At 37.3% G+C, this 72,089-nt stretch overlaps 6 protein-coding genes across 8 annotated transcripts; 3 read left to right on the top strand and 3 right to left on the bottom strand.

Moving 5' to 3' along the window:
- Nucleotides 1-18,762: 18,762 nt before the first annotated feature.
- Nucleotides 18,763-19,799, bottom strand: LOC110784828 (uncharacterized). Its single transcript, XM_021989276.2, has one exon. It carries the CDS (start codon nt 19,663-19,665, stop codon nt 18,868-18,870), a length of 798 nt encoding a protein of 265 aa, XP_021844968.1. The 5' UTR covers nt 19,666-19,799; the 3' UTR covers nt 18,763-18,867.
- A 2,566-nt stretch (nt 19,800-22,365) lies between these two features.
- LOC110784827 (sterol 3-beta-glucosyltransferase UGT80B1) lies at nt 22,366-29,435 on the bottom strand. Of its 3 annotated transcripts, none has more exons than XM_056827789.1 (13): nt 28,905-29,435; nt 28,047-28,247; nt 27,567-27,674; nt 26,222-26,389; nt 25,415-25,478; nt 24,922-24,979; nt 24,654-24,831; nt 24,366-24,496; nt 23,832-23,934; nt 23,556-23,632; nt 23,269-23,316; nt 23,025-23,174; nt 22,366-22,847 (listed from the first exon to the last, which is right to left on the bottom strand). In XM_056827789.1, the coding sequence occupies exons 1-13, from the start codon at nt 29,065-29,067 to the stop codon at nt 22,647-22,649; spliced, it is 1,650 nt and encodes a 549-aa protein (XP_056683767.1). In that variant the 5' UTR covers nt 29,068-29,435; the 3' UTR covers nt 22,366-22,646. The 3 variants fall into 3 exon arrangements, with proteins under 3 accessions (XP_056683767.1, XP_021844966.2, XP_021844967.2); XM_021989274.2 differs by having other exon boundaries at nt 27,567-27,678; nt 28,051-28,247; nt 28,905-29,434; XM_021989275.2 differs by lacking the exons at nt 28,047-28,247; nt 28,905-29,435 and having other exon boundaries at nt 27,567-27,693.
- A 2,770-nt stretch (nt 29,436-32,205) lies between these two features.
- On the bottom strand, nt 32,206-42,120 carry LOC110784826 (G-box-binding factor 4). The gene is made up of 4 exons (XM_021989273.2): nt 41,171-42,120; nt 40,647-40,718; nt 34,449-34,478; nt 32,206-32,646 (listed from the first exon to the last, which is right to left on the bottom strand). The coding sequence occupies exons 1-4, from the start codon at nt 41,945-41,947 to the stop codon at nt 32,566-32,568; spliced, it is 960 nt and encodes a 319-aa protein (XP_021844965.1). The 5' UTR covers nt 41,948-42,120; the 3' UTR covers nt 32,206-32,565.
- Nucleotides 42,121-42,259: 139 nt separating this feature from the next.
- LOC130472069 (uncharacterized) lies at nt 42,260-44,065 on the top strand. The gene is made up of 2 exons (XM_056842488.1): nt 42,260-42,637; nt 43,100-44,065. Exons 1-2 carry the CDS (start codon nt 42,575-42,577, stop codon nt 44,063-44,065), a joined length of 1,029 nt encoding a protein of 342 aa, XP_056698466.1. The 5' UTR covers nt 42,260-42,574.
- Nucleotides 44,066-44,413: 348 nt separating this feature from the next.
- LOC110791022 (protein FAR1-RELATED SEQUENCE 6-like) lies at nt 44,414-45,693 on the top strand. The gene is made up of 3 exons (XM_056842490.1): nt 44,414-44,705; nt 44,863-44,888; nt 45,076-45,693. Exons 1-3 carry the CDS (start codon nt 44,414-44,416, stop codon nt 45,691-45,693), a joined length of 936 nt encoding a protein of 311 aa, XP_056698468.1.
- A 543-nt stretch (nt 45,694-46,236) lies between these two features.
- On the top strand, nt 46,237-47,231 carry LOC130460123 (uncharacterized). The gene is made up of 2 exons (XM_056827790.1): nt 46,237-46,335; nt 46,437-47,231. Exons 1-2 carry the CDS (start codon nt 46,258-46,260, stop codon nt 46,671-46,673), a joined length of 315 nt encoding a protein of 104 aa, XP_056683768.1. The 5' UTR covers nt 46,237-46,257; the 3' UTR covers nt 46,674-47,231.
- Nucleotides 47,232-72,089: the final 24,858 nt, after the last annotated feature.

Raw genomic sequence — 72,089 nt, forward strand, 5'->3', positions numbered from 1 at the left:
TATAAGAAAGGGTACAAGAAATAGGAAAACGAGGAACAAATGAAAGGAATTTACGATTCCGTTTCTACCTATAAGTTTATGTTTAAAGAGAAGTGACCTAGCAATCAAACTTCCTTGGTATCATATACCGCTTGAGGTTCTTACTTCGGTAATAACTCAAACAATGGAAGCTAGGATACACTAATGACCTACAAGTGGGAAATGAAGCATGGCAATGCTACATTAGTTGTAGGGTCATCTAGTTTGTTTTAAGTCCTTTCAAGGCTGGAACTTAATGGTTATTTTGTTCCATAATCAACATACCTAAATTTCTGTTTTCAAACACAGAAAGACTCACATTCAAGAAAAACAAAAAAAAAACAATGTTTGTTTGTTTATTTGAATGAAATGGTCAATTACAGGTTGAGTCAATATGCTTGATTAAAACAAACAACTCTTTAAAGAACTTTACTAGGTTCAAATCAACCCCTTGATTTGAGTTCCACTAATCTTTGGCATTGTTGCTTAGACCATATCAACAAGTTAACATTCAAAAGCTCTATTTTGATGGACTTTTGAAAGTTGATTGATTTCTAGATCATTTTAAGACAACTAGTCTTACTTGTTGAAAGTAACAAAAGATATGAACTATTGTTAGAACGCCTAGACAATAGAGTTCAAAGCTAAAGAAAGATTTTATGACTTTATTATTTCACATGGATTTGAGTGAATATAGGTTTATTTACTCAAATGTGATATAAGTTGAATCTGTTTGGCTAGTTCAAAGATTCAGAAGTATAAATCCCACTTGGTAAGAAATCATAAAGATCTAGGATAGATCATGTTAATGATTGCTTGAGACCAATAATGATCATCAATTGTGTGTTGTAATTTCACAATCTAGCTCCATGAGATATGGCATATCTAAGTGGAATGATCGAAGTCAATTAGTACTTGATTCGATCAATGATGAATCATAAAGACTTTTCCTATAATTTCTAAAACAAAATGCTCAATTACCACCAAACTAAACCAAATTCGTCAAAGCTATTGAAAAGTAATTTCAGGATATCTTTTCAATTATATATATCTAAAGAGTTCCTAAACTCAGTGGGAGCTTAGTGTTTGTTATTCAACAAACTAAGGCCCAAGTATAGATATATGTTTCATTATGATTTATTCAAATGAGACACAAGGGTATTGTTTCTACCACGAATTTTTGAGAACATAATGTTTGTTTGCTCGAAATAATGTCCTTTTGGAGATTCGTTTCCAAAATGACAAGTGGGAGAAAATAGACCTCGAAAGTCTTCGAGGCGAACAACAAACATAAACGGACATTCCGGAGGCTTTTCAAAGTGCTTCAGAAAATCCGAACTTATTCTGTAAGGACTTTACAAGTGGCTTTAAAGAATAGACATCTCTTAGAAGACTTTACAAGTGCTTCAAGGAGAACTGAATATTCAAAGGACTTTCAAGTGGCTATTGATATTCTATTGTTTGATGTTCTATACCCAAGTAGGCATAGAATTCAAGTCACTGAAACTATGAGATTCTTCTATTAGATAGTGAAGAAACATAGAGATCAGGTCAATGAAACTATGAGATTCTTCTATTAAATAGTGAAGAAACCTACAACTTGCAGTCAAACTATTATCATATAGATTAATGAGTTTGTGACTTGTAAGAAAGCTATGACGAAATATAGATTCCCTAAAATGGTTAGAGGCCATATATAGACTATATGTTTAATTGGTTAAAGGCCATAAAACATACTCAATGTTTTGATGACAAAATTGAAATTTTGTTGATTTGCAAGAATAGTTTCACACCTATTGGTTGCAAGTTTGTTTTAAGGATAAAAACCATCAAACATGGAATTGTGTTCACACACAAAGCTAGATTAGTTGCTAAAGGTTACAAACAAATTCATGGCATGGATTGTGTTGAAACCTCATGCATAATCGTAATGCTTAAGTCTATAATTCAAGCAATAATTGCATATTGGTACATATGGCAATTGGATGACAAAACGTATTCCTCAATCAAATGTTGGAAGAAAACTATGTACATGGCATGTCATAGGATTTGTGGATCCAAATAAATGCTTGAAAAGGAATGCTAACTTATGAAATCTAAGTACAGATTTAAGCAAGCAATTGGGAATTGGAACTGTATTTTAGTGAAGCTAATAAGCATTTTAGTTTCATAAAATATACATGATTCTTATAGATATATAAGAAGTTTAGTGGGAGTACATAAAAACTTAATTGGTCCTATGTGTATCACACACATATCTCTCTATTGTAAAATAACATTGAAATACTAATGACTTAGATTTGAGATTATTCATCAATGATGGACCATGGCGAAACTTAGTACATACTGGGTATTAAGATCTATTTACAAAGATCTTATGATATTGTTTTGGATTAAGTAATGGCATTTACTAAATCAAACACGAAAGTCTCCATTGGAGATATTCGACCCATGTGAATAAATCTAAGTAAAGGATGTTTGAACTATGTATAAGCATTTACTAAGTTAAACATCAAAGAGTCTAAATGAGATTCTTAACCTATATTATATGTCAAAGAATTTAGCTAAATTTAGTATCTACTGAAACTAGATAAGCTAAAGATACATGAATAGAATTCAATTGGGAATTATTCTGCAAAAGAATTTATCATGTATGATATAATATGAGGATCGCCAAAAATGTATCGTATGACTTTAGGCATGACGAACATATACCAATCTCTATTGATCTAAGTAAAGATCAACTAGATTGAGATCAAGAATACTTATGGTACTTAAAAAGGTACATAGGAATAGTTCTTGATTCAAGGAAATAAAGATATGCTAAATATTGATGCTACACGCATAAACACTGGCAAAGGATCAAGCAAGACCCTTTGGAGTTAACCATTGATAAGGACGAGCTATAGAGCATCGTGTTTTGAAATGGCAACATGGATTGGAGACCATGAGTTTTTGCGTGGGATATTAAAATATTAATTTCTATGTTCTAAGATACAGCTGGAAAGTATTCCACATATCTGTGAACTGCTTGGATAAGTAATTCCAAACAAAGCATCACTAGCAACCTATAAAGTTGAAGTAAAAGTACTTATTGCCTAAGAAGCAATAAAACAGGGTTGTTTATGTTAAAGAGTTCTTCACTGAACTTGGGTAGATCACATGTCTGTTGACTTAATAGTTCTTCATTGCAAAATGCGTAGAACCACTAATGTAGCAAGAAAGACTAGATCACAAAATAAACATACTCAAAAGTTCTTATCATCATATCTCGAAGAACATTCGATGAAAAGGATGTTAAGATTGGCAAAGCATGATAACTAAACCTATGCAACAAGTGAGAAGCAACACTCACGTTGTAGCACTGGAAATCAAGCATAGCTTTGAATTCCATGAACTGTTTTAAAGATGGGTTTGAGGCCCATGGTTGTAAAACAATGGGGTTGAACATTTATCATATATGAAATGTATTTTCATATTCCATTTAATCTTGGTTTAGTATTAAATGATGAGTCCCTTCAAATTTGACGATATATATTCAAGATAGACTGTCAGGACCAGTCCTGTGACTAAGAAATGTCTATCAAGTGAACTTGAATGTCAAAGGTTGAAAATGGTCCCTAGTCGGAGTTTTCTATAAAATTGGACGCATAGAAAACGTTAGACGATTAGAATGCAAGATGACTAGTAGTTCTGTTTCTTGAACTATGTGGACATGGCAATGTCATAACCATTTGCATAGATACTTACTTTGGGAAGACTAGTATCGGACAAGACCTATGAAACTTTACTGTAAGAGATGAAAATCTGTCATAAGTAAATTTCATTAAAATTATTAGACACTAAATCCTCAATACCTGAGTGATTTGAGATTACTTGTTTGAGAACTGGTTGCTTTGACGTTGACCAACCGTCGCACCGTAAAAGGAGGCTATAAAGGCAACGCTCAGGTAATCACCTATCAAACGAAGTCTAATCTCAAGATCGCAAGATTGGGATTGTCCTCCCATAAATCAGGATGAGATGCTTAAAAGTTGTACAAGGCCACTCGGAGAGCTAGAAACTGTGAAATGCATGGCCGTGCTCGGATGAATCATAGGCTATGATTATCTGTTTATTTGATCAGTTGAACTCTGAAACCGAGGAACACCTCTGGACATAATAAGGATGACAACTCTTACCTTATGTTCAAGAGCAAGCATCGAGCGACAAAGGAATTAGGAAATGCACACTTGTCCCTAAGGACAAGTGGGAGACTGAAGGAAGTAATGCCCTTGGTCCAAGTATGCATTCTATGTTAAAGTCTAATAAATGCGGTTCAGTATTAATTAACAAGTTAATAATTCAGTGAGATCAAGTGAGCTGAATGCCTAGCTAGAGGCCGCTTCAGTTCAAGTGGAATTAATGATATTAATCCACAACTTACTCTTGACTGAACCCGTAGGGTCACACAAATAGTACGTAAACGGATCAAGTATTTAATGGCATTAAATACTCCATCTATGGATATTCGAAATCGACGGATCTTGGTTTCAGTGGGAGCTGAGATCGTCACAGGCAAGAAATGAATACTCCGGAAACGATGATATTGCCGGAAACGGAAATATGGATCGTATCGGAAATATAAATATTATCCAAGTCGTAGATGTTGCCGGAAACGGAAACATGGTACGTATCGGAAAATATTATCGGAAATGGAAATATTGCCGGAATCGGAAATATTGTCAGAATCGGAAATATTATCAGAATCGGAAAATAATTCCGGAAACGGAAATATTAAATATTTGTTCGAAACGGAAATTGATTCCGGAATCGGAAATGTTAAATATTGTTCGTATCGGAAATGAATTCCGGAACCGGGAATTTAATCGGAAGCGTATCGTACGAATAAGCATCGGACGAGGCCTGCCGGACGAGGGCCCAGCACGAAGCCAGGCCATCGGCCAGCAAGCCACACGCATCCAACAACACGCCAATGCCTCGACCAGGCCCAGCGCAAGGCCAGTCCCAGCCAAGGCTGGCGCGGGCGCACAAATGGGCTGCGGGCAGGGGGCTTGTGCGTCGTGCGCACAGCGTGGGCCGCAAGGCTTGCGCATGGGCGTGCGATGCTCGTGCGGTGCGTGTGTACGTGCTATACGAATCCTAAAGCTATCGGAATTCGTGCATAGATTAAATCCTAATCCTAAAAGATTAAATTAATTATTTAGAGTTCTAATAGGATTCTAATTAATTAATTAGTATTCTAACAGGATTCGAAATCCTTTCCAAGGTTCTATAAATATATGCCTAGGGTCATAAATTTATACACGAGTTTTTCATCGAGTATTCAAGTATTCAAAGTGATTTTTGAGAGCAAAAATTCAGTCATACAATTGCCAATAAGTGCCGAAAATTCTAAGTACTTTAAGGGCGATCCTAGTTGGTGAAGCTTAAGGCGGATCCGGACGTGCTGTGGACTATCTACGGAGGGACGACACTTGGAGTCCTAAAGACTTGTTCTTGTTCGGTTCGGGCGCAGCTAGGGAAGGCACGCAACAAAGAGTATGCATCTAAACTATGCTAAATGATTATGTGTAAATAATATGCTTTCCTGGCTTTATGGTTTTTCCGCATGATTTATGAATTGTCATATGTATCATAACCAAACAAGTCGCACAACCCCCAAAGTGAACCTAAGGTGTCAATACCATTAGCAAAAAATTAATGGCCTCAAGGCTTATGATCACATTGGGTCACGACTATCATAGTCCTCTCGAGCCACTCGCTCCTTTAAATACTCCTAAGTACGGACTAAAAGATTTTCCATGAATGCAACATGACCAACCATGAAAATACCCAGATCGGCATACCATAAGGCTACCATTGGGGTAAAGCAATACACACTAAGAGGGAAGCCGCACTAATGATTCTAGTCTTGCAAAAATGAAAATTCGATCAACCCAATTAACTACCTTGCCAACATTAAGCAAAATGGCGCGTGACAAATGGACACCCAAGGGTTAAAATCTAAAGTGTCAACCAACGAAAGTTATGGTCCAATTAGCCTAAGTCTGAGAGTCGCTTGGTCAAGTATTATAGGCTTACGCCACGTCATTATTTTGAGTCTAGGCCACCTCCTTATATTCCTACACGGGTTATAATCAGAAAAATTAATGAAAGTTCGAGTCTAAATCACAACTTCCAATTAAATCCCGAAAACTGTAAAAAAATTATTTTCGATGTAATTCTTTCGTTAAACTAAAGTAAAAACAACGTTTTGAATCTACGCTATTTGCACACTTTAAGAAACGACTAAATACGCTTGCAAAGTAAGACAATTTAAAGGTCCACCCTAGGCCTACTAAAATTAAAGGTCCACCCTAGGCCTACTACAATTAAAGGTCCACTGTAGGCCTACCAAACGAGGCTCACTCAGTCTCACCTCGTGACTCAAAGACCACAACCATCTACCTTTTAGCCCAAAAAAAAATGAAGGATTTATGTTGGGGAGAAACCCCAAGCAAAAAGAAAAAAAGAGAAAGAGAAAAGGGAGAGCGAAAAGAGCGAGCCATGAAGTACTTAGCCCGTACCTCCCAAAGTGCGAAATTTACCCAAGTAAACGAAGGGAAAGAATCGAGTTAGCCCGTACCTCCCAAAGTGCGAAATTTACCCAAGTAAACGAAGGGAAAGCATTGAGTCAACCAATCCAAATCATGCCACAAAAACTACATAAAGTTCTACGATGTCTACCCTTTCCAATCCTTATTTTCTTAGACGCCTTCGCTCTGAGGCTCCTGTTCAGCTCATTTAACCCATCCATGTTCTCATTGCCATAACCCAAGAAACCATTACCTCGACTCTTGTTCTTGAACTTGTTATCAACTGCAAACCACGTACGGCCATTGACACGTGTGTCATACCCATTATTTCCAAAGCCCAAACCTGCTCTTACACCACCATTAGCATAATGACCATATAACTTGTTTGGATACATCCTGTTGATATACCCTTGAGTCGTCCCCATGCTACTCATTGGCCTTGGTTGATGTAAACTCATGACACTAGCTTGAGGCTGCAAATTGTGAGTCCTAGCAGATGTAATCCTCATGCTTGACCAATACCTATACAAATTATCCTATCTCATTCAACCCATTTTTCAAGCCGTCTTGAGTCACAAATAAAAAAAGAAGACAAATGAAAAGTACAAAAAAATATAATAAATAATAAAAAAGGAAACTTTGTAAAGCGCCTTTAAAAGTTCGTCTAAAAAGAAAAAGAAGCATTTAGCGCACCAAAAAAGATCCGCCCAGAAATCATTTTCAGCGCCCACAGCTGGGCGCCGAAATCTTTAACGCCCCAGCCTGGGCGCTGAATCTCTCTGCTCGCCAAACTTTGTCCAGAAGTGCTCGTCATTTTATCCGCACATGCACGGAAAAATAACGAACACTTGGAGGGGTACAACACGTATTCAGATATACGTACCAAAAAACACATGAAAAGATTTTTGTGCAAATACATGTACTTAAAAAATAAAACAAAGTTTTGGCTTACGGCAAAGCGGCAGATTAAAATAATAATAAACTTCACTTATTTCACCCTATTTCAAACATTACGATTCCACTCGAACGTACTTGTTTAAAATCGGCATTCTAAGAAACCATTTTCTGGCTAAGAACTACGCAAGACCTGATTCCAAATTAAATCTATTTAAGGCGGATACGTAGGCAATCCATGATTCGGTCCAACCAATTTGCAAAAATGTTAGAGCCTATAGAATAACAAGAATAAGAAATAGAGTCCCTTATTGAAATTTAATTACTTGCAATCCAAGTCGAAAGAAAAATTTAAGTCAAAGGAAGAATCCAAGTCATCAAGATGCCAAAATTAATGAGCACACATCGAAAAATAATAAGGGCACGTACCCTTGCTAGAAGGAGCACTCACACTCCTAGGCACTTAGCCAAGACTCAAAAGATCGCTTTGCCTCAATTGAATGGGGGCTAGCGCAAGCGTCCATGACCACTAAAGTACCCGACTTGACCCTCCCTAAAGCGAACTAACTCACTTAAACCACTAGACATAGTCGTTCTCTTAAAGACCTTCTTTCACCACTAGACACAGTCATAATCGCCAACAAGTAGTAAAGGCAGTAAGCTTGCAAAAAAGAGGATTGTTCTACGGCATCGCCCCATCGTTCCTTTGAACTCAGGGTACCCGTTCATGGTAATCCAAATGCTTACGAATCCCCTTTGAAAAAGAAAAATCAGACATTGTCAATAGGACTTGGCACTTAACCAAGGCTCACCCTACTCAGACATATGACACGGGCATCTAAAATCGAAATCTGAAAGCATCATTAATGAGAAGACATAATAGCAACTAGGGGCTAAAGATTGAAATGAAAGGACTAGGGAAAGAACTAAGTATACCTTGACCTTTTGTACAGATATACACCAAGTAAATCTAAGTCAATTTGAAAGCAGTTTATATTCTCGCAATTCTGGAAAAGATGGCCCCTAAAAGCCCAAAGCATGTACCACACGGGCACAAGTAATATCTTGACGCCTGCACCCTGGCTCCCAGCAAATCCTTAGACGGCATTCCAAAAATCGTAACAGTATTTTGATTCACTCATGTAATCCTGTACGAACCCTTCTATAAGTCAACTTACTTAGGACACCCTGGATTGTACACAGTAGGACTCGGATTTCAAATAAATTTCAAAGACTTCTTCGAACATAATAAAGTGTCGTTGGTTTAAGCTAAGTATGTGTTTATCTCGATGTTACAAGTGAGTCAAAAAGATTTCTAAATATGATTATGGGTAAAGAAAGGCACCTAGCTTTTGGTCAAGGCATACTTCAACATGTGACTACCTTGACCGTGGCAATGTCGCACAATACGACATTTACAAGAGAAGTAGCAAATCACTACTCGAACATACCTCGCACTAAACGAGTCTGGTTCAAACTATTCATGATCCGTGTCACCATGAATGCATAAAAACGTATGCCAAGAATTATAGCACCAAGCCATAGCACCAAGCCAATCCCGTAGCTACAATTGGAGGCTTGAGATAAACACTCTAAAAATACTCGAAATGACGATTTTATCGCAAATTCTCGACGCTAATGCTATACACACGTCATAGGGGCACAATCCTAAGCTTTAATCGTGTAAAACCAACCTTAGAATGGCTACAACCCCTCCCAAATTCTAAGCACTACTTAGAATGTATAAAGTCACCCCACTAACAAGGGTAACTGAAAATTGCGAGTCACCAAAACTCCGATCAAACTACTGCACATAACGCTCGCCCTACAAGCACCCGTTACATAGTCTACGTCGTTCCAAAGCAAAAGCAAAAGAAAAAATCAAGGATAAGAAAATAAAAACAAGAAAGAAACATCCATGAATCCTCGCATCGAACGAAGTAATAAGCCGTGCACACCCACGCAGAAGGCGCTACACTTGTTCAAACACCTGAACGAGGCGTGATGAAGTACTCCAATGAAAAAAAAAAAAATAGTATCCCAACACCTGGAGGAATGATCTAAGACACGTTGTTAGGCCACACAAGCCTGCGTCGCACCGTAAGTTTAAACATCCCACAGTACAAGTCTAAAAAAAAATAGAATAAGGCATATTGCGCTAATGCGGGCACAACCAAGAACATGTGTAAAAGAGGCAAAGACTACTTATCGCCCAAATTCAAAATGCAAGCCACACGACTTCTACATTAAGGATTGAAAGTAGCAAAACATTACCTGCCACAGAAGGGATAACTCGCACCTACACAAGCGGAACCCCAAGGTATCTTTCTCGAAAGAACCTACAAAAATCGTACGTCAAAAGGAAGCATCCCAATATGCATGCTTGGGGACTCCAAGCTGCGAAACGACCGTAGCAAAATAAAAAAAATCTCAAAGCAAATGTTTGAACGATCAAAAGGGCACGATGCTTGAGCCCACTTCATGAATGGACCTGAACCCTATCAAGCTTCTAAGCAAACTATTCAACATCAGTCATTGCTCAAAAAAAAAAAAAAAAAAATGATTCAAGCGAACTGATTAATGGACCGCACGCAACGACCATTCTATGAACGCTCGTTCGCACGTACATTCTAAGTATCGAACATTCACGAACACGTTCAAAAGAAAAATATACGTTCAAAATAGCAACAAGAGAGATCAAAGTCTTACGCCTCAAGGCATGTTTCTCGGGCCATATAGACTCGCCCGACTATTGCAATAATTGTACGCCTTAAAGAGCGACAAACACCGTAGTCCACCAATCGGCTACGGCTTCTCGGGAAATCATCACGAGAGAGTCCTGCCTGGGACGCACTTTCAACGCCCAGGACCAGGCGCCAGATATTCCGACGCCCAGCCAAGGGCGCTGAAAATCAGCTCAACTCATTGCGGTCTCCGAAATTCTACGTTCCAAAAAAAAAAGGAAAAAACAAAAGAGAAGAGAATACGTAGAATTTCCAAGTAAAAAAGAGGCCAATTGTGTCATCAAAACACCAGCCCAAACAACATTTTCAACGCCCAACCTAGGGCGTGAATTATTTCAACGCCCAGGCCTGGGCGCCGAAAATGATCCCAGACCCGAAAGAAGCTCTGACTGCTACAGGGCCTTGCCGTATCCATTCGACTCAAAAATTTCCGATTTCTATACTGAAAGTCGCACTCCACGACTTCATCAAAGTAGCAAACCACTTCAAAGATCGCTCGCACTTACGAGCACGACCCCCAAACACGATCAAGGACATTACAAAATGCATATCCCCAAGGAACCTCTTTAACAAGAAATGACCGTCAAGCACGGATGCTTGGGGGCTCGAAAGAAAATATATATTATGCAAAGTTAAAACAATATTCCCAGACTACGCTGTACGAAGTCCCGTGTTTGGATAACCTCAAAAGATAAAACCGGATTACGACCTCAAGACAAAAGTCGCCGTCGATACTTATACATAGTCCCCTAATCAAGGACCCAAGTAGTGGCAAAATTGAGCCGTAAATACTAGCTCAAGACCATGAAAGATGATGACCACGAGACAATGGTCCGTCTAAGCACGTTGTCAACCCACGTTCAGGTTGTAACTGAATCCGAGCATCCCTCGAAAGAATTCTCTCCTACAAGAATGAATAAAAAGAAATTCTCAAGAGAAATCACAAGAAAAAATGAAATAGGGACTTGTCCACCTCAATCAGGCAAGACCGTGGCACGCGAATCCCAAATCAAAAAGACGAATTCAGGTTCGCTCACCTCCAGCGAGCGGGGCGTCCACCCTTAGCGGACAGGGCTCGCCCACCTTCAGCGGGCGGGGTCTGCGTCACTAGCCGCGCAGGTCCTCAGTTTTCGAAACATAAAATCTTCAAAAAAAACAGGCTCTCCATCTTTAGCCGGCGGGGTCTGCGTCACTAACCGCGCAGGTCCTTAGTTGCTGCAGCAATAACTTTTTCTGGTTTTCCCTTTTTTTAAAGGATTTGTTTTCCGTTTTTCCAAAAAAGAACGATGTGAGTAGTTTTCCCTTTTTTTTAAAGGATTGGTTTTCTGTTTTTCCAAAAAAAAAAAGAACGATGTGAGTAGCTTTCCCTTTTTTAAAGGATTTGTTTTCCGTTTTTCCAAAAAAGAACGATGTGAGTAGTTTTCCCTTTTTTTAAAGGATTGGTTTTCCGTTTTTCCAAAAAAGAACGATGTGAGTAGTTTTCCCTTTTTTTAAAAGATTGGTTTTCCGTTTTTGCCAAAAAAGAACGATGTGAGTAGCTTTCCCTTTTTTTAAAGGATTGGTTTTCCGTTTTTCCAAAAAAGAACGATGTGAGTAGTTTTCCCTTTTTTTAAAGGATTGGTTTTCCGTTTTCCAAAAAAAAGAACGATGTGAGTAGTTTTCCCTTTTTTAATAAGGGGTTAGTTTTCCGTTTTTCCAAAAAAGAACGATGTGAGTAGTTTTTCTTTTTTCCAAAAATTAAAGGATTGGTTTTCCGTTTTTCCAAAAAAGAACGATGTGCTGGATTTTCCTTCGTTTTACGTCCCATAGAAACAAGGGGGTTTTCTCGTTTAGCTAACCCTGAAAATGAGAATCTTTAAAAACATTTTTACCTCGTGATTGGGCTTGGCCAGGCCCAATTACACTTTATAGCTTTGATTTCGAAAACATCTGTAGCTACTTCCAATGACAAAGTGAGGGAGTTCCTACACATCTTTAGATACTTCCAATGACAAAGTGATGGAGTTTCTATACTATTAGTTGACAAATCCCAATGACACGTGAGGGATATGTCGACACTTCAAGTGATGACCTTTAAGTCAAATGTTATCACTCGGGGGCTCGTGAGACCCTCGCAAAACAAGTCACATACACTATAGCTTGTGTGACGCACTCCGTCCAGTACTTTGACCATCGTCTCATCCCGAGACTCAGTCAAAGTGGGGGCTAACTGTAGACACCTACTTTTGTCCCCATTCCCGAAAGGAAAGGTTCGATGATGAGAACATAAATCTCCACTTGGCAACGCATCTCCTATAAAATAACGAATCTCAATCACCCTTTTCATTTCACCCGAAACCTTCTATTTATAGAAACCTGCTATTTATGAAAACCTGCTAAAAATAGTAACTGCCGTAATGGGTAGTTGTTAAAAGTGGCAAGTCATAAAAGATAGAAACCTGTCAGAATTAGGTGTTGCACTCCAACATAAATCCTAAATGAGATAGAAATTACAAGAAGAATCCTATTCCTAATATGATTCGAAAAGAAGAGTTACGTATTAATTAAAATCCTAACGAGCCTAGAGTTCGTAACGGGCCCAGACGCATTCCGTCATAAAGTTAATATGCGCTAAAAGACTCGAATAAGTCTCAAACACTCCGGATTCTAAGAGTCCAAAACCGACAAAGAAAACGGCCCATGCCCTATTTTCAACGCCAGGCTCTGGGCGCCGAAATCTTCGGCACCCAGCACTGGGCGCTGAAATTACCTGGGACGTGTTCTTTCCTAATTCTTCGTGGATTAGATCTCTAAAATTCTATCTTTCCACGAACTCTTTTCTATAAATATAGCCCCAAATTCGACGTGAAAGAAAACCACACAGTTCATATTCTGAGTATTGACTCCAACCCCTAAGCCTAAGCCTCACGCTGCGAAATTGATCACGCGTTCTGTCGCAATCGATCCAAAAATCGAACAGAACGTATCCTGTCCCGTAGTTTGAGATCCGTTAAATAAAAGGAGAAATAGCAAAGTCAAAGTGGTTAGTTTTCTGAGAACCGTGACGCACTTCTCAAGGGTGCGTCGTAATGTGCCCCTTCGCATGATTTAATTGCTTTCCTCGCCCTTTTATGAACTGTTAAACTAATCAAATCTGATTGTTCTATCACGCCTAATAAAGATAATATGTTGGGAAATTGGATTATCATGCTAGGTCCCTTAAAACAATCTAAATCAGATAATCGCGATCGATCTAGTATTATATGTTGCATATTGTTAAAATCAACTCAGATTAGTTTAATAGTTAACGCATGTCCCTTCAATTATTTATGCTGAGCTAGTAAGGATATCCTGCCTCTGGAGTTATCGAAGAGCGAGTACTCCTCTAGGTAGTTACAGTCCCCCGAACCCTCAATCTCTACCTTGCGGGTGTATGTTGAGAAATCCCCACACCAGGGATCACAAGGGAACCTACGGCCGTCGTGGTCAAACATAATTGCAATCCCTTTATGTCACGATAACCGGGTTTTGTCAGTTTTTCTCATTGTCGTTAAAAACTGAATGGCGACTCCTATATTACTAGTCAATTGGGTGTAAACTCACAGGAAATCCAATTACACTTGATTTGACAAAAAGAAACGTCACACCCACGAGGGACGAGGTCACGCATTAGCCTCGTGCTTTTTCGACCCCCTCACACTATATGGAGTAAAATAGTTTGAGAAAGTCATTGTCTCTTTATGTTAATACCAAAATAGAATGCCAGTTGTTCTTCCTGATATTGTAAATGACAATTACAGTAGTTAACTTTTATTAAGGGGAGTGTAATTTTTGACAACATTATCCTTAATCATGAATTGATTAAAGGATGCAACCGGATCATCTTCTAATTTATTGAGTATCATGTACGATTAAAATCGATCCACAATAGGCGTATGATTCAGTTGAATGACTTTTTATTGAATATATGTTGCTCTTTCTTAGTTTTCCAGGAATTTTGTTAAATGGATCAAGAAGTGCTTGATCAGTACCGTCTCTTACAACTTCAAAGTCAATGGTGATGTTACATAGTCTTTTCAACAAAAAGGTTTACGGCGAGGAGATCCTATCTAATAACGCAATTAACTTTTAGCCAAAGAATTTATATTGGATTCAAAATATATATATATATATATATATATATATATATATATATATATATATATATATATATATATATATATATATATATATATTAAGAAGACAAGTTTAAGTAAAATTAGCAAGGGTGTACGTGTTGTGTTCTATTTAGATCACATGATGTCTATTGTTTGATCTTAAATGAACTAACTAAGGGTCCGGGGGGTTATGTTCACCTTTAAAAAATAAGTTTCAGGTACGTATAATAAGTTCAGATAAAATCAATTAAATTCAAATAGATCAGATAGGTTACAATCAAATAGGTTTAATAAGTTCCAATCACGTCTAATATAAATTCTTTGGCTAAAAGTTAATTGCGTTATTAGATAGGATCTCCCTGTCGTAAACCTCTTTGTTGAAAAGACTATGTAACATCACCATTGACTTTGAAGTTGTAAGAGACAGTAATCAAGCACTTCATGATCCATTTAACAAACTTTCTGGAAAACTAAGAAAGAGCAACATATATTCAATAAAAAGTTATTCAACTGAATCATACGCCTACTGTAGATCGATTTTAATCGGTACATGATACTCAATAAATTAGAAGATGATCCGGTTGTATCCTTTAATCAATTCATGATTAAGGATAATGTTGTCAAAAATTACACTCCCCTTGATAAAAAGTTAACTACTGTAAATGTCATTTACAATATCAGGAAGAACAACTTGCATTCTATTTTGGTATTAACATAAAGAGACAATGACTTTCTCAAAATATTTTACTCCGTACAGGTTTTCCTCGAAAAGAAAATGTCGTATAAATTGTTATTATAGAGATTTTTTTAAAAAAGTTTTAGAAAGTGGCATTGTTTTATAAAGTGAAATTAAAATACTTTTAATTTTGTATTATTACTCTTAAATGTGGTACATGTAATTTTATTGTACATTTTTAGTTGTTCTTGTGGATAGTGAAGGAAATAATACCCTTGGTCCAAATGTGCATTTAATGCTAAGTCTAATAAATGTGGTTCAGTATTGATTAACAAGTTAATAATTCAGTGAGATCAAGTGAACTGAATCCTATGTTCATTACAATCCTCAAAATATCAAAAACAAAATAAAACGTAAATTTAATATGTTCTTTTAATACAAGCATATGTTCATTAAATATGATCAATTGTTCTTTTCTGCAAACCAAACGTATATTCCTTAAATATATGTATTATTACATAATCAATTTCATCAAAATAAATGTAATAAAAAACACGATTAACAAAAACAATGCGTAATCAACAATCTCCAAAATCAACAAAACTCAACAATCTTAATACATTAATCAAAGTAATTACAATCATAAAATCATCAAAAACACGATTGTTACAAAATCAAAATCATCACAATCATCAAAAACATGCAATTCGTTATTACAAATTGAAAAAATACCTTCAAAAATCTGATTATCAGGTGCATAATTCAAATTTGAAGAAGAAGAATCAATTGAATTAATTTGATGTTAAAGCAGAAAAATCATGAAATATTTGAGAAATTTTCATTACTTTCTCTCTCTAAAAGAAATTTATAGAGACCTTTCTCTCTCTCTTCTCAGCATTTTCTGAATTCAAAAATATGGAACCCAGACGAATAAATACTCGCAAAAGGAGCGAAAAGAAGATAACATCAAATAAAATGCGAAAAACAGAGTTGAAATAGAAAAGAGCCTTAAAGGTTCGTTTGTTCAACTGAGAATGTTCTTTTGTTCTCGGGATTTAATGACAAATGCGCGTTTTATGTGTAATGCTGGTCGTTTTGATCCCAGTGCACCTAGAGCACGGTGCACTCGCCTGCACCATCAAATTTGCGTTGTATTGCTTCACATTAGGTGTTATATACAAAGTACAACCTAAACATAAGCGTAAAGCCCACGGCACTTCTAGGCTTAGAATAACTAATTACATCATTATCAAAACAATATGCCCAAAATACAATACAGTTTGTATATACACAAGACTCGTTGGCCCCTCAAGTTGGAGCGTGTAGATCACAAATACCTAACTTATAGAGTAAATACAAAAAACTGCGCTTGCTTAATGCTTTTGTGAAAATGTCACAAGTTGTTCATCCGTTGGACCATAAGAGAAATAACACACACACACTCATGAATAGCATCCCGTATATAATGATAGTCAATCTCAATATGTTTCGTATGTTCATGAAAGACGGGATTCTAAGCGGATGTAGTGTGACAAAACAATTGCATGGTCTCTAACAACGAATTGGAAAAATGGAGTCAAGTAAGGTAAGCTATACACACACACATAGGTAAACAAGCCTGAGCAGGTTAAGTAAACAGTAAACTATTGTATAATTAGCATACAAAATAAATGGCATCAGCACAGATAAACAAATCTAAAAAATTAGCAATTAGCAATTAGCAAATTCACAATGTTTGAGTGGATCTTGGTATACAGAAGAAGGTTTGGGGATGACAGAACCGTCTTCTCAATGAGATATAATTTCACCTTGGAAGATATAATTCAGAAGTAGCTCTGTAATTCACAATATCTAACAGGAAAATGTTCAGCCACCTTGTGCTGCTTTTAAGCGAGTCTTTTCTGTTAAGGTATTGATTATTCTAATTTCTAATCATGCACATGTCGATACATATCATTAGCAGACTTGCTCAGGCTGAAATCATATAAATAACTACAACAGATACAAAATGAGGATTGAAATGTTGAATAAATATCAGAACAAGGATAATGTTCGTCCTGAATAAAAAGATACAGCTTGAAAATACAGGACATACTCTTCAGTTCAGTTCAGTTCTAAAGAATAGGGCCTAAGGATATTTTTCGATCTGAACAACTTCTTCACAAATGTTGTATGAGGCTTGTGGAAGCAGATTTTCCCAAGCAATGAATGGTTGGTCATATCCAAGAATTCAAGTAATCTTATATTATAGTGTTAAATCTTGACAAAAAAATGACTACTGTGAATTTTCCACATACCATGTACATCAAAAGATTGCTCACAAGCAGTGAATATTAGCTGCTTCCAGAACTGCAGTTTTTTAGTACACCTTGTCCTCTCCCTCATATCTTAAAAGTTGCAACCTAAACTCTTCAGTACTATTCAATATTCATTTGCTGAGCTAAATAAGTCATCAGCAACTAAAGATACATTTAAAACAAAAGTGATATCAATTTCTTAATTTTGGTCAATATGTCGACTACTCCAAACTTCAAACTCAACCCATCAACCTAAGTAAACTAATACAAGGATTGATCATGAAAACAAAACCCAATTAAATGGCTAGAAATACAAATTACAGCATACTATAACCCCACAAGAAGATAAGTTGATAAAATCTGTTGATCGATTCATTCAAAACTTTCAGAAAGTTGATAACAAGCTTCAAAATCAGACATCTAGTAATTCTAGTCCTTGAATACATTGAGTAATCATAAACCTTTAACTCACCAAATCAGCAACATCAAGCCAGAACCCATCGATCCAGCGAGAATTGTAAACCAATCACACTTGTCCCAACAATACAAAATGGAAGAAAAATCTACACTTGAAGAATCACAAACTCTACTTATATTATATAAACTCCCACTAACCTTCTCCTCATTAGGCTCAATACTAGTAAAGGAAATAAAGAGAAAAGAAGAAGGGAAAAGAAGGGAAATGAATTAGATTTTATTTTCCAATTTTTGGTTTAATGGAAGGAAATGAAGGGAAGAGAAAGAAATGTAATTGACAACTTTTGATTTACTCTTTCCTTTCAAATTCCTCCAATTTCGGGAGGAAAGGAAAGTGAAAAGTTTGTAAATGAGTTTTCCTCTCATTTCCCTTACTTTCCTATCAAATCCCATGCCATTCATCAAACCAAACATCTCTATCATATGAGTGAAAATGTGAGATTATTTTAGTAAATTCAATTTTATTGTCCCCCTTGAATTACTAACATACCCTCTACACTTACAGCAAAAAGAATATAATGACAACCTACCCAATAAGAAAACCCCAAAGAAGCATTTTAATCAATCTAGCCCTTTAACTAGGTTCTTACCATTTTAATCAATCGGTCTATAAGACCGGTGGTAACATAATAAAAGCGATTTCCTTTCCTTCTTTTCCATCCAAATCAAACCAAAACTCGCCTACATTTCAGAGAAGAGAGCTAAAATTAAACAAAGATCACATAATTTTTCAGGCAGAATTTCACACCTTGTCTCTCCAAAATTGACAAACTTCAGACTAGTGTATAAGATTGCAATGATATGAAAATCTGGCAAATTCCAGTACATTCAGTGTCGTCCTATAGGTAAAAAGAATAAATGCACATCAAATAATCAGCAATGCAACCCAAGCAAAAGAGAACGGTTTCACTCCTCAGCCAATCCGAAAGTTAAACAACCAAAGAATCATAATGGCAAGAGTGACATTGATCATACTAATTCGACACTTACAAAGACATACATTGTTGTATTCCGACATCAACAACAACAATAATACCAAGTATTCAATCAAAACATAACAAGCATAGAAAACAGACAGTAAATCAAGAAACAAGGATAAGCAATCAACCCACGGTGTTCGGAAGCTCCCAATTCATCGACCGCCAAAAGACGAGAGCAAACCCTAGTTGACCAAATCACGAAAGCTGCAGCAACAATAAACCCAACAGTAGTTCCGGTAGGAGGGAGAAAGAGTGAGGCAGCAGAGTAGATTACAATTGGCATCAAACAATATCCAACCACGCTGAAACACCGATACAAATCCAAATTCCCATTTTTACCAGCCAGAAAGTTCAAGATCGAGTAAACAAAAATGGAGGAGATCGCAATCCAGCCTAAGATAACGCCGAATTGAACTTTGCCGCCAAGTAATTGGAACAATCCGAAGGCGATGTAGTAAAGGAAGGGCCCGGAGAGGTCGGGATCAGAGTGGAGGGATGAATCCACTCGGAATGGGTTGAGTAAGGAGCGAGTTTTGCGCCAGATTAGGGATGGGTTGATCTCGAGTTCTTCCAGGAGAGGGATTTCGTCAGAGAAGAGGCCGCCGGAGGAGGAGGCGATGTCCTGGCGGAGTTGTGGAGGTGGGAAGGAGGTGGAAGATGAAGAGGCGGCGGCGGATCCGATGTCAAAAGACATGAAAGGGAGGGAGGAGGGACGTGGTGGTTGAAACGGTGCGGTTGGGACTTGCCGTTGATGGAGCATGCCCGGTGGGTTGCGACCGCCGGGACCGGGAGTGGTGGACGCGGTTGATGCTGACGGTCCTGACGATGGAAAGGACACCGGCGGGATGGTGAATTTGTTGGACATTGTTGTTGTTGTTGTTGTCGGGATCTGGAGGATGGGAAGATACAAAAGGGTGTGTTGTGGAATATGGAGTAGTCGCGGGAGAAAAGTACTGCGGAGAAGTTAAACTTGAAAATTCTAGCGTTATCATCAAGGTTTGATGAACACAATAGTCAAATTAATTTTAGCCAAATTAATTTTTTTACCTTTATTTTTTTTTCTTTTACACAATAGTTAGAGCAATTTCCGGCAATAATGCTGGAAAATATGTAAATTCTCAAAATACTTCTCATGTTATATAAATTCCTACAGTATCATACACGTAAACAAGAAAATCGGTGTACCTTTTTTTTATTATTATTCAGCGTAAAATCTCCAATTGAAATAACGGTTATATTACATAAACCGTTAACTGAATGAGCGGTTTGTACAAAATAAACCGTTAACTCAAATAGCGGTTAAGTATTGACCTTTCGGCTTCTTCCTTCGCCACTCACTGCGAACCCAGAACATTACAAAAGTATTTGAAATTTTTAAATATTTTTCACAAAGAACTCATAATATTTCCCTCTGCCGCTCAACCATCAATCCACCTTTGAGTCTGACTAGCAACTCATCATGAGCATGATCCGACAGAGCTTTGAACTTCGCAGTTACCCTGTTCATAGCCCATTTCCATCATCGATTTTTAATTTGAATGCCTGAAGGTGGTACATTTGCATAGCCCACGAATTTAACAAGCACTTCTTCAAATTAGTATATTTCTCAATTTCTTTTGTTGTCGGACTTCTATATTTGACCACCTTCACCGGTTTTGGCTTAGAGGTCGCAACGTATAATTGGGGATTTTTTGCCGCCGCCTCCATCATTATGCTACTGCTCGTCTTTTTAATTTATTTATTTATTTTGTTATTTCATTAAACCACCAATTCAAATGGCGGTTTTCCATAAAATCAAACCGCCAATTGAATTGGCGGTTCAAAGTTGAATCGGAGAAAAAAAAAAAAGTTTTTTGTTTACCCAGCTGACGTGAACGGTAGAGTGGGAAATAAGTGATAATGTAAAGTATTTTGCGAATTTACGAATCTTAAAGCAATATTGAAGGAAATCGCTCAAGAAGTTATACTTGAAAATTCTAGACTTATCATCAAAGTTTGATGATTACAATAGTGAAATTAAGTTTAGCCACATAAATTATTTTCTTTTACCTTTGTTTTCTTCTCTTTTAATTTTTTTTATCCCAAAAATTAATTAATTTATTTTAGTAAATATGAAAATCAGATTTTTTATTTTTAGAAATTCATAAACTAATTTCCAAATTTTAGTTTTTTTTTTTTTTTTTTTAAATAATAAAAGAAAGGTAAAAACGTAATTAAGATTTGAGATTTTGTTAATTATCTCTCTCCTCTCCCTAACTACCCCGTCAGACCACCAGCCTCCCCAACCCTTAGAACCGGCCTTACCCCACCAATCCTCCCCGCCGACTTTGACATATGGTGGTTGTGACTCGCCCCAATGGTTGGGCAAGCTTCGCGGTGGATTCACAGCTGCGTGGAGTCGCGGCGGCGTGTATTGGCGATGGATTCACGTTCGCGTTGGATTCGGTCTTCTCCGTAGCTGGGTTGTGATCAACCTTCGTCACAAAGATCGTGATCGGCAGAAATTTGTTCTCGTCCATTGGGGTGGTTGGTACGTCCAGCTATTTTGGGCCCAAAGACCCAATTTTGGGACTCCCTTTTTATACCTTTTATCATTTTAGGGACTCATCTTTCTATCATTTGGGGATTGCCACTTAAATACAAAACATCAAAAATGATATTTTCTTTTATCAGTTGGGGATTGTTGGTGGTTGTTAACCTAATTCCGACAATGTAACACTATTCCGACAAGGTTAAAGAAAATTATATACTTTACATTTGCGTATCACTAATTCTAGTTAACTTTTTTTTAACATAATCTTCCAAAAAAAAAAAAAAAAAATAATGACACAAAACTAAGACCTCAAGATTTTTCGTAAACTCTTTAAAGAACATCCATTAATCTCCTAAAGTTAAATTCTTATTTTTAATTTGGGAATTTAATGGCTTCTTTGTTATCTCTTGTTATTTACGAAATACTTCATGCAATTAGTTACGATTTTGCTTATAGTTTTGAAATTTTTGTTGCAAATTTGTCAGGTAATTTTTAGTGGTAATATTTAAAATAGGATCAAAACACAACAAGTATGCTCATCCCTAAATATTTATGGGCTTATGGTTTTGTAGTTTACTTGAACTATATCTTTGGCCCGTCCAATTACGAGTTATAACATAGAGATGTTTTTTTTAAAAGAAAAAAGATACGTTTGCATATTGATCATGCATATTCTCAAATAACTCACGCATGATGAATTGAGAAAAATCTTGTGAAGGGAGATGAAGAAAAAAAACGTCACCCCAAATAGAACTATAATCATATACTTCATAGTAGAATAACCAGGTAAGAGATTTTTTTAGAACAAAAAAAAAAAGTTAAAATGGTGAAAGGAGAGATTGTCATACGCATAGTGGTTTCAGCGATACGCATAGTGGTTTCAGCTTTTAAATAGAGTAATTGAATTGAGATTAAGAACATTATAAAATCCACATTTTTTTTTGTATCAAGTGGCCAAATTTTATATTTCCAGTGGGGGACAATCCCCAAATGATAAAAGATGAAGGGTGAGTCCCCAAATGATGAAAAATATAAAAAAGTGAGTCCCTAAAAATGCATTTCACTAGTATTTTACAATACATTAGTTCATCATGAGACAATAAATATACTTGACAAACTATTCATGTAAAGAAACTATCCATCGTTAATAGGGTTTCCTAATGTATTTTACCACCTTATGTTGGAAACAAAATATACAGAATGAAATGAATAAATGAATGATGAAGTAACTACAAAAGAATGACACAAGTTTTGAACAACACATGAGGGCAAAGCTTTACAAACCCTCTTGTCACACCCCCACCTACAGAAATCTAAGAACAAACCTGGCAACAAATAGTTCCAATTTGAACAAAGAACCACTGTATAATATTTGGATGATGATGGTTTTCCACTACCGATGCAGGTGGCACTGGCAATTCATCGGGTAGATGTCGATGAAATGCATCAACAGCAGCTGCAACACCATCTTCATTCTCCATCAACTGGGCTATTTCAGTTGCACGACATTTGACCTGTGATTATCAACATGTTGAATTATACTTACATCTAGTACAGAAGATTCTGTTTTAGACAGAAGGTTATTATGATGAAAAAGACTCTGGCTGAATCTTAAACTCAAAACCCTTTTTGGCTATAGGGATAAATTTTATTAATAAAATTCACAGAATGTCTGGAGAATGAAATTTTACCTCAGGGTCAAGCATGAATCTGATAGCATTAGAGAGAGCTTCAACAGTGAGCTGGTTAACAGGTATAGGTTCTGGTCCCAATCCTTTCTCATGAATCCTATCACCCCAGAAGAACTGATCTCCAAAAAATGGAACTATTGTAGTGGGACACTGTAATCCATTCATTCAAATTAACTATCAAATTATGCCAATACACGAGTATGGGAAATCATTTACAGCAGTTTATATGGTCTGTAAAACATACCCCTGCTTTTAGTCCAGCTGCTGTAGTTCCACCACCACCATGGTGAACCTGCAATTTTGAAACACAATTCATTAAAATAAACATACATTTTTCATTCAGAACTACTCCCTACTCATGATAAAATAAGGTTTAGGAAGGGTAAGCTTTTGCTACAATGGTGGTTTTTTCACTCAATTAAGTTTGTAGCAGAGAGCAAGGATATTACAGAACTTTTTTTTACCATTTGCAGATATTGCTCTACACATGCATGGAAATCCTAATCAGTGACTGCCTTAACAAGAACTCACCACTGCAGAACATTGAGGAAAAAGCCAATCGTGAGGGCAATTCTCGAGAAGGAAGATGTCATCTGGAAAATCAGAAGCTGCAAGACACGTACTAGGTTAAAATAATACAACGTACAAATAGATATCATCATTCATAGAGCATACATCACAACGTATAATTCAACAGAACTTAAAAAAATCAACTGAAACAGAAAAGCAAATATGTGTGAACGAAAGAAAGAGGAAAATGGGCAAAGAAAGTAGAAAGTGAAAACAAAGCAAGATAAAGGTACTCACAAATACCAAGGTCTCCCCAACCCCGGTCAAGTATTCCACGCTGTCCGGTATGCTTCAGTGCTTCAAGGATGATATCTGTAGTTCTCCTGGAATCATCAAGAAGCTAACAAAGGGAAACAATTACATTTTAGTTTTGGTAAATTTTAAGTCAAGAAGTTGTTAAGTAATTTAGAGGAAGACAAAGACGGCCAATCAATTGCAAGTTGCAACCTTAACACCTAGGACAGCCAACTACCATGCTTGGGAAGAGGAGTACGAAAGGTTCCTCATGAAACTTAATATAATTAATCTTTGTAAAAAAAATTAAAATAAATGACAATGGGGCTAGGTAAGTAAGCTCTAATGCCATGATAGAATATGCGAATCCCTAATTAGGGACGATTTGTATTTCAAACTATATAGACAAAGTGTGTACAATCAGAAAAGAAAAATCCTAAACATACATAAATTAGATAACTATTCTAACATAAATTATTTAAATAATTGTATTTACTACTATAAATAAAAATCTGGAGAAAGATAAAGGGATTTTACCATGCTTCCGAAGCCGACATATATTGGCCTTGGCCCTTTCTTTATCCAATCTACCAACTCTTCTTGTGGCTGATACTTATATCCAAGGTTTAAGAAACAATAACCAACAACATCAACTTCAGGTCCCCAATCTGCAAGTTCATTAGATTTCATCAGAACTGCAAGTTGTTAGGACAGCCAGAAAAAGAAGAAAAAGAAAAATATCAAAGTTGTGAAAAACATTCTTCATTTTCACCAGCAGATTTGGCTTAGCATACTTATTGGTGAAGAGTTGCTACTTATTACTACCTTTTGGTTTGGGTAAGACATGACGACTCCACATGTATGTCGTTGGCAAATGATATATAGATCCATAGTACGTGCTAAAGTATGAAATGGGAGGAAGCTTCAACTGTCTCTTCCTGATGTCATTTATATGACCCCTTATAATCCACCAAATCAGTAGATCAACAATAACATATGACAACTGCATCAGTTCCACAAATAAAAGGGGTCAGTGAATTAGCCATTACTGATGCATTGGGGTTATTATTTATTAGGGAGTGAAGGAACATACCCGGTTACCAGGACTTTGAGGTAAATGAGCTATTGGGCTGGGAAATTCATAAGTTGGCCTGCCTATTCCAAAAAATTGTTAGAAAATATTCTTATGTGCACTTTAATTAAACTCAACCGGTACCCAATTAAGTTCTAATCAAATCAACTAAGATGCCAACTTCACCTAAATCATATCTGAAGGCCTTATGATATTTTCTTTCAGGTTGCGTCCACATATTTCAGTCTTTTTAGTTAAAAGTTTTTCAGTCTCTTTAGTCCCCTTTTTTACCTGTAATATTTAGCTGTTTCACTAAGGTGCCAAAATGATATACAGCATTGTCTAAAAGCTTGGAAACCTTGCCAGGATGGTTTCAGAGTTTGACATTCACACTCTTCAATCACTTTCATAACATCTATGACACTAAATCAGCAAAAATCTATCCTAAAAAAAGGAAAATTTATTAATGAAAATCATCTATTTAAAAGATATTGAACTTTGAGAGAAAACTTACGTCCATGGCACTGTAAAGAGTATGTGTAGAGGTACATTTAGAGCTTCAGCAACATGTGACTGTCCTGCAAGTTATGATATACCATGTCATTAGGGCATCAGGTGGACTTATGTGGAAATAAAACTGGATAAATAAAAGATATATGCCCGACATATTCCAATCCCTCCAAATAACAGAATGCAATGCACACAATAGGAAATGAGGTAAAACGAGGAAACAAAGTAAAGGATGACCAGTTCACAAAGTACACGTAACTCCAAGCTCACTCCCTCCCAATGCTTTTTCATAACACATGATTTTGCTGTTCAGTATAATCACCACAAAGGCGCAGCTGTCCCATACAGATATTAGTTAAAGTCTTCTGTCCAAATTAACACATTAAAGGAACTATGGCATTTAAATAAGAAATAATAGTGAGGCATGATCACATTAAAACTTCTTTTTGTTGAAATCACTCAACCACCAAACCAAAAAAAAAATACTCCCTCCATCACATTTTAGTAGTCAATTTTTCCTTTTTAAAATGTCCCAAAATAGTTATCAATAAAAAAACTAAAGCATATAATATGACGAAACACTACTCCGTAAATTGCTGGCTATTGGTCAAAAGTGGTATAATCATGTGAAACAGCACAATAGAAGATGATTCCTTACAAAAAAAATTCCTTAATGTGACAAGTAGCATGGAATGGAGGGATTATATGGAAAAATGAGGATATTCAAAGATGAAATTCGTCACTTCAGCAGGTGAGGTTCAGAATTTGCAATAAATCAAAAAACATTTTCATTTAAGCATCGTGACCATACCATAAGCAGGAGGGTTAGCAATAATTGCTTGAGCTCTAAACGGTGCACCAGTCTTTATGTCTGGTTCTGTACAAGCAGGTAGGATTGATTCCATAATAGCTTCCAATTGCTCCCTCTGAATTGATAACTCTCCTTTTGCTACAGGCAACCCTTTATTTCTTGCCATATCTGATTATTTTTAAAAAGAATAGGATGAATGATCAAAATTAAGTCATTGAAGAGATTTAAAATGCACAGTACTCTGAAGAAATCATTGACAGATCATGAATGCTTAAGAGACATTGCTTTTGTTAATTCAAATTCAAAGGGTTGGTCACTCCTATCATCATATACATCCATTCATCAAGGTTAAAAGCTCTTGCTTCAAATCAACGTCATGACTAGCATCAATGTTAACAAATCATCTGTAGCATCGTTGCATCAATGTTAATAAAAAGTGAGATCTTTAAGCTTGTTATCCAGGAACTTGTTTTGAAACACAGCATTATAAATAACATGAGTGTTTGTCCTCAGGTAGTCAGGTATTTGATCAAATAGAATTTTAAAACTACTAGTTGTTGGATCGTGCGCTAGCGCGCACGATCCCCCAAGGTATAAAAAATTATTTTTGTAAAAATGTTACTTAAAAGCTAGGAACTTACAATTTATGGTAAATGCTAGAAATAATATGTTAAAGTTAGATGTTGGATTTACATGTAACAGGAAATAGAAACCATATGCGTTTTAATTGATAGTTTGAAGGTACAATATATAGGAAATTATACCCAAAGAAAACAATACATTTTGTATAGCAATGGAAGGGTGAAACCGTAAATGCTCTATTGTTAATAATAAGACAAAATAAAACAAAGAAGGAAATGAGGGGCATGCACGTAAATGCACTATTGGGTGAATAGTAATCAAAGTATGAAGCTTTATAAGTGTTAGGATTTTGTAAAAATGTTACTTAAAAGCTAAGAACTTACAATTTATGGTAAATGCTAGAAATGATATGTTAAAGTTAGATGTTGGATTTACATGTAACAGGAAATAGAAACCATATGCGTTTTAATTGATAGTTCGAAGGTACAATATATAGGAAATTATACCCAAAGAAAACAATACATTTTGTATAGCAATGGAAGGGTGAAACCGTAATTGCTCTATTGTTAAGAATAAGACAAAATAAAACAAAGAAGGAAATGAGGGGCATGCACGTAAATGCACTATTGGGTGAATAGTAATCAAAGTATGAAGCTTTATAAGTGTTAGGATTTTCACCCTAGTAAATGATAAATATGAATGAACATGCAGGGGAAAAAAATAAAAGATAAAGAAAGCAGCAAATGAGCTTTTAGGAACTTACATCCTGCTAGAACGCGTGGATCACCGCCCAAAGGATAGAACTCGACACCAGCTGACTTGACAAAGTCGCTAAAATTAATATGAGTTGCCAACCGAACGTGATGACCAACTTCCTGCACATATAGCATTTGAATTCAGACATGTAATCACAGCACCCATACCTATCTAGAATCTACCACTAAATTTTACACTACCATTTGAGTCAAGTTATATCAAATAAAAGCCCACCATGTAGTAGCCTCAAAAGTCCCATGCAATAGTCCTCTACTAATCAATTGTTCTGTTTTCCATAATATTCATCACAATCATCGTTTACTTCCTTTGATTCTTCCATTGATCATACTCCAGTTATACTAGTTCATAACACACTGATACCGAGTTCTTGGTGAAGAATAAGTGAGGCCATTTCTGTATATATATATATATATATATGAAAATGCACAACAAATGACGAGCAAATAACAGAACAGAGTTTTTATACATGCCTTAAGTTTCTTTGCAACAGCTATAAAAGGCTGAACATCTCCTCTTGTGCCAACAACAAGCATGGCAATTTTTAACCTTGGAATAGATTTCCTCAGATCAGGAGCAATGCCATCAAAAGTAGCAGAAACACTTCCAATGGAATGAAGCTGTGACAGCTTTGTTACTACTGGGTTACGTTTTGTGAAATCCTCCTCCACTGATCAATCAGAAGAAAAATATTACAAAATGACAAGTTAATACAACAAGTAATTTTGAATCATTTTAATTGTGTACAAGCTAGTAAGCTCTTAATTCTAAAATCAGCCTTTCTTACAAGATTCAAAATAATAATGTTACGTATACTGATTTCTAGCATACATATGAATATATGATGTAGGTTTTCGCTCAATTGATTGGTGGACATTTTGAAAGTTGTTTCCAACACAGGCACATGGGACATTGTAGATGAAGCAACATATCAGATATCAAGAAAATCTGATTAGAGTATTAACAATACATCACTTTCTTCATAAAGTTCCATTAACAATCTAAAGGGTATTGTATGGTGATGGAAATTTATGAACAAAAACACATGTTTGGGGAAGTGTTAATGGCTTTCCTCACAAAATTACATATAAATTCATCACCATTTCCACAATTTATGACTGCTTAATAAACGGGGCGTTAATATTTTACTAGGGTTTTATGCCTATGTTTTGCCTCCCTCTCTGAATAGGTTTTTTTTTTTTTTTACATAAACCCTCCTTTAAACTTCATTATTCAATTAAAATTATCAAGATTTGCTCTAACATAAGCCATTTTGCATTAGCATGGAAAATAAATGAAGGAGCCATAAAAGCAACAAATCACATACCTCTAGTTAAAAGACCATTCGAAAGAGATGACTGCTTCAGAAAAAACCTCTGATCCTTCTTCTCTGTCACATTGTCGACTCTTTGAGATGTTTCATCACAACTACTTCCATCACAAATTTCTTCAATTGTTTTCACCAAATCATCACTAGAATTAACACCCATTTCAACTCTTACATTACAATTTACCCAGTTCTAGATTCAAACTTCACACCAAAAATTTGCAAAATCTTGAACAACAAAATGGCAAAAGGATGAAACTTTGCACAAATTGGCAAATACCCGGAAAGATTAAAGATTGAAACTGTACTAATAGACAAGGATTAAGATCCTAAAGTCTTTTTTTTCTTTTCTTTTTCAGAATTGAAAAGTTGGGAATTCGAGCAGAAAATCTCGAAAAAAAAGAAAGAAGACCAAAAAATTGAAGTTGGAAAGAGAGGAGGAGAAGAAGAATGCACAATGCACACTAGGACCAGCCAGGGTGGCAACAACGAATATTTAGGTGTCAAATTTCGAATCTTTGAATCTAAATTCGCGTTATTTGCCCGAATATATGATAGTGATGTTGTGATCCTAGGAACTATAAATATTAGTCCGTATATTTATTACGTAGTCTCTAAAATGTCAAATCTATTACTCGTACGGAGTATTGAAACAGACATGGGGAGTGATAATACTGATACATATCACTAGTTGGTGTAATATTTTTCTGCCAATTTTTGTTTTTTTTTTAAATATATCTACTTCTTTTTTTTTTTCCCTTTTTCTATAAATTGTTTACTTATGGAAAAAATATATTGGCATATAAAACATGACAACTACTAATACATACGAAGTACCACATAATAATTTGCTTAAAATGATTTTGGTAATATTTTAGTCAAATAGGAATATCAAATGGAAAAAGTATTTTTTATTTAATATTTTGGTCAAATTAGCATATTAAGCATATAAAACATATAATGCGTAGAAGGACGAAAAGTTGCATATTAAATTATTAAATGAGTATGCAACTGATTTATTTATTATGCATTTGCTTTATAACGAGAAATATATCAGTTAAACATTTTATACAAAAAATGATCAAATAATAATTTTAGATATCCGTGCGTGCACGGAATCGAATCTAATTATAATTAAAAGTTACGTGTCATCTCTTCTTTCATCTATTAATTTTTTTTTTCTTTTCATAGTTTGCTACTACTACGATTTACAAATTTGCATTATTTTTTGTTACACAATAACCAATAATTAGGTAAATGGTTGAAGTTGGACAACTTTTGCTCATATGATTAGAAAAGAGAGAAAATATGAAAAAGAAAATATGTTTTACAAATGAGAAAAAAGAAAATGTAATTATGACATTTTACCCAAAAAAACTTACTAAGAAAAGAAATGATGCAAAGATTGTGAAACATCCAAAAAAAAAGAAGCATCTTCCACTTCATCTTCCTTGTTCAAGATTAACTCAATAATCGTCCAATGCATTAATTAGCCTCTTTCACTTCATCATTTCATCTCCTCTTTTATCACTCAATATTAATTCAGCACATAATTTATACTATATTATTTTCAACTCCAAAATTCATATTTATTTAAATCTTATACTTCGTATTACCAGTAAAATCACAAGCTCTCAATAAAACTAGAACTTAAAATGATAATTAAACAACCACTTTTATATAATCACTAGATTATATCCCGTGCATACATGGATATTTTAAAATTATTGTTTGACCATATTTTTTATAAAATATTTCTCCTCCTAAAGCTAATGCATAATTAATAAATCTTGAACATATTCATATTTAATCATCTGATATGAAACTTTTGTCCTATTACGTATTACATATTTTATATGCGTAATATGTTAATTTGATCAAAATATTGACTAAATATATTTTCTATTATTGATACATCGATTTGACAAAAATATTTCAATATAATTTTGAGCAAGTTATTATGTGGTATTTATTATTGTCATGTTTAGAAAGCCAATATTTTGTTTCCATACATAAACCATTTATAAAAAATGATAAAAACTAAAAAAAAAAAAAAAATAGATATATTATAGGAAATAGGCTTTTGACGGGAAAAAATTGCACCAGAAAGTGATATGTGTCATTCCTGGTATCTGTTTTAGTATAAAGTAAAGATCCTTTTTTAAACCGAAACAAAAGCTAATTTACTTTTAAGTAATTGAACAATCTTTGAGAACGGAAAAGCAATGGATGGACTACAGAATGAAGCATGTCACAGGACTCGCATGTGACTCGGTAATGTGGATCGGGCAACAAATTGAGAAAGAAATTAAGGTAAATTCATGACTTTGACATTTGACATTTGACATTTGCCCACTTGGTATTTATCATAAGATTATTTCTAATTATCACATTAAAACAAAAATTAAGCATTGATTTTTCAACGTATTTGGTAGGATTCCTCATAGTGTGCAATGCCGCATGTAATAACAATAGAAAAGAGATTTGCATTCTAAGGATTTCATTGGATTGATTAAAAAATAAAAAAATAAAAAAATAAAAAATCTTGCTTCTTGTACAAGTCTTGTTTCGTCGGCTTATGAAAAGAATATTCCATTGTTACACAATGGAGTATATTGAAAATTTGGTTTTCCTAATGCACAAATTCTTATTTACAATGGGTGTACAATAAATATTGTACACCGAAGTAAAAGTTGACTTAAAATGCTTTAAAGTTACATTAATATATGTAAAAGTTATCTATTTTTTAATGATAAATTTTTTATTTGAATAAAAAATTATTTCTTCAAAATCACTAATAATGTATAAATTAATCATTTAACCCTTTAAAATGTTTATCTATCAACTTTTTAATTTTATAATATAAAAGTTACAGAAAAATAGGTTAAAGTTACGAAAAACTGCATAAAAGTTGTCTTGGTGTACAATAAATTTATTGTACACCTTGTGCGCGCAAGACCTTTTGTTCCTAATGATGCTCTTGCACAGTTAAGACAACTATCTTTATTTTACTTATTTGTTCATTTACAAGGCAGATGAGACCAAAAGTTTTTTGATGGTACAACTAAAATGTCCAAGTAAACTCTAGATATCAATGATAAAGCATAACCATTAACCAATTATATACATTATGGGTAGACAAACAAACGTGTGTTAGGGTTCCATTTTTTTTAAACTCCAATTCACTAATTAACCACTTACCAAATTCGATACACCTAGGTACAAGTACAACCTATAAACATCCCTGATGCAGTCGAATACCTTCTCCATATCCTTGCGATAATGGTATTGGTATATTGGATTCTCCGTAAACCAGACTTGGATATTTTATTTGTTGAGATATGAAAAAAGTTGGAGACAGAAATTTCAGATATTTGTAATCCTTCTTTCTACACATAAATTTACAAATACGTTAACCACAAATGAACTTTCTATATTCAACTGATTTATACTATTAGACATATTCTATTAGGAGTTACTGCTACTAACAGTCAGGTTAAGTGGCTTCTCCTTATCTAGCTAAGTGAACTTTTACATCTACACTCATCTTCTTCTATCAGCATGTCAAGAATAAGTGTGCTTTTAAATAGGTAAGCTCTCACTCGTAAACAAGGCTTCATTGATGAGATTGCTCGCCCAATCAAATACCAACCCATTGGGACTACCACTGCATTGACCGAACTCTCCTTAGAGCACGCGGTGGCCTTCTCTTCTCCACGACTGGGACTACTTTTTCCATGAGCTGCAAAAGGGGAATCACCATCAGAAAGGGATAGGAAGTTACCATATACCCCATATTGTAGTCAACAAAATAGCAAGTAACAATCTAAGGTTGTCCTTGTTTGGACACTTAGATACATTTTCCTTGTGCTTCACATGTTATAGCAACAAAGAAAGTCAAGTCAGAAGGAGAATCAGTCACGCTGTGCATCAAGTCATCAAGTCTCTGGAAGGTTCAGAAAAGGGAGCGGACAAGGTTAGGGTTGTTACTGTTACCATCTAATCAACACAAGTCGACAGCAGGTCGAGTACATGCCACCAAATTTAGCAAATGAGTTAACTTTCAACACATATTGTATTGTTTCTCTTTAAAATGTTTAATTTGCACACTGTGTCTTAAAACATATTTCGTTCATCCTCTTATCTGAAGTCTGAACCACCTCCCTCTCCCAAAACACACACACACGCACACACACACAAAAAAAAGAATTATAACTTGTTCTTCATTCCCACACGTTTCTATTATAAGTCAAACTTATGACAAATCTAATATGTGAGCCTCAGTATTCCATCTATTCATTATTGCTTCATTCACTTCAAGCCTTTCAACTGCATTCTTGATTAAAGCTACTGTCAATTCTAAGACAATGAGATTGTTCATTAAACATCAATCATATCATCACCTACTGTCCTATCTATAATACTAAGGGTTTTCCACCAAGTTGTCCAAATATTACAAATGCCTTTCGACACATCCACTCAACGATAGATCTAGTTATTGACACTATGAACCACATATCTTCGGTGGGTTTTATAAGGTAAGAATCTTTTCTGATAGCTAAACTTAAGCAATTGCATACTATTCCGTGTATTGCAAAGAGGAATTGTGGGATATCCGCAAAGTAACAAAAGTTGTTCACTCTAAAGGCATGCTTGGATTGGGGGTAATGGATTACGGGGATAATAAAAATCAACTAAATAAAAGGAAAATGAAGGTAAATAAGGTGGTTGCAAGGAGGGTGATGTGGTGATGTTATGATAAGAAGTGGTGGTGGTGTGAAGAAAAGCGAGGAAGGGGGAAGCTATTAACCCCACACGAGGGTAATAATCACCCTAGTGGGATGGTGGGTGAGGGTAACTATTCCCCCCTCCCTTTTCTTTTCTTCCTACCAACATTAGCTTATTTTCTTTACTTCACCCCTTACCAATTACCATCACCTCCAATCACCTTACTTTTTCTTCGTTCCTAAAAAATAAAGCATCAAAACGGAAAGGTTCCACTCTCCATACTCAGGGTATCTACTTAACAGGTTCTTCGTCATAGAGATATTAGCTACTCCATCGGAGTCCATCCTCAACTTCTTAGGCAATCAAAAACTAATTTCATGAAGAACAACTTGCACTATTTATAAGTTAAAAACCATATTGCTAAGCACAAAAATTGACTCTCGTGTTTGTAGCTAACAGAAAACTCTCAAGTCAGCTAACCCTGCAGACAACTTTGGTCTCATTCTGAAGATGTTAAGACACACACTCTTACTGCTTACTAATTATAAGCCAAACCAACAGACATACTGTTTTCAAACAGCGCTGTTATCATCCAAACGCTTTTTTGCAATTGTCACAATTACCATAGTTTCAAATTGACCAGCACAGCAATAGTAAATCACAAACAATTATCTATGGCAATAGCACTTGCTGTTAAATCTTATAATAGTAAATGACACATGGTAATATCAAGTTCTTATACCAAGTATTGCATTTTAAGCTAATCAATCAAATAATAACTTCATTCGTATCGGAAAAATACAATAAAATAATTACCTGCTTGAACCTTTCATTTTTCCTCTTTGCCTGCATGGCAATACAAGAAAACACATCATTAGTTGCCAAAAATGGTATTCCATTCAGCCAAAAGTCAGTATTACTGTATCAGAATTATGTTACTTTTCTTGAAATGGTGGTAATCTATGACAACAAGCAACGAATCTATACTACTAAAGCTCGAACATATACCTGTTATAAAAAAAGTTCCATTCCAATAATAAATACTTCCTCCAGCTCACAATACTTTGTAAATATTTTGGCACGGAAAGAATAACAGATACCAAGAGCAAGTTAATTGGAAAAGCCAGTGTGCAATAAATTTTGGCCAGTCAATTAAGGCAAGTGTACAAAATGCAAAGACGAAAAACTAATTCCAGACAGGGAGTGTTTTATGCCACCACTTATTAAGTTTTTGGGTGAACTTGAAAGATATGTTTTTTTCAGGAATTTCATATAAAAGTGTAGCAAGCAGCAGGGAATGATATGGGAGCAAGATATCACACATTTTAGTCACATAACTCATGCAAAATGGGAGTGATACAAGTCATACTGAATCTCACCATCCCGGGCACCCAAGGTATTAGTACAAAACAAGCTATTAGCACAATACAATTTAAGCTATTTTTTCACTTCCGCAAGGAATTATAAACAATCATAAGGCACGAAAGTTATATAAAAAATAATTAAAATAAAAACCCCATGAACCATAGGGCATGCATGTAAGGATTACTCAGGAGGTTCTGTTGGACCCTGTAGACAGTCATCCCAAAGGTGATCTGTGAATTACAGCACAACTATGCAAAGTCTAAATCACGCACTCGTGCTACTATTTCACTGTGAATTACAACACAACTAGGTAACATCTTAAATCACGCTAATATATAAATGCCAGGTTCTCTTGTACCCTGACAATATAGAAATAGTCAGGAAGCGAAAGGCGAAAACAGAGGTAGTGCATGGGACTCAAAAGTCAAAACAGTAAATGTTAGTACCAACATATCGTCAAGTTCTTGTGTAACATGACACGGAAGAAATAATAAAGCCAACCCAAATTCTCTGAAGGAGAAGGGTAAAAGGTAAGGCAGAAGTGTTTGATAAGGTATTGTCTTTTTCCTCAACTCTTATTGTAAGAGCAGAAACGAGCAACACAGATATGCAAGGACCTGAATAGTGTATACTACATAATTTCTGAAACGAACATGAAAAATGCATAAAGAAGCACATAAAAATATAAATGCACATGACCATGACCATGTAATAGGAATGATATTAAAAAAAAACCATATAAGAGAGTAAGGCTTCTACCAATTCCAAATTGTTCGAACTTCGAAATGCTTTTAGGCGTAGAAAATCCCAACGCCTTAAACTATCCTAAAGGTTAGAATAACTCAAATGCCACTAGCCCAGTACGTGGATGATTTTATTGAGTTAGATAGGCCTATTGGGGTGTGTTCTCTTACACTGATAGGACCTGAAATTATCTGAATTGAACTTATAGGACCATAAGACTTTATTGGACCTTATAAGACCTTATTTAAAGTTTATTAGATTATTTCTAAACTTTAGCCATTAGAATATTTATAGTGATTGTAAATATCAATAATCGTAAATTAATAAAGTTATTATTATTTACTTCTTATATTAATAATTAGGTCTTTTATGTCATTATTAATAATATAAATTATTACTTTGTAATAATAGTACTTTATTTTTAAAATCAAGTTCGAATCCGAGTTAAAAATCCGACGTAACCATTGATACTTCTATATAATTATTAACCGTAAATTAGTAACCATAAATTATTTTAATACTCCCTCCGTCCTTTGGAGTTTAAGACACTTGAATTGATTTATTAATTTAATGGGTGTTAGTTGATAGTGGGGTATTTTTTTAATATAGTTAGTGGGAAATGTGTAAGGGGTGGGGAGTGGTGACTGGTGAGTTGGGGTGTGAATTTTTAAATGATTTTTTGTAGGGAGTAGGGGTGTAGGTATGTTAGTAGATAAGTGTGAGAAATAGTGTAATATTGGTAAAATACTCCATTTATAGAAAAGGTACAAGTATTAAGGGACGGACCGAAAAGGAAAGCGGTGCGAGTATTAAAGGACGGAGGGAGTATAACCCTATAAATATGATTTATTTAAGATGCCCTTTATTCACCTGATTTTCACTTATTTTTTCTAAACTCATCTTATATGAACTTATATGAACTTAACTGAACTTGTTTAGAACTCATCAAAACTTATTTTAGTCACAAATAGTACATGGCCAACCCTTATTTTTCCTGCACTTATCTTATCTGAACTTTTATTTTTCCTGAAATAAGTGAAAATAAGATGAACAGAACATAGCCTTAATATACCAACGTAAATAATAATCAAATACTCACTCCGTCCAAGATTAGTTGTTACACTTACCTTTGCACAAAGTTTTAGGTGATAAGTGGTTGTTTGGTTATCAATTGTTATTTTATTGAAAAAGTAGATGTAATACTCCCTCCGTATTTATTTAAGAGATACACTTGGCCGGGCACGCGTATTAAGAAAAAGAATTGAATGAAATAAAGTAATAAAACAAGTGAGGTTGAGTAGATATTTTAATAAGAAAAACAAGTGGGGACCATCTCATTTTAGGGAGTGGGGGGTGGGGGGTGGGGGGTGGTGGGGGTGGGGTGTAGATATATTATTTAATTAGATGGTGGGGTTGATAAGTTACTAAAAATGGCAAGTGTATCTCTTAAATAAATACGGCCGGAAAAGACAAGTGTATCCCTTAAATAAATACAGAGGGAGTAGGGGTGCTTATGAGCTCAGCGAACTCGCGAGCTACTCGAACCCGACTCGGTCAAAGCTCGGTCAAAACTCGACTCGAATCAGCTCGACTCTAGCTCGAGATCGACTCGAAAATTTAACGAGTCGAGTCGAGCAACTTGATACCCGACTCGAAAAGCTCGAGAAGCTCGAATTATATATATATATAATATAATATTTTATTAAAATAGAAATTTTTTATTTTATCATTTTTATTCATCATTTTATGTTTTTTTGTTCCTTAAAAAATATACTTGTTTTTTTTCTTCCTAAAATGGATGGCTAAATTATTAAGGACAAAAAAAAAATCGAAATCGTCCATCTAAATTACACTATTTGGCAGCAAAAAAAATTTCTATAGTTACTCCAACATTGGTATATAGATGAGGGAGGAAAGAAGGAAATAATTATATTCATTTTGTCCCACATAGGTAAATAAGTGAGGGAGGAAAGAAAGAAAGGTTATATTATCTTTGTCCCACATTGATAAATAAGTGAGGGAGGAAAGAAGGAAAGGGTTATAAGTATTACTTTTGAGTGTGAAAGTGTACAAATCACTTCCATTGGGCTTTCATTTGGGCTAATGGATATAATGATTTGGGGTATAAACTTATTTTTTATAAGATTTGAACGTGATTCAAGTCGAGTTTGAGCTCAATTTTGGATTTTCGAATCGGTTTTTGAGCTCGAGCTTGAGTTTTCGAGCTGATTTCGAGCTTGAGTTTAGTTTTTGAGCTCGAGTTTGAGTTTTCGAGCTGATTTCGAGTCGATTTCGAGTCGAGTTCGAGCTTGGGTTTAGTTTTCGAGTTCGAGTCGAGTTTGAAAATTTTAAGCTCGTGAGTTTTCGAGTCGAGTCGAGCTTGACTATAAGTTTTCGAGTTCGAGTCGAGTTTAGCTAAACTCGAGCTCGACTCGGCTCATTAGCATCCCTAGGAGGGAGTAGGAGTTAATGTAGTATTTTTTTAATTGAATGAGAGAGGGTGTGGGGACAAAAAAAATTTAATGGGAAGAGAGACAATATAATAATTGTGGGGTCATTCCTAATTTAGAAGTGTAATATCCTATAAGTCGAAGAGAACACCCTCTTAGTCAAACTGTTATGGATTTAGTTCACCACAGGCTGAAAGTCAACATCAACCAATTTTCACATATATCAACCTATCTGCAAACGAGATTAGATTCAATGCAATTTCTAGTCGGTTTGTCAAACGGAGAAATAAATAGAATAATAGTTGAAAATGATGAACAGAATTCTAGTATCACACACAAGATCTATTTCACTGCCCATGAACACCCTATGGATACATGTTTTGAGAATATGACTACCTGAACACTGAGTTTTTTTTTTTTTTTTAATTTCCATTTTGAATATTGAATCTGAAAACTAAAAAGCTGGTTTACGATACTCAGATGTATGCAATCCAATCATATAAGTCAAGTTTGCACCTTCTTAACCATCCCACTGTAGTAGTTTTTGCAGAAAAATTAAGTAAGAAGTCCATTTTTCAAAATACTGGAACCCGATACATATTGTTCATACTGAACATTCTCAAAAAAGATTAAAAAGAAATTTCACCAAAAAAAAAGGAGAAATTTCTCCATCCTTTGATAATAACCAAACTAGCTTTTAGCACGTGCGATGCACGGATTCTATAAATTGTTAAATTAAAACAAGACTCTTATATATACCAAGAGCTATATTTTATATATTAGATTAGATTATTTTTTATTTTGGATTGAATTTCATTTTAGATTTATTTTTTAATTATTAGAGTGTTTGATTTTGGATGAAATTGTATATGTGTAATATTAATAATTAATTGATTCAAAAATAATTTCAAAATCTTATTTTTCATTGGCCGAAACCATTAGATTTCCCGCGTGGCGCTCTAATATTGGATTAATGTTTGATTTTGGATTGAATTTTATTTTAGATTAGTGTTTAGTTTGGATGAATTTTATTTTAGATTTATTTTCTTAATTATTAGAGTGTTTTATTTTGGATGGAGTTGTATATATTAGTAATGAATGAATTAACATATCGATGTGACACTAATTAATTATCTACGTGACAATCGATTTTTTTAATTCAAAAATAAATTAGAAATCTTATTTCTCATTGGCCGAAACCATTCAATATCTTATGTGGCGCTCTAATATTTCAGCAAATATGCCTCTTTTAATATATATATATATATAAATATATATATATATATATATATATATATATATATATATATATATATATATATATATATATATATATATACACTAGATTTTAGCACGTGTGATGCACGGATTTTTCTATTAAATTGTTAAGTTAAAATAAAACTCATATTACAACTACTATATTTTATATATTAGAATACATTAGTGTTTGATTTTGAATTGAATTTCATTTTAGATTTATTTCCCAATTAGTAAAGTGTTTGATTTTGGATGGAGTTGTATATGTTTGTAATTAATAATTAAAATATCTACATGGCACCTAATAATTCAGCAAATGTGCCTCCTTTATATGTATATATTAGATTTACAGAATGAGGAAAAAAAGAGGGATAAGTAACAGGATAATAGGATGTCGCGTCTTTAACCACAATTCCACTTCCTACCAAAATAAATCAAATTCCTAACACATGGAGTAATAATTTATTGCTACTCATATTAATAGGCTACATTTGTTCGAAAAAGGACAATTATTTCTATCACTATTTAATACTCTGTAGTCGACAATCCAAAATAAAGATCCCACCACATACCTCCTAAACTAAATTTAGCAATGTTAATTTTCACCACGCCACAACATAAACATTACCAAATTCCAATGTGGCCTGTACATATAAGATACAATTAGAAACTTGATATTAGATAGTGTTTGAGAAAATCTAATGAAAGGAATTTTGACAACCATAGGAGGACAAACTACTCCCTCTGAAAGTCAAGTACTTATCAATAGAATAAAGTCTTTGTATTTGATGCATAGCCAACTTCCTAATACTAAGTGATACACTGATAAAGTGATAAACCAACAACAACCAGCCAAATCCCACCAAGATAGAAACTCAGATGTATACTCCTTTCCCATAGAAACAGAGCAGATGGTCAAGACACTAAGTATAACCTTTTTAGGCATATAACACTACTACCAAGAGTGATAAAAGAATATATCGTCTGAACACTTCATCTAGAGTTCTAGACAATCTAGATTCCTAAAAATGTGAAACAGTAAAGCAATGTGACATTTCTTTTAAGCCAAACTGTGATACCATGAATCATATTAACAACATATTTCAAACAACAAAAACATAATGTCTCAGCAGCAAAGTAATCTTTATCCTTCCTCGCCCCTTTTATAGCCAGGGGGAGTGAGTGTTGAAGATCCTACCTTTTCTCTCAATAGCTGTTCATTCTCTTCCTCCAACTTCAAAGCCAACGATTCCAACTCAACTTGATAAGCCTACACATTCCAAATGTAAAAAAGCAAATAAAACACTACAAACATAGAGCAAAATATACAAGGGAAATAACAAAAGACACCCACTTTTTCTCTCTAGACTGGATATACAGTTGCTTCTTCCACCCAGTGTTACCTAATTTGCTAAGACCGTACGAACCACGAACTGATACAATGGAACCCTTTTGAACCATTTTAACAAAGTCAAATAGTGAATCGTGTTCCCCTACACGGCTTACCCGCTCCGTGAATTAGGTAACACCGTAACACTCCTCCTATCTTTTCTTTTCTTAGTTAACACTCCTCCCATCTAAGTAGAAGTTCCCACAACTATCAAAACAAAAAATAGTAGAAGTTCTCATTGATGATTTAAATTCCTACCAACCCAATTCCAAAAGTAGAAATTCAATCAGTTCTCAATTTCATCAAAAATTACAGAAAAGAGAGAGATATACCTGCTTGCGCTCCCTAGACCTGGCAGCAGACTCCCGATTCTTGATCATCCTCCTTTGCCTCTGCTGAGCAGCCTTATCCAACGGCTCCATAATGGGCCCACCTCTTCTCTTCCCTCTCACTCCACCCATCACCTCCATCCCTCCTCCTACACCACCACTACCATTCCCATACACCATCACACCACCCAAGGCAGCTTCCATCGGCTGCGGTTGTGGTGGATAAGAACACTGAACCAACGACTGATCAAAATCAAACAGCCCTCCACTATCACTCATCTCCAAATCCCCAGAAACCCCAACCTTCACGTCCTCCTCCACCACCTCCTCCGCCACTTCTCCCTCCATCTCCGCCCCTGCCTTCGCCAGAAAATCCTCCAAAGTCATCATCTCATCCACCGCCTCCACCTTAAACTCCTTCCTCTCACTCTTCCCCGCTACAATCTCCCTCCAAACCTCTTCCGCCGTCTTCCTCTCGCCAGTCTGCCGTCGTATCGCCACCGTCTCCTCCTCCTCAGCCCCAATTGCAGAAATTGCCCCCGCCGCGTCAATCAGGGTAATCTCCGCATCAAGCAACGCCGTATCCATCCCCGATTCAACCGGATTATCGGCGTAAACAACGTTTGCGGGGGCAAAATCGGAGATCATTTGAGAAGACGATGAAGAATTCTTAGTATAATAATGATGATTATTAAGATTAAGATTATGATTATGATGATTATAATTGAGATCCGAATTTGTAGAATTGGAGGTTGAAGGCATCACCTTAGATGACGCCATTTTTCCCTCCAAAATACTAGGGCTTAGTTTTGTTATGGTAGTGAGAAATGTGCAGAGAATTTAGGGCTTTGAATTTAGAGGAGAGAGAAAGGTAGAAGGTTTGAAAGGGAAGGGAAGAAGATGATTGAGTGACGAATGAGAGAAACAGACAGTGTTGGATTGTAAACCGGCAAAACTTGAGGAAGTCTTTGTGTATACTAGGTATACCATTTAAATGGTATACTAGCAATAGAATAATACTAAAATCAGAAGTGGGGTCATTTTAGTTAGAAAAGAAAAAGGAAATGGGGGTTAATGCTTAGCGCCATGGAATTTTAGTGAAATTGTAGAGAGAGTGAAAATTTCCCCAATTGCGTCAATGTCACTGCTGAAATTTTAGGCGGCAAAAATGGTGAAATTATTTGCATAATTTTTTTCCCGTAAACTTTAATTTCTATTCTGTTTAATTTCTTCCCCCAGTTTCTTCCCCCAATTTCATAATTATCTTTCAGATCTGGTTTGTTTGATTAAAATTTTGAAATCCGTATGAATGAAGCCCTCAAATGTGGAAGATGGGCTCACCTTGTGTATGGTGTTTGTCATGAAGTAGGCGTGGATAAGTTGGCCAAAAATTGGTAGGCGCCGGAAATGAGAACTTCTAAGGAGGGTGAAGGAGTGGTTGGAAGCAAAAGGAGGTTGCAATTAAACCAGGTATGTTTCCAAGTTTCCGTAATTAGTTGTAAATAAACCAAATATTTCATTTTTTCATAAAATAAATGCATTCAACTATTAGTGGAAAAATAATTTCGAAATATTTATTAAAACGAGGTCATTCAATTCAGTGAGTAGAGACTGAGAATTAGTTATGGTATGAATTTTTTTATTATCCATGTTATAAATTTGAGTAATGTTGAAATTACGGTTTGAATTTGGTTACGAAATATGGGGGGAAAAATTAGGATAAAGATGATTGGGATAATAATTAGGATCTCAACGATGATTGGAATAAAATTTAGGGTATTGTTATTGATAAATTGTGAAATTACGGAAAACATTTTGTTAAAAGAGGAAAAGGCAATGGGGAACACGAACTCATTGGTAAACATTTTTAAGGTTTGGTATCGGAATCCTGTACCATACTCCAAATTAAACACAATAAATTTCATTATGTAGGTTCTTGAATTGGATGGGGAGGAAGAGTTGTTGGATGATGTAGGGGAATATTGTAGTGATGATGGGTTTGACGAAGATGATGGGGTAGGTGATGGTGTAGAGTCTGAAGATGGGGGAGTTGAGGAGGTAGAAGTTGGTGAAGAACGTTGGGAAGATGACGAGGATGATGTTGTGGATGATTATGATGAAGCATTAGATGAAGGAGATGAATTAGATGAAGAATTGTGTATTGAAAATGATGATGACCTGAATGAGGTTAATGATGATAATTATGATGAATCCGGAGAAATGGGAGTGGGGCGAAACACTACTTGTATGGAGGATGGAGACATTGGCGGCCCTGGTGATGGAGATGGGGTTTCAACCATTAACGCAGATATGTATACAACTCCTACGAAGCGGAACAAAGGTCCCGTTCTACCGACCCCTTCTGTTGGAATGTCTTTTGCTAATTGGGAAGCATTGAATAACTATTTTCGATCCTATGGGGAGCAACAAGGTTTTGGTGTAGTGTGTATGGGAGGGAATAAGAGCGGGGTGAAAGACAGTGAAACGGGCAAATCGAATTCCCTGAGGACCTATGTTTGGAGGTGTGAGTGTCATGGAAGGCCAAAATACTGGCGGATGGTGAATGGCAGGGTAGTTACCTGCGCAGAGGAACCAATTCTTAAGAGGAAGACGAAGAAGTGTAGTTGCCCTGTTATGCTATATGGGGCTCGGACCAAAGAGAATTTATGGGTTGTGAAGAGTGTTGTTACTGAACATTTGAACCACATTCCCACTCCTACCAAGTCCAACCATATTTCCATGTTCCGGGTCAGGAAAATAACTCAGACAATCCTGAAACAGATTGAAAATGATCACGATTCAGGTGCACCTGTGGCTCAGATTTTCAATAACTTAGCGGGAAGAAGGAATAGTGTAGAGAATATTGGTTTTACGAAGAAAGTTGGCATAATATTTTGAATAGGAGGATGCGATTGAGGCTACGAAATGGGGATGCTGTTGCAATGATAAATTATTTAGATAAAATGACAAAGGATAATCAAAAATTTTTCCATCTCCACCGGCTTGATAAAACAGGGAAGTTGCAGGATGTAATGTGGGTTGATGCTCGTAGCAGAGCCGCGTATGAGTATTTTGGGGATGTGGTTTGTTTTGACTCCACGTACTTGACAAACAAGTATGAGTTGCCATTTTCGAACTTTGTTGGGGTGAATCACCATGGGCAAACAATTTTTGCTTGGATGTGCATTAGTGTCTCATGAAACCGCGGAAACGTTCGTTTGGCTCTTTAGGGCATGGTTGTCTTGTATGGGGGGTAAAGCTCTCGATGCTATTATGACCGACCAGGATGCGGCTATGAGGAAGGCAATTAGAATAGCAATGCCAATGCCTAAAACCAGACATCGTTGGTGTATGTGGCATATTATGCAGAAGTTCAGCCGAAAATTGGGTTCGATGACTGATTTTCCCCAAATAAAAGTTGCCCTACAGAATGTCATATACAACAGTTTGACCCCTGTTGAATTCGAAGAAGGTTGGGCTGAAGTGGTGGAAACTTTCAAGCTGAAGGAGGCTAAGGAAAGCTACAAGTGGCTAGTAGGTATTTATCATGGTTTGGTACTACTTTTAATTCTAATCGTGATATGGTAAAGTATACATCATACGAAACCGCGATAACATTTTGGATTGGTACACGTTTTCATTTAATTATGTACCAAACTGCAATAAATATTTGATTTACATGTGCAATGTGGTAGGTATTTCATATATGGCATTGTCTTTGGTGAGAATGTCTTTCATGTTCAATTCCTTTGTTGTTAATTTACCTAATGACCTTTTTTAAATGTATAGGGTTGTATAATCAGCGAGAAATGTGGATACCTGCATATGTGAAGCATATTTTTTGGGCGGGGATGCAGACGACCTAGAGGGTTGAGAGTATTAACAGTTTCTTCGACGGGTACTTGAAGAAGAATACGAGATTATATCAGTTTGCTCCTAGGTACTGCAAGGCCATGGAAAGTAGGGCCAATGATGAAAAAGCTGCTGATGTGAACTGCTGTCGTTTTACTCGGTCTTTGGTTGGAGAGTTTGCTGTGGAGAGGAAGTTCCAGAAACTATATACGGATGCGAAGTTCGTTGAAGTCCAGATCCAATGTATGCGGGTATGTTACGTAACACCTATTACTTCGAAAGTAGTTTCTGATGTGGAGGTTGAGCATATGGTGTCTGACAAAGTATGGGTATGGTCCAAGTTCTTGAGAAAGGAAATATCTTTGGCAGGCCGGAAGCGTATATACGTCGTGATGTTTAACAAGGAGACCTCTTTTGCAAAGTGTGACTGCAAACATTTCGAGTGCCACGGCATTATGTGTAGGCACATCATTAAGGTGTTGGACGTGGAGGATGTGGAAAATGTGCCTGCTGGATATATAGTTGACCGATGGAGGAAAGATATACAACGCAAGCACACTCTTGTGAAGGTTGCTTATCATGATCCCGAGAAAACAGAAGAAGTTAAGCGCTTGCGGTGGAACCTGCTGCCCTCCGTGGATCACTTTCCGAGCAGAAGTTGGATTTGGTCATAGAAGGTATTATGAATATTGTGTTACGTCTTGATGAGAGTGATGCTCTTTCAGCAGTTGGTGATAACGAAGCTGGTGCACTGACTTCCGGGGGGAACAGGATGGCGATTGTTGGTCCTACGACACCAGGCTCCGTTAACAAACCTCCAAACAGCGTTGGGGATGATACTACCACACTTACCCCCCCTATTATGGTTAAAGATCCTGTTCCGCGTGGTGGTTTAAAGGCTCACAGGACTCGTGAAAAAAGATTTTTACAACCAGGTGAGAATAAAAACCCCGCAAGGAAGCAAGTCAGGAAAAACAAGAGTGTTGTACCACAAGACTTTCCAGAAACCAGCAATTGTCAGAACACTTGCCTTCCTCAACACAACTACGTGCAGCCGCCAAACACCTTCCATCCTGGTTGGGGATCCCACAATCAATATGTGAGTGAATCACATACGCTACAAATGAAACTTAAACAAATATTGATGTGAGTTTGTGAGTTTGTGATATTCTATTTAAACAAATATTGATTTGAGTTTGTGATATTTCCAAGGGTATAGTGCTGATTACCCGCCTCAAATGGCTGGGCAAGTAAGGGGGACTATGGTATACCCTCAGCAGAACTACAACAATGGGGTATCTGTTCAACAGTTTCAGGTGATTTTTTTCGTGTCCTTTTGTACCACTCATGTTATTAAATGTTTATTAACCGTCAACAACATTTAGCTTGTATTTATTAGCGTTTGACATGTATACAGTCATCTGGAAGAGTAAGTGGAGTTGTTGCCACAAATTTGTTTCCCTCAGGACAGACAGAAATTCGCATGTCTGTGGGTGGGATTCGTATGACCCCGGAGGGTGGTGACGTACTTTTGTCCCAAGACCGTTGTGGTATATCAATGTCACAAAACATATCTGGTGGTCCAATTGCCCAAAACCTATCCGGTTTACACATGTCCCAGAACATTAATGGTGTGCAAATGTCGCAAACTTGAGTGGAGTGCAAATATCTCAGATGTCGCAAATGTCCCAGAATGCTGGTTCCATTTGTTACTTCACCAGTAACAGCAGCAACAGAGGTGGAAATTATCAAGAGGCCGGGACTCATTGTATGCCTGCAAATCATAACCAGCACCGACATAGTTTCCAGGTTGTGAACGAAACCTCCCATGGGGATCACCGTAGTTATCAACCAACTACTAAACACTTGTTGCAGTCCAATCCGGGTTTTTTAGTCAATGAGGGTGGGTGTGGAACGCATTCTATACATGGCGCCAGTGGTAATCCAGTATTCACTCAAGACCTGCTCGGTTGTCATGACCTTACGAAGAATTAGAATTGATTTCCATGGTGAAATCCACCCAATAAATCTACCTTTGTGGTACGTTATTTGAACTTGATTGACTTCCATCCAATAAGTCTGAATTATGGCGTTTTACCATATGTGCATTCCTCTGTAACCATATGATTCAATTTGTAACCCAATTTGGGGTTTACAGGATGTCGTAACTTAAATAAGGTTACTTTAGATACTTTCGTAAACTGAATTTTCATAATTGACACAGCACTCTGAATTACTTCGTGTTTGCTATGTACTAAACCATGTATAATTCGGTAATTTGGTACCCTACTTCGTGTTTGCTATGTTTTACAGTATTTGTGTTAGTGTTTTTGCGGTATCTGTTATAGAACGACTATTTGTTAAAGTTATAGGGGTACTACATCTTGTCGTAACACCAGTACTTTTTTTTTAAAAATAAAGACGAATAATACGTATGAAGAATAAGAATAAGACTAGTAATACGAAAAGCATCATCCGCAAAATATTACATGGAAGGCAGCGCCGCCTAGGTTGAAACTATAAAATACACCTATTACATTTCCGACGAGCTAAAGGTAGGCAATGTCTGAACAACAACAAATAACTTACCTGTTACTATTACGCCATAGAAGTAGGATAGAAAAATCTACCCAAACCTAATAACTAAATACGTCATGGTGATGAATACTATGCCGATAAATACTACGCCGTAGTTAAGCTAGTACCTAACTAAGTTCTTATACTATAGGTAAAAACCACCCTACATAATAAGTACTACACACACACTGGTGGGGAAAATTGTGTATAATAGCTCCAGACTCTGGCGCTTACAGTTCCAGTTTACGCGCAAGTGGTTGCTTCTGGAGCTTCACCGACTGCATAAATCAAATAAACGATTACAATCAACTTAAATGTTTTCTAATTGTCTACATTACATAGTTCATATGAGACATAATAATAGCGGTAGCGGTACCATACTCACCCATAACGGTACCATACTCACCCATAAAATACCGGTATGCATTGTAATGCAGTACTATGTACACCTGTTTGGTACTATGGAGTCAACCCAATGCAGTAAGCATACCTGTTTGGTACCCTAATGGAAGTACCAGACGGTGTAAAACAAAGCGTTGGGAACCGAAATAAGAAATTAAATGAAGTACCTCAAATAAGACAGTAAACAGGAGGTTGGCCGAACCCAAATCAGATTCATTGTAGTTTGGTAACAAGTCGTTTCCCCGCCACATAAGGACTACCCCTCCGCATTGATTCTCAAACCATTTGGATTGATATTCTCCTGGTAAGTTGCTAATTAGCTCCCTGCAGTCGTTGTTACTTATTCGGGCTTCAGTAACGACCATGAGTGATGGATGGTGCCTTGCAAACATCTCAAAGAAGGTGGCTCTGAATGAGGGTCTGGTCATGGATAGGGCGTTCCATGCAACGACCACCGTACCTCGTGGTATGAAGGCGGAAACCTCCGTCCCAACCATAGTCTTTCCCTCTAAGCACACCTCAGTGTAAGCCCGTCGTTTGGTCTGAAAATACCTTGGAACAACAGTAATTTCCACCCCAGTAAACGTATGTTCCACACTCATAACATGAATAGCATGAGAGTTGGATGCAATGAAAACGTGGCTCCTGGAATCAGGGAAATTGTACACAGGGAGGTCGTCCACAACTACAGCTGGTCTAGGGTCTACCACAGCAAGGAGGTTGTTCGGGTACAACAACCACGACCCTTGTGCAGCAAGCCGGTTGGAACACCAATCTAAGTAAGCCCAAAACCCAAGATGCATATTAGGGTGGTCCGTAATTAAAGGGTGGTGTGCAGGCAGGATTTTACCTGCAGAGGTGACCATCACAGAACAAGGGAACATAACAGGGTGGTAAGGCAACTTACTAACGGCATAATAAAGCTGGATATTCAGGTCAGTTTTGATTGCGTGCGGCACACGGAGACCATTTTCTGCGTCTTCGACGTCGATGGAGTAGTAAGTGGTGTTGTAGTTCAATTCAGGCCCGTTTGAAGATTTTGGCTGCTCGAAGTACATTATGGCTTTTGGGTGGCAGAGTAGTGTTCGGCTGCTATCACAAACAAGGATAGATTTGCCTTTGTCCATTTTTGGCAGGTTTTCCGGTGGAGAATTTGGAAACAATTAGGGTTTGAACAGCTAGAAGGAGAAACAAGTGGGTTGGTTTGAGGAGTCCCCACTGGAAGGAGGTTGTCAACTATAAAGGGAAGTGAATACTACACTAAAGTTGTCGGTGAAAAAACGTAGTGAAATAAATTCCTAACAACCTAGGTGGGTTAAAAAGTTATTACGTCGTTTGGTACCACCAGGTTTACTGATCTTATTACTTGGTACCGCTCCAGAGTACTTTTCCAGTAAATGCAAACTACTGCAATTTAACGTTATCTGCATAATTGTTCTTATTGTTGAGTGAAATCAATAGTTGAATGTTGAACACAATTTATCCGACTTTGGTGATGTTTTCGTTTGATTCAGTAGTTTGGGACACTAATATTGTCGGTATGGAACAACAGACTACTAAGAATCGGATTTTAGGGTTATGTGTTGTCGTTACTATGACTTGTATAGGACACTATTATTGTCGGTATGTAACAGTAGACCACTAAGAATTGGTTTTTAGGGAAATGTGGTTTCGTTATCATAAGTAGTTTGGGATACTAATATTGTCGGTATGGAACAACAGACTACTAAGAATCGGATTTTAGGGTTAGTTACTATGACTTGTAGGACACTAATATTGTCGGTATGTAACAGTAGACCACTAAGAATTGGATTTTAGGGAAATGTGGTTTCGTTATCATAAGTAGTTTGGCACACTCATATTGTCGGTATGAAACAGTAGAATACTAAGAATCGGAATTTAGGGTTATGTACAAGTTAGTGATATGTTTGAAGGTAAAGGGTGTATGGTACTTTAATGTGTTAAAAATCAGATATTATAGGTCTTTAATTTGCCGTGACCTATTCGACACTAGGGTGTCCGAACATTGTTAACTCATATTTGAAATGACTCCAAACCCAATATTAGTAATAAAATGTAATGATTACATTTGTGAACTTTTATTAGTATTAGTACCTCATTAATAGGTTGTTTACGTCTTACAATATAATGTGTTTATGTCTTACAATATGTGTTTAAAATTGAAAATTCTCACGTCTTAGAATAAAATGTGTTTACGTAACAATAGAACAATGTAAGATTACATGGTTGTCTTAATTTATGTATGTTATGATGTTCGATGATGTTATCCTGATATTTATATTCAAAATATCAAGTGTTATTAATTTATGCAAATACGAAAATTGAAATTTTATGATTTCATGATGACCACGATCTGTACGCATACGACCATACATTACACTTAGTAAGACTATTACTACATAATTATATACATATGTGGTTATAAAATGATAATTACCTCCTAAGTGAATGAATTAGGTAAATCTAAGGTAATCGGATTGAATGGATTTTTGAAATCAACTATCGGGTTCTTAACACTACTAAGGTTTGTGAGCGTTGTCGGATTTATACCGTCATTGGTTAGATTTTCAACCCTAGACCCAAATGAGATTTGGGCGACTTCTCGACCGGGTACACATTCAGTCCCTTAACCAATACAAATAATTTACCAATGCGATTAATTAACCGATACGATTAATTAACCAATACGATTAATTAACCAATACGATTAATTAACCAATAAGAAATACGATACATTAAAAACTAATTTTAAATTAAGGTCCCAAACGTACGAAATGGCCTATCCCAAACAACGTAGTAATAGGAGAATTCCAAAATTAATTTGAAACATTGAGCGTGAATTTTCCCGCCTCCCTCAGTAAAAATTCAAAAGTGTTGGAAGCTTGTCAAAGAATCTTTGACTTTGACCACCACAGCTATATAAGCCACAAGAAATTGGCCACTTCCTAGCTCATTTTAAATAATTTAAAATCAAATAACGCCGGCTAATGTCTCATAGTTCTAATTCCCTAAGGTCACCGCCGGCAAACGTGGGATGCGTAGATGGCCGGAAGATGCTCTGGTGCGAGACGATCAGTTGTCCAACATGCATCACTTGCATAACTGAACTAAGGATTTCACAGACAACCACAAATCCACATAAATTATATTTTAAATGTCGATTTTGTGGGTGGTTCCGGTGGGTTGAAGATCACAATTTAATAACAGAGGAAAACATGCTGCCATCGCGTCTTGTTGATGTTGGGCTGGACCGCGTCCTCCACCGCCTCGACAAGATTGAATCATGCATTTGGATGTTGTATAAATTATTCGTCGTTTGTCTTATAGTTTTTGTGTATTTTCTCCTCCCAAAGTAAATCGACGTTTCCTTTGTAAAAGATCGTAATAATCAATAAAAAGCGTATTTTAAGAGTTGGACAATTTCATCAATATCTTTCGTATGTAAATTACATCTGTGTGTCGTATTCCCGTAAGTTTTGTTCGCGTTAATTGGGGGACTGTTTTTAGTTATTATGGATTAGGGAAAGCTAATATTACCTTTCATTGGGTCTGTCCGTCTGCAACGCTTAGCACATCAATAGACGTCGTTTTGCTCGGGAAGTCGTTCCCGGGATCACAGCCTACGTACGAATAAAAGGAACAAATTGTTATATGTTTTATCAAACATTATTGAGCTACAATGAACCACAAACATACATTCCTCCCTTGTAACCCCCATTTGTACACTATCAAACATTTGGTGTTTTATATGCCCTCGTTTGGTATAGTAATACCCCAAAATACGTGTTTTCTCGGTCAAATCAGTTTTATATGGATCGAAAATGCATGGCCGAAACTGAATGGTTTGGTACACCATGTAGTTATTGTTTGTGTACCAAACCGTCGTTTGGAACCTTATCTCATACTATATGTCTATGTAAAACGGAAGACACTTACATGAAATTGTAACGACGCAAGGTGTTTAGGTTTTGCTCCCCCCATTTGACAAACGGGATCATGCCGGTACGTAATCGATGGCTGGACTTGGTTGACAGACCAAAACATAACAACACCCCCGGCTCGTCCTTCGGGACCGAATAAGTCATGTTGGTACGTCCCAGGCAGTGTTTGTGCGATAAGCAGTAGTTGAGGTTCATTTATTCTTGACTCGGTCACGATGATAATGGACGGTGTAAGTTGGGAAAATATGCGATAGAAGTGTTCCTTGAACGAAGGCCTGGTTACACCTCTAGCATTCCAAATGACCACTAACATTCCCTTTGCCAGTAGTGTCGGTGTTGTATGACCGACGTATTGTTCTGTTGATCCCAGGTGAATATGGTGGTAACCCTTTTTATACAGGTTCCCTTCACGGTAGAAGACATCAACGTCAATTGAGTGAATGTAGTTAGAGTTTTTCATGACATGAAGTCCATCGGTGTAAGAACCAAAAAATATAGGGGTTTTTTTGATTGGTACAGTGTATACTGGTGTTTGGTCAATATGTAGTACTGGAATGGGATCAATGAAAGGTAAGTAATTATAAGGGATTACCTCAAACGCCTCAAACTCGGCCCTACTCCTAGCTTCCCACTCTATGTAAGCTAACAAACCAGCTGGAATACGACCACCCGAGTCTTCGGGAGTGGGGAGGTGGAATGGTAATACACGGTTGTTCTCCGTTACCATGAACCTACCGGGAAATCCTTCTCTGTCCGATGTTTTTGAAAATATTGCCCGTACGATAGTGTCCCTATCAACGGGGTTCCACTCCTCTTCCCCTATGATCTCGTCATAGGTCTGAAAGTAAAAGGTCCGATTTATATCCAACTCATATCGCATACCCGCAGCCGGGGAGAAGTACATTGCTTCGCGAGGATGATATAGGAGGTTCCTGGTTGGGGACGTTTCATTGCTTACACATTGTTTTAAAACGTTTTGGGTTGGTGATTTTGGCATTAGGCTTCCTTTGATTAACAGTATAGGGGGACTTCGGGTTTGATTGTAGGGGAGGACCTCAAGTCAGTCAGTCGTTAGTGATAAATAGGGCAACTGGTAACTTTAATTACGGACGTTGGTGTTAAAGTACGTTGTAGTTATTGCATTTCCCCTTAAAATTTTATAATACATAAACAATACAAATTCAGATACTTTGACCTTGTATTTTTTCCTCGTATTTTTTGTGAATAGTACATTACACAAGTAAGTTTATTTTATGTCTTTTCATTAATATACTTTAGTTACGCCAACTACCCTTTACTAAAGTTGTACTTGGACTTAAACCCCAACCACCAACAAAGGTAATCATTCATTGTTGCATTCCTTATCCTGTACTTCTATAATTAAAATGAGGCATTCCTAGATTTTATTTCATTTTGCATCCAACTTTCTATAGAGATTTAACAAGAAACTACTTCCAGTCATGGCGGGTGGTCCTACTCGGAAAGAAAACAAAAGGTAACTTCTGCTAATGTATGACCTTGTTCTGTTAAAGACAAATATGTGATAAATACGACTTTTTTGTTGTGTTTATGTTTATATTACACCATTGACATCTATTTATTTTAGTTTATTAATGTCGATCGTACTTTACTAATACGAAGTGTGTACTAAATCGCTTGGTATGGTACATTTGTGTAAATATATTTGCAGTCATGGAAAAGGCAAGGCAGCTGAACAAGAAGAAACACCAAGGACTAGGAGGTATACAGCCAGGGAGAAGGGAAAGGCCAAGGTAATGGATAGTGACGAAGTGTTAAAGGTCATGGCTGATTCCGGCCAACGCGACGTAAAGGACGTCGTCGGGATCCACACGGTACGTAAAAGGGCTGAAAGCCTTGTCTTCCCCCACCTTCTGGCAGCTGTGTCCAGGAACGGGGATGAAGCCATAGGTGGAATAGACTTCAACCCTAAATGGCCGTACCTCACACCTCTCAAGATAGTTAGTGCAAGACGCTTCAGGAAAGAGGCGTACAGTTTTTTATATTACTTACTAGATTCGTATAAGATGGCTTTTAGTTTTAACCTGAATAAACTTAAAAAAATCATCCTTAAGTGCATGGAAAATGATCTTTTCTACCGCTACCTTGTCAAATTCTTTGAGATGTTCAAGCCCTTGAAAGGGTGGTTGGATGAGGTCAATTACAGGTTACAGGTACATGAGACAGAGTCGGGTCCATTCGGCCTACTAGTGCTTGGTCGGAAATACATGGGTTTCAAAGAAAGGGAGACCACGTTCGAGTGGATGAATTTCGGAAACGAGGATCTTTTTTACTACCTCTCTTACGATGAAGACAACTACCTCCATTTCAAGAACGAAATGATAGATCTGAATGGGTTGGAGACGATGAGTGAGTTGGATTTACTTCTTGAAAACCCTTTTTACTCTACGCATAACTACCCTGCTCATTACGATCAGCAGATGGAACTGGCCTACGCTTCGAGATGTTCTAAGATATATTATCACGACGAGGACATGGTGTACTTTCACCCTGACTCAGCTGATGAGTACGATAGTTCTAACAGCGACGCAAGTGAAGAAATTTGATGCTAATTGGTACCTACACTTCGCTAATATGGGTACCAAATGATGCGGTTTGGGATACACAAACATTACGTAATCGGTGTGTCCTCGGTAAGTTTATGTTTTTTATTCTGAAAGTGTTATTACTTTAGCCCTAGGAGGTTTGCAAAATTCTCCCAAAAGCTTGTATTTTTTGGTCGTTTTCAGTAAGGCCCTAGGACTGTATTTGTACTATGTAATCGGTATTTGGTACACACGGTAGTACCAAATAGCCAATTCGTACTTTATGTGAATTTATATGAGTTCACAATTAATATGTTATTAACATTACATTTGTCATGATAGTCTAGCATTACTAATAAATAAACTTTGTTCAATTTAATACAAATTCTAACATTATATATCATAATACAACACTTAAGGAATTTAATTCTTCAGCTTACACAACACTGATTATAAGAATATAGCCGACTACGAATACAAACCAATATAATAAGAACCCTAGTTGTTTATAATTGTTGTAGTTGACTCACCCTCAATCCTTGCCATCTTCATAGACCCAACTCCGACGTACGGGCTACTTTTTTCTTTCTTGACACGTAAACCACCGGCTGTACACAAAATTGTAAGTATGAGTTACATAGTAGACGTCGAATTAGGAAACGTATTGAATATAATTGGGTGCGTCCTCATTTGAACTTATATACTCTTGTACTTACTTAGCTACCTACCCACAACATTAATTTGGAGAGGCCATCGCACAATCTAAAAGTGTCCAGAAATATTAAGGTGGATTGCAAAGATGATACTAGTGTAGTTTGTGTTTGGTACCACATTCGTAAAAGTTATTAAGAAAAGTAGTAGAAAGGTACAACTACATGCACGGGAATGGAACCCTTTTCGACCTTATTACGGTACTAAACTCTCAGATTAAGGTCAAATTTCATGTAAAGGTAATCAATGTCGTTTCAAAGGGCATTTAATCTAAGTAGAGTATGTAGAAAGAGGGGTGTTGTACGCTTTTTACCTCAAATGTGAAGTAGAACAACCCGCTTTCTGCCGTGGAATCATCTTCTTTGTAAGATACAAATAGATCGTTAACGCGCCACATAAGAACCACCCCTCCACACTGATCTATGTTATCGAACACTACACTCTCGTACTTTCCTGGTAGGGTAGTTATCAGTTCCTGACAGTGTTCGTCGCTTATCCTGGCTTCAGTGACAATCAAGAGAGCCGGGTGGTGGGTTGCAAACAGTTCCAAGAATGTCGCCTTGAATGATGGCCTTGTCATGGACTTAGCGTTCCATATTGACACAATCAAACCGCGTGGGATCGTATTTGGTACCCCTCGAATTTCTTTTGTCCCTCAACAGAAATGTCTGTGTAGGCACGAGACATGCCCCAAAAAAATCGCCGGCTCACTCTGACATTTAGGCTATAGAAAAAGTCCTCCGCCCTCATAATGTGAATAGTGTCTGAGTAGGATGCAATGAAAATGTGTGCGTCGAAGGCGGGGATGTTATAAATTGGTAGATCCTGGACATCTATGTCTGGGACGGGGTCAACGACTGCAAGAAGCTCCGTTGGGTACAACTTCCAGTCAAGTTGTTCCCTCAGTTGGTTGGAGCACCACTCGAGAAACCTCCAGAAGCCCAAATGCATGTGCGGTTGGTCTCTGATTAAAGGACGGTGAGCTGCAGCAGCATTCTTTTCAGTTGTTTCCATGATGGCACAAGGGAAATTTTCATGGGTGTACGGCAATTTGTCCATGATAGCAGTAACTTGAAAATTCAAGTCCGTCTTAATTGCTTCATCTAACGGAAAAAGCATTTCTAAGTCTTCCATGTCGACGTAGTACGAGGTGTTGTTGTAGTCCAACTCAGGGACGTTTGTTGATTTTGGTGGATTGAAATAAAAAACACATTTTTTGTGAAAGGTAATTTTGGCAAGTCCCAGAGACCTGGTTTTGCGCAACCCTACTCGAAATCGACTTCAGTTTCTTCATGCTAAAAGGTAGTAATGAGAAATTGGCTTTTGAGTGAGGGGGAAAACACTTATGGCTATAAGTTTGTATAAAGGGAGAAGATTAAATGAAGTTATACTAGAACAGGTAGTTGATAGCCATTACTTACAGTGGTTGAAAGTAATTAATGTGACTCACATTTCCCAACGTTTTTACGTAAGTTAGTAAATGAACTTCAAATCTTTACGTTTGGAACCCCAAACTACCAATTAACTAGGTTTGGTATACGATGATTTATTCCCGTATACTTTTTAAACCGGTATGTACTCAAACAAAACAATACAAACTTATTTATATACACACTTATAAATACTCCGTATCACACCTGGACCATAAATACATGAAACATATATGTGTTATACAAAAGGTTTAGTTAATAAACAATCGTTGAGAGTGTGGATTGTTTGGGACTCTGTATTTAGGAGGTTGAGACAGCATAACCTTGGGAATGGTACTTTATGGGGATAAAACAATGACAAACTTGGCGTGGTAGTTTTTAAGTTTGGTAGGCGGGTATTGCGCACCATACCCCCGATGGGTAGTTACATATAGAAAGGCAGTTTCATTATAATAATAAAGGTACGTAGTTATTCATTTCCACATTATTTGGATAAGGACGGACCCAGGGGTCGTCTTCTATAAATAGGAGAACACATTCACGTTTATAGAGTGCATGTATTGGAGAAATACGATAATAAAATGGCATCGTCCGCAAACTCAAGATGGTCTGGCGTCCCTCATAGACCCACGGCGGAAGAACGTGCCATGGAAGAAATTAATGCAAAGGTGCAACAAATCAAGGAAGCGAAAATAACTCAACGTGACTGCACAAAATCAACAATGATAAGAATGAGGTGGGAAGGGAATAATCGGGCTGAGACCCTTTTCAAGGATTTGCTACAGAGGTATGACGATGTGGAGCATGGCGTTGATGAAATGAACAAGGTAATGGAGAATGGGATACGAAATTGCAAAGAACATATACATCGACTCAAATCCATGCAACGTCATTTCTTTACATCGCTACACCAGGCGCTGCGTATCGGTGGTCATGGGGATCTTTGTGACCATATGAAAGAAATCATTGAGAAATATGACGACGCAGAACAAAGGGTGATTGATCTTAATATAGGAATTGAGCGTATCAAGTCCCCTACGCTTGCTCTGTGAGACTGATTATTCCCTTCGTTAACGCAATTCCGTATGTTTGCTAAAGTAAGGTGTGAAGCATTATAAGTAGTACATATTAATAGTAAGTTAGTGTGACGCAGTGTAAGTTGTAAATGTTATTTTAAAAATTGATGTCATTGTGTACAACTGTGTAATGTTAGTGCGTCTTTCTGTTTATGAAATTAGGCTTTGCAGATGTGTGTAAGTGTGTCTTATGATAAGTGATTGCAAGTATGTTAAGTGTTTGCAACTATTTAATGAACCATATTGTGTAATTACCATTTGTGGGTAATTTTATTGTAATTTTCGATAACGCCTTTGTACTCGACTACGCTAAATTTTCATACGGGCTACTTAATACTCGAAAATCCTATTTTTTCGTCAACATTTAGTGTAACGAAGGGACGCTGTCTGGTAATTTCTTTGGGGGTCTTTAATAAAGCTGAAATATTAAAGCGTATTAGGTTGAAAATCGCGCGAATTGAATATCATAACTGACAACAAAGGTCAGCAGTTTGAAGAAGATATAAAGTTTGAAGAAGATATAAGGTTTCTTAAGTGTAAATGTTGGCGTCAATAAGTGTGAGTATATTGTGACGGTTGATTATCTATATTGTGACGGTTGATTATCTAAATAATATAAAACCGAAGAGGTGGCAGTTTTGTGACCGTTACATCAAATCCTCTATAAATAACACTTAGTATGAGGGAGATATTCAAAAACTTTATTCTCTCTTCACATCTCTTCACAACAAAGCATTTCATTTGCAAAATGGAAATTCCACCAAATGCATACCCCAACGTCTGCCCTAACCACCATTACCGTTATGATCATGTCGCACAACACAAAACTGCTCACAAACCAGATCTCATACAAGAATTCGAGATCGACCTCGCGGAAAAGTACGGCCATGCGGTGGTTGCACCAGACCAACACGGTGATGAACAGCCCACGAGCGTCGATATTGTTGCAGGAGATGAGAATGTAATGGGTATCATATGGTCTAAGATGGACAAGCCAACTAGGGCTAATTCAGTGTTCGCATGCAACAAGTCGTACAAAGGTACAAAGCTACAAACAAAGCAAAGGGACGGTGTCATCGTCCTCGTTTGGCGGTATTTGGGACACGTTACCTGCGCTAGGCGCTGGCCTTGCGCTGGGTGCTGACGTGTCTTGGCGTTTAGCCGCATAATCTCCTATTTAAACCCCTCATTTCACACAAACCAGGGGGACGTAAAATCAATACAACGTCGTAATTCTGGTTTTTCCTCTCAAATTCCAATACAAAATTCAAGCTTAAATTTTTCAATTCTCACTACAATTTTCACAAATATTAAAGCAATTGGGATTAAAAATCGGAAAACTAACCTAATCCTAAATAGGTAAATCAGAATCCCTAATCAAATTATAATGATATTCTCTACTTTTCTACATTTCTAAATCTTGTATTCAATTCCTATGATGTTTTCCTTTGAGTGCACACTCATGATAAATTAGGAAAAATGTTCAAAAGTGCAATCTTTGGGAGGATTTCACTCTTGAAATTCCTCCTAAATGATTTTCTAAGCACATTTTCAATATTAATATGCAAGATTCAAACTTTATTTTCGAAAATGATTAGTAAAGTGAGGAACTTTCATACTTGAAATGTTTCCCTTTTACAATAATCATCATACAATTTTACAAAATACAAATCTTTCAAAGTTCAAGGATGTTTGGAAAAGTGCAAACCCTTTTCCAAACTAGAACACATGAACATTCAACTTTCTATGTTCAAATACAAGTTCTATTTTCAATATTCAATGATGTTTAAGTGAGATTAACTTCTCCTTAAACTAGAATCAATTTCAAGTTATAAAGCATATTAAAGGTGAAGCCTTTTAAGCATGAAAAGGTCTAATCTCTAAGAACCAAGCCTCCTAATTTCAATATTCAAGTTCTATTTCATGTTCTATTTCAATAATCAAAATCCATGATGCTTTATGATGAGCAACTCATCTAAAGTTGAGATTTTTAGAGAATTGAATCCTTGTCGGACACGCTTATTATTAAGTAGTTTTTTGGCGTTCGGATTTCAAATACAATAATACCATTTCAATATCGTCATTTCAATTTTGCACTTTAAATACCACAATTTCAATATCGCACTTTCAATATCGCACTTTTAATACCGCACTTTCAATACCGCACTTTCAATATCTCACTTTCAATATCGAAATTTCAATAACGCACTTTCAATATCGCACCTTTATTTCATATGCTTGCTATTTCAATTCCGCACTCTTTACTCACCTTCTTTAAGGTGATGTGGTTATGTACGCATTTAGATAATTCCTATTTGTGATGATGCTTTACATGTTTATTGCTTCCATCACCCCACATGCTAAATACAACAACATACAAAGGTTACATCACGCTTAACAAAGATAATTTTTGACAAATCAGCCTTAGGTTCCCTTAATTAAATTTAAAGAAAAGTGACCACGTACAAGTAGCAAATACAATGTTCTAAATGCATGATCCAACCAACCTCGTGTCATGATTAGGATTTCATGAAAATGATCCTTGTCTTGTGTTTGAATGCACTTCCAAAGTTTGCCAAAATAAGAGGTTTGTTCCCGTACCCGAATCTCACACATTCGGTTTCAAGATTCAATGCCTTATCCAAAAGAGTCAATTTTTGGTCTGTCCAAATCAGACCCTTAAAATGTTTGGTGGCGATTCATTCAAGTTTAAAATTTCAGAAACCGTAGGGAAATAATCCTATACGGAGAAAAAAAAGCCCTACAATCTGGCAACTCCACTGTGGACTTCCAAACTTCAAATTCGAGTATGCGAGCACCTTACGAGCAACCCGCCACTGCTGCGCTCAAGTGTTGAGTGCCAGCAGTAGCGCTGGGCGCAACCTTTGCGTCTGGCGCTGCTGCTTGCCATCATCACAGTGGCCTCTAGTGGCTGGTTGCTCATTTCTGCCCAAATATTTGAGTGGGAGTTCGGCTCAATTTGAACTTCGAAAGAGCGCTCCCAAACTTCGAGAACGAACACCGAAAGGTAAAGTTTTCAAGTACAATATTCAAATACAATTGTGATTCTAGGCACCTCATGCATGTTTTTTAAAATACTATTTTGTGCAAAACGATTTTCTACCTTGCCCAACATGAATGTGTTCTACATTCTGGCTAACCCCGGGGGTAATGGAATGGTCATTCTCCATATGGTTCTTGACCAAAGTGTCTGACCATTCCCACGCCTACCGAAACTTGACATTTGCTTGATGTTCCTGACGTCAAGCATGGAGGTCGTCTGTCAACAAACACTTCCCCTAGGCGGAGGTAAAACGATTGTTGTTGGATCCGCCTCTTATTCAAGGACCTTTTGACACTCAAGCCGACCTCTTGCATCATACAAAACTTAGACCGACCATATATAGGTTGAGAACTTTGCATGTCGCATTCATATTCATGCTAGTGTGACAACGTGCTATTTGTGCATTGTATGGGCGTCTTTGCACGCGTGAATGACTAAACTCGAGTTCTAGCTTTTCCAAAACCATTAGTCTCCAACTAGGAAACCTAACCCCTAGGAACATTATCCAAACCTCATGCATCTAAAATCGCCGATTTAGGGTCTTCTAGGAGTGCCACTCCATTTGATTCAAAACCCCTAAACACGCCTCACGCACAAATGCCAAATTCAAATTCCAATCAAACGGCGTTATAATGCCGGATTTTCGAGTCAAAATTCCAAATTCAAATTCCAAAAACCCAATCCAACGACGTCATAATGCCGGATTTTCGAGTCAAAAATTCCAAATTCCAAAAACCCAATCCAACAGCGCCATAATGCCGGATTTTTAAGTCAAAATTCCAAATTAAAATTCCAAAAACCCAATCCAATGACGCCATAATGCCGGATTTTCAAGTCAAAATCCAAATTCAAATTTCAAAAACCCAATCCAATGGCGTTATAATGCCGGATTTTCAAGTCAAAGTTCCCAAATCCAAGTTCTATGTACAAAATCCTAATTTCAAATGTCCAATTTTCAAGCCCTTACCTATGAGTGACATTTATGTCACTCTTAGGATAGTACTTTGCCTCTTTTTTATTCTTGTTTTGTTCATTTTCTTCCCCTTTTGTGCTTATTTTAGTCCCCTTTTCTTTTACTCGCTTAGTTGACTCGGTTTTTCCTAATTACCGTCCTTTCGCCTTGTTTTTCTTATCTTTTGTCAAGCTTTTTCTTTTCACGGGTTTGTTAATGTGTAGGAAAATAGGTAAAGCGGATGGAAAAGTCTATGGAAGTCAACATCATCCCAAGTTGAGGTCGAAGTGGAAAAAGAGTCAAGGAATCAAGATGGTGTAGACACCTACTTTTGTCCCCATTCCCGAAAGGGAAGGTTCGATGATGAGAACATAAATCTCCACTTGGCAACGCATCTCCTATAAAATAACGAATCTCAATCACCCTTTTCATTTCACCCGAAACCTGCTATTTATAGAAACTTGCTATTTATAGAAACCTGCTAAAAATAGTAACTACCGTAATGGGTAGTTGTTAAAAGTGGCAAGTCATAAGATAGAAACCTGTCAGAATTAGGTGTTGCACTCCAACATAAATCCTAAATGAGATAGAAATTACAAGAAGAATCCTATTCCAAATATGATTCGAAAATAAGAGTTACGTATTAATTAAAATCCTAACGAGCCTAGAGTTCGTAACGGGCCCAGACGCATTCCGTCATAAATTTAATACGCGCTAAAAGACTCGAATAAGTCTCAAACACTCCGGATTCTAAGAGTCCAAAACTGACAAAGAAAACGGCCCAGACCCTATTTTCAACGCCTGGCTCTGGGCGCCGAAATCTTCGGCACCCAGCCCTGGGCGCTGAAATTACTTGGGACGTGTTCTTTCCTAATTCTTCGTGGATTAGAGCTCTAAAATTCTATCTTTCCACAAACTCTTTTCTATAAATATAGCCCCAAATTCGACGTGCAAGCAACGGGCGAAGTTTGAGTTAGTCACTCAGTTTTCTTGCTCCGCCTTCGATTATAAAATTTCGAGTTAGCGCTCCGGGAAAACACACAATTCATTATTCTGACTATTGACTCCAACCCCTAAGCCTAAGCCTCACGCTGCGAAATTGATCACGCGTTCTGTCGCAATCGATCCAAAAATCGAACAGAACGTATCCTGTCCCGTAGTTTGAGATTCGTTAAATAAAAGGAGAAATAGCAAAGTCAAAGTGGTTAGTTTTCTGAGAACCGTGACGCACCTCTCAAGGGTGCGTCGTAATGTGCCCCTTCGCATGATTTAATTGCTTTCCTCGCCCTTTTATGAACTGTTAAACTAATCAAATCTGATTGTTCTATCACGCCTAATAAAGATAATATGTTGGGAAATTGGATTATCATGCTAGGTCCCTTAAAACAATCTAAATCAGATAATCGCGATCGATCTAGTATTATATGTTGCATATTGTTAAAATCAACTCAGATTAGTTTAATAGTTAACGCATGTCCCTTCAATTATTTATGCTGAGCTAGTAAGGATATCCTGCCTCTGGAGTTATCGACGAGCGATTACTCCTCTCGGTAGTTACAGGCCCCCGAACCCTCAATCTCTACCTTGCGGGTGTATGTTGAGAGATCCCCACACCAGGGATCACAAGGGAACCTATGGCCGTCGTGGTCAAACATAATTGCACTCCCTTTATGTCACGATAACCGGGTTTTGTCAGTTTTTCTCATTGTCGTTAAAAACTGAATGGCGACTCCTATATTACTAGTCAATTGGGTGTAAACTCACAGGAAATCCAATTACACTTGATTTGACAAAAAGAAACGTCACACCCACGAGGAACGAGGTCACGCATTAGCCTCGTGCTTTTTCGACCCCCTCACAGTGGCGACTCCACTGGGGATAGTGAAGGAAATACTCATGCTTGTAGGTAATCAAAATAGCCAAAAGGTGAAACGATCCTACCCCGCGTTTATTTCCCCATCAAGTTGGGACGACCTGAAAATCAGCATATTAATGTGAACGGACAGAACCGCATAACGAATCTTGGCTCCCTTGGATGTTTCATCTCGGGAGTTGGGACTAAGGATACCCATCGCCAACCGGGGGGTGCATACGCTTCGAATGTTTTCCACTCGGCACTTTCGCTAGTAGTACACCCGTCCCAAACCCAATCGCTCGCCCATTAGGTCCCTCTCATTTGTGCATGCCCCCTTGGCTTACATCGTGATTGGCCTCTTGGGCGATATTCGTCTGTTGAAGGCACTACCTCGACCGGGGCATGTGTTGGATCTGCGATAGAAGCGGTACCAAGCCATGCGCAAATACTACCCATAGAAGCCTATCATAAACTACATGACATATTATTATTGCCTCATGATGTAATGTTAGTTATTTGTAGCGAAATGTATGATTGTGTGTGACAAACAATGTTAGAAAACCAACGACCTTAAAAATTGCCCAAACATTCATAAACCAATTGGCCAAAGAGTTATACCAAAATACGTGTTCCACAAACCCGTACGATCACCGCAAAAATAAGCGACGCTCGGGATGGCCCGTAACGAATCCCACAAACGCTGCACAACGCGTAAAGGACGTTATTGGGCAAGCACACAAAATCAAAGTCGCATAAACAAAAAGTATACGCAAACAAAAGACGAGAACCAGCCAGGGACGCATTTTCAACGCCCCTGGCTGGGCGCCAAAATTTCTCACGCCCTACGCTGGGCGCTGAAGTTGCTGCCTGGCCTTTGGGTCAGGCGCAGCAGCCTCGGTGCCCGCACAAAAAATACGTAGCAAAAAAAACTATTCGTAAAAAAAAATTGCTGCAAGGGTGTACGAAAAGGCACTCAATTCTAAGAACGACTTATAAAATAAACAGCTCTTTGTGTCGTCATTAGGCCTCCTATGACGACAATGCTCGGCACCAAAACCGAGCATGCTAATTTAAATAACTTTGAATGTCATATGGGCAAAGAATTCAAAAAATAATGTTCAAATGAAGTTTTCAAGGAAAAATAATGTTCGAATAAAAAAAATAAATCCGAGTCTAGACTAGGCTATGCCAAAGTACAATCTAAATCCTAAGTCTTAGTTGTCTTATCCATAGAATCGGTCCTAATGCTTGGTGTCGTTCTGCAAGTTAAAAGGTTAAACCATATTGAGTCTCCCTTCCTAACATTTAAATCAATAAGCACCCATATGTAATTGTCATCCCTTGCTAAGAATCTACGGCCTCAATACTCTCTCTCACCAATAAAAAAAAAAAATATTATAGTATTTGCAAAATGGAAACAATCACATTCTGAAAATCATTCCCCCATAGTCGCACAACCCCCAAAGTGAACCTAAGGTGTCAATACCGTTAGCAAAAAATTTAATGGCCTCAAGGCTTATGATCACATTGGGTCACGACTATCATAGTCCTCTCGAGCCACTCGCTTCTTGAAATACTCCTAAGTACGGACTAAAAGATTTTCCATGAATGCAACATGACGAACCATGAAAATACCCAAATCGGCATGCCATAAGGCTACCATCGGGATAAAGCAATACACACTAAGAGAGAAGCCGCACTAATGATTCTAGTCTTGCAAAAATGAAAATTCGATCTCCCCAATTAACTACCTTGCCAATATTAAGCAAAAGGGCGCATGACAAATGAACACCCAAGGGTTAAGATCTAAAGTGTCAACCAACGAAAGTTATGGTCCAATTAGCCTAAGGTTGAGAGTCGCTTGGTCAAGTATTATAGGCTTACGCCACGTCATTATTTTGAGTCTAGGCCACCTCCTTGTATTCATACACGGGTTATAATCAGAAAGATTAATGAAAGTTCGAGTCTAAATCACAACTTCCAGTTTAACCCCGGAAACTAGAGTCTGAAAAGAAACAAAAAATTATTTTCGATGTAATTCTTTCGTTCAATTTCAATAAAGTAAAAACAATATTTGGAATCTACGCTATTTGCACATTTTAATAAACGACTAAATACGCTCGCAAAGTAAGACAATTTAAAGGTCCACCCTAGGCCTACTAAAGCTAAAGGTCCACCTCAGGCCCTACTAAAATTAAAGGTCCACTATAGGCCTACGAGACGAGGCTCACTCAGTCTCGCCTCGTGACTCAAAGACCACAATCATCTACCTTTTAGCCCAAATAAAAAAAATTGATTGAAGGATTTATGTTGGGGAGAAATCCCAAGCAAAAAGAAAAAAAGAGAAAGAGAAAAGGGAGAGCGAAAAGAGCCATGAAATACTTAGCCCGTACCTCCCAAAGTACGAAATCTACCCAAGTAAACGAAGGGAAAGAATTGAGTCAACCAATCCAAATCATGCCACAAAAACTACATGAAATTCTACGATGTCTACCCTTTCTAATCCTTATGTTCTTAGACGCCTTCGCTCTGGGGCCCCTGTTCAGCTCATTTAACCCATCCATGTTCTCATTGCCATAACCCAAGAAACCATTACCTCGACTCTTGTTCTTGAACTTATTGTCAACTGCAAACCACGTACGACCATTGACACGTGCGTCATACCCATTATTACACCAACATTAGTATAATGACCATATAACTTATTTGGATACATCCTTGAAGCCGTCCCTATGCTATTCATTAGCCTTGGTTGATGCAATCCTCGTGCTTGACCAATACCTATACAAATTATCCTATCTCATTCAACCCATCTTTCAAACCGTCTTGAGTCACGAATAAAAAAAAGAAGACAAATGAAAAGTACAAAAAAAAAAATAAGTAAATAAATAAATAATAAATAATAAAAAAGAAAACTTTGCAAAGCGCCTTTAAAAGTTTGTCTAAAAAGAAAAAGAAGCATTTAACGCACCAAAAAAGATCCGCCCAGGAATCACTTTCAGCGCCCAGAGCTGGGCGCCGGAATCTTTAGCGCCCCAGCCCGGGCGCTGAATCTTTCTGCTTGCCAAACTTGGCCCAAAAGTGCTCGGCATTTTATCCGCACATACACGGAAAAATAACGAACACTTGGGGGGGGGGGGGGGTACAGCACGTATTCAGATATACGTACCAAAAAACACATGAAAAGATGTACTTAAAAAATAAAACAAAATTTTGGCTTACGGCAAAGCAGCAGATTAAAACAATAATAAACTTCACTTATTCTACCATTTCAAATAATATGTTTCCACCTCAGAACGTACTTGTTTAAAATCGGCATTCTAAGAAACCATTTTCTAGCTAAGAACTACACAAGACCTGATTCCAAATTAAATCTATTTAAGGCGGATACGTAGGAAATCCATGATTCGGTCCAACCAATTTGCAAAAATGTTAAAGCCTACAGCATAACAAGAATAAAAAATAGAGTCCTTTATTGAAATTTAATTACTTGCAATCCAAGTCGAAAGAAAAATTTAAGTCAAAGGAAGAATCCAAATCATCAAGATGCCAAAACGAGCACACACCGAAAAATAATGAGGGCACGTACCCTTGCCAGAAGGAGCACTCACACTCCTAGGCACTTAGCCAAGACTCAAAAGATCGCTTTGCCTCAATTGAATGGGGGCTAGCGCAAGCGTCCATGATCTCTAAAGTACTCGATTTGACCCTCCCTAAAGCGAACTAACTCACTTAAAGACCTTCTTTCACCACTAGACACAGTCATAATCGCCAACAAGTAGTAAAGGCAGTAAGCTTGCAAAAAGAGGATTGTTCTACGGCATCGCCCCATCGTTCCTTTGAACTCAGGGCACCCGTTCATGGTAATTCAAATGCTTGCGAATCCCCTTTGAAAAAAAAAACAGACATTGTCAATAGGACTTGGCACTTAACCAAGGCTCACCCTACCCAGACATATGACACGGGCATCTAAAATCGAAATCTGAAAGCATCATTAATGGGAAGACATAATAGCAACCGGGGGCTAAAAAATTGAAATGAAAGAGATAGGGAAAGAACTAAGTATACCTTGACCTTTTATACAGACATACACCAAGTAAATCTAAGTCAATTTGAAAACAGTTTATATTCCCGCAATTCTGGAAAGATAGCCCTAAAAGCCCAACGCATGTGACACACGGGCACAAGTAATATCTTGACGCCTGCACCTTCGCTTCCAGCAAATCCTTAGACAGCATTCCAAAAATCGTAACAGTATTTTGATTCACTCATGTAATCCTGTACGAGCCCTTCTATAAGTCAAGTTACTTAGGACACCTCGGATTGTACACAGTAGGACTCGAATTTCAAATAATTTCTTCGAACATAATAAAGTGTCGTTGGTTTAAGCTAAATATACGTTTATCTCGATGTTGCAAGTGAGTCAAAGAGATTTCTAAATATGATTATGGGTAAAGAAAGACACCTAGCTTTTGGCCAAGGCACACTTCAACATGTGACTACCTTGACCATGGCAATATCGCACAATACGACATTTACAAGAGAAGTAGCAAATCACTACTCGAACGTACCTCGCACTAAACGAGTCTGGTTCAAATTGTTCATGATCATGTCACCATGAATGCCTAAAAGCGTATGCCAAGCATTATAGCACCAAACCAATCCCGTAGCTACAATTGGGAGCTTGAGAAAAACACTCTAAAAATGCTCGAAATGACGATTTTATCGCAAATTCTCGACGCTAATGCTATACATACATCATAGGGGCACAATCCTAAGGTTTGATCGTGTAAAACGAACCTTAGAATGGCTACAACCCCTCCCAAATTCTAAGTGCTACTTAGAATATATAAAGTCACCCCACTAACAAGGGTAACTGAAAATCGCGAGTCACCAAAACTCCGATCAAACTACTGCACACAACGCTCGCCCTACAAGCGCCCGTTACACAGTCTACGCTGTTCCAAAGAAAAAGCGAAAGAAAAATCAAGGATAAAAAAAAAGGAACATCTATGAATCCTCGCATCGAACGAAGTAATAAGCCGTGCACACCCACGCAGAAGGTGCTACACTTGTTCGAGGACCTGAACGAGGCGTGATGAAGTACTCCAATGCAAAAAATAATAATGATATCCCAACACCTGGAAGAGTGTTCTAAGACACGCTGTTAGGCCACACAAGCCTACGTCGCACCATAAGTTTAACCGTCCCACGGTACAAGTCTAAAAAAAAGAATAAGGCATATCGCACTAATGCGGGCACGACCAAGAGCATGCGTAAAAGAGGCAAAGACTACTTATCGCCCAAATTCAAAATGCAAGCCACACGACTTCTACATTAAGGATTAAAGGTAGCAAAACATTACCTACCACGGAAGGGATAGCTCGCACCTACACGAGCGAAACCCCAAGGCATCTTTCTCGAAAGAACCTACAAAAATCGTACGCCAAAAGGAAGCATCCCAACATGCATACTTGGGGGCTCCAAGCTACGAAACAACTATAGCAAAATAAAAAAAACTCGAAGCAAATGTTTGAACAATCGAAAGGGCACGATGTTTGAGCCCACTTCATGAATGGGCCTGAACCCTATCAAGCTTCTAAGTAAACTATTCAAAATCAGTCATTGCTCAAAAAAAAAATGAATGATTCAAGCAAACTGATTAATGGACCGCACACAATGGCCATTCTATGAACGCTCGTTCGCACATGCATATCATCATTCTAAGTATCGAACATTCACGAACGCGTTCAAAAGAAAAAATATACACGAGCGATAAAAAATATACGCCTCAAGGTATGTTCCTCGGGCCACATAGACTCGCCCACTATTGCAATAACTGCACGCCTTAAGAGCGACAGTTCCTTTGAATAATCGCCCCAAAGCGACAAACACCGTAGTCCACCAATCGGCTACGGCTTCTCGAGAAATCATCACGATCACTCAACTCGTTGTGATCTCCGATAAAATTCTACGTTCCAAAAATAAAGAAAAACAAAAGAGAAGAGAATAAGTAGAATTTCCAAGTGAAGAAAACGAACGAACAAGAGGCCAACTGTGTCATCGAGAAACCTCGCCAGAAATCATTTTCAGCGCCCAGCGCTGGGCGCCGAAATCTTTAACGCCCAGGCATGGGCGCCGAAAATGATCCCAGACCCAGAAAAGGCTCTGACTTCTGTAGGGCCCTGCCGTATCCATTCGACTTGAGAATTGCCGATTTCTTTACTAAAAGTCGCACCTCACGGCTTTGTTAAGAGTAGCACACCACTACAAAAATCGCTCGCACTTACGAGCACAATCCCAAAGATAATCAAGGACATCACAAAATGCGTATCCCCAAGGAATCTCTCTGACAAGAAATGACCATTAAGCACGAATGCTTGGGGGCTCGAAAGAAAATATATATTTCAAAAGAGAGTATGCAAAGTTAAAACAATATTCCCAGACTACGCTGTACGAAGTCCCGTGTTTGGATAACCTCAAAAGATAAAACCGGATTACAACCTCAAGACAAAGGTCGCCGTTGATACTTATACATAGTCCCCTAATCAAGGACCCAAGTAGTGGCAAAATTGAGCCGTAAAGACTAGCTCAAAACCATGAAAGATGATGACCACGAGACAATGGTCTGTCTAAGCACGTTGTCAACCCACATTCAGGTTGCAACTAAATCCGAGCATCCCTCGAAAGAAAATAAATTCTTCAAAAAACAAAAACAGGCTCGCCCACCTTCAGCGGGCGGGGTCTGCGTCACTAACCGCGCAGGTCCTCAGTTTTCGAAAAATAAAATCTTCAAATTCATAATAGGCTCGCCATCTTTAGCCGGCGGGGTCTACGTCACAAACCGCGTAGGTCCTTATTTTCAAAAAAAAAAGCAAACAAACTTCAAAACAGATTCGTCCACTTCTTTCGGACGGGGCGTCCACCCTTAGCGGACAGGCTCACCATCTTTAGCCGGCGGGGTCTGCGCCACTAACCGCGCAGGTCCTTAGTCGCTGCAGCGATAACTTTTTCTGGTTTTCCCTTTTTCCAAAAATTAAAGGATTGGTTTTCCGTTTTTCCAAAAAAGAACGATGTGAGTAGTTTTCCTTTTTTTTAAAAGGATTGGTTTTCCGTTTTTTCCAAAAAAGAGCGATGTGAGTAGTTTTCCTTTTTTCCAAAAATTAAAGGATTGGTTTGCCGTTTTTCCAAAAAAAAGCGATGTGAGTAGTTTTCCTTTTTTTTGAAAAATTAAAGGATTGATTTTCCGTTTTTCCAAAAAAGAACGATGTGCTGGATTTTCCTTCGTTTTACGTCCTATAAAAACAAGGGGGTTTTCTCGTTTAGCTAACCCTGAAAATGAGAATCTTTAAAAACATTTTACCTCGTGATTGGGCTTGGCCAGGCCCAATTACACTTTCTAGCTTTGATTTCGAAAACATCTGTAGCTACTCCCAATGACAAAGTGAGGGAGTTTCTACGCCTCTTTAGATAATTCTAATGACAAAGTGAGGGAGTTTCTATACTATCCGTTGACAAATCCCAATGACACGTGAGGGATATGTCGACAGTTCAAGTGATGACCCTTAAGTCAAATGTTATCACTCGGGGGCTCGTGAGACCCTCGCAAAACAAGTCACCTACACTATGGCTTGTGTGACGCACTCCGTCCGGTACTTTGACCATCGTCTCATCCCGAGACTCAGTCAAAGTGGGGGCTAACTGTAGACACCTACTTTTGTCCCCATTCCCGAAAGGGAAGGTTCGATGATGAGAACATAAATCTCAACTTGGCAACGCATCTCCTATAAAATAACGAATCTCAATCACCCTTTTCATTTCACCCGAAACCTACTATTTATAGAAACCTGCTATTTATGGAAACCTGCTAAAAATAGTAACTGCAGTAATGGATAGTTGTTAAAAGTGGCAAGTCATAAAAGATAGAAACCTGTCAGAATTAGGTGTTGCACTCCAACATAAATCCTAAATGAGATAGAAATTACAAGAAGAATCCTATTCCTAATATGATTCGAAAATAAGAGTTACGTATTAATTAAAATCCTAACGAGCCTAGAGTTCGTAACGGGTCCAGACGCATTCCGTCATAAAGTTAATACGCGCTAAAAGACTCGAATAAGTCTCAAACACTCCGAATTCTAAGAGTGCAAAACTGACAAAGAAAACGGCCCAAACCCTATTTTCAACGCCTGGCTCTGGGCGCCGAAATCTTCGGCGCCCAGCCCTGGGCGCTGAAATTACCTGGGACGTGTTCTTTCCTAATTCTTCGTGGATTAGAGCTCTAAAATTCTATCTTTCCACAAACTCCTTTCTATAAATATAGCCCCAAATTCGACGTGAAAACACACAATTCATTATTCTGAGTATTGACTCCAACCCCTAAGCCTAAGCCTCACGCTGCGAAATTGATCACGCGTTCTGTCGCAATCGATCCAAAAATCGAACAGAACGTATCCTGTCCCGTAGTTTGAGATTCG

Source organism: Spinacia oleracea, chromosome 4, assembly GCF_020520425.1.
Source record: "Spinacia oleracea cultivar Varoflay chromosome 4, BTI_SOV_V1, whole genome shotgun sequence".
Classification (NCBI taxonomy): domain Eukaryota; kingdom Viridiplantae; phylum Streptophyta; class Magnoliopsida; order Caryophyllales; family Amaranthaceae; genus Spinacia; species Spinacia oleracea.

Excerpts from the sequence above, each read along its gene's own strand:
- LOC110784827 (XM_056827789.1), bottom strand. The coding sequence starts at position 29,067 with ATGGGTGTTAATTCTAGTGATGATTTGGTGAAAACAATTGAAGAAATT. Across the intron at positions 25,479-26,221 it reads TGCTAACCCTCCTGCTTATG|GACAGTCACATGTTGCTGAA; the intron begins GTATGGTCACGA and ends CATAACTTGCAG. Across the intron at positions 24,832-24,921 it reads CTCAAAGTCCTGGTAACCGG|TTGTCATATGTTATTGTTGA; the intron begins GTATGTTCCTTC and ends GAACTGATGCAG.
- LOC130472069 (XM_056842488.1), top strand. The coding sequence starts at position 42,575 with ATGAGAACTTCTAAGGAGGGTGAAGGAGTGGTTGGAAGCAAAAGGAGG. Across the intron at positions 42,638-43,099 it reads GGAGGTTGCAATTAAACCAG|GTTCTTGAATTGGATGGGGA; the intron begins GTATGTTTCCAA and ends TTCATTATGTAG.
- LOC130460123 (XM_056827790.1), top strand. The coding sequence starts at position 46,258 with ATGGCTGGGCAAGTAAGGGGGACTATGGTATACCCTCAGCAGAACTAC. Across the intron at positions 46,336-46,436 it reads TATCTGTTCAACAGTTTCAG|TCATCTGGAAGAGTAAGTGG; the intron begins GTGATTTTTTTC and ends ACATGTATACAG.
- LOC110784826 (XM_021989273.2), bottom strand. The coding sequence starts at position 41,947 with ATGGCGTCATCTAAGGTGATGCCTTCAACCTCCAATTCTACAAATTCG. Across the intron at positions 40,719-41,170 it reads GGTCTAGGGAGCGCAAGCAG|GCTTATCAAGTTGAGTTGGA; the intron begins GTATATCTCTCT and ends TGGAATGTGTAG. Across the intron at positions 34,479-40,646 it reads AACAGCTATTGAGAGAAAAG|GCAAAGAGGAAAAATGAAAG; the intron begins GTAGGATCTTCA and ends ATTGCCATGCAG.
- LOC110784828 (XM_021989276.2), bottom strand. The coding sequence starts at position 19,665 with ATGTCCAACAAATTCACCATCCCGCCGGTGTCCTTTCCATCGTCAGGA.
- LOC110791022 (XM_056842490.1), top strand. The coding sequence starts at position 44,414 with ATGGGGGGTAAAGCTCTCGATGCTATTATGACCGACCAGGATGCGGCT. Across the intron at positions 44,706-44,862 it reads AAGCTACAAGTGGCTAGTAG|GTATTTCATATATGGCATTG; the intron begins GTATTTATCATG and ends GCAATGTGGTAG. Across the intron at positions 44,889-45,075 it reads CATATATGGCATTGTCTTTG|AAGAATACGAGATTATATCA; the intron begins GTGAGAATGTCT and ends GGGTACTTGAAG.